This window comes from Juglans microcarpa x Juglans regia, chromosome 4S (genome assembly GCF_004785595.1).
Source record: "Juglans microcarpa x Juglans regia isolate MS1-56 chromosome 4S, Jm3101_v1.0, whole genome shotgun sequence".
Lineage (NCBI taxonomy): Eukaryota > Viridiplantae > Streptophyta > Magnoliopsida > Fagales > Juglandaceae > Juglans > Juglans microcarpa x Juglans regia.
Window position 1 is genome coordinate 20462535 of NC_054601.1, and position 72089 is coordinate 20534623.

The 72089-nt window shown below is 35.6% G+C and overlaps 3 protein-coding genes across 3 annotated transcripts in view; all 3 read right to left on the reverse strand.

Moving 5' to 3' along the window:
* The window catches only part of LOC121262498, a 6250-nt gene extending 1318 nt beyond the window's left edge, over positions 1 to 4932 (reverse strand). Inside the window, exons 1-4 of the mRNA XM_041164990.1 lie at positions 4810 to 4932; positions 4623 to 4706; positions 4379 to 4463; positions 103 to 191 (exon numbers count right to left, since the gene is read on the reverse strand). Of these exons, the coding sequence (XP_041020924.1) occupies positions 103 to 191; positions 4379 to 4463; positions 4623 to 4706; positions 4810 to 4845 (294 nt within the window). The 5' untranslated portion in view covers positions 4846 to 4932. The remainder of the gene's footprint in view (positions 1 to 102; positions 192 to 4378; positions 4464 to 4622; positions 4707 to 4809) is intronic.
* Positions 4933 to 15790: 10858 nt separating this feature from the next.
* On the reverse strand, positions 15791 to 16985 carry LOC121262113. The gene is made up of 3 exons (XM_041164529.1): positions 16547 to 16985; positions 16366 to 16456; positions 15791 to 15968 (listed from the first exon to the last, which is right to left on the reverse strand). The coding sequence occupies exons 1-3, from the start codon at positions 16983 to 16985 to the stop codon at positions 15791 to 15793; spliced, it is 708 nt and encodes a 235-aa protein (XP_041020463.1).
* Positions 16986 to 31600: 14615 nt separating this feature from the next.
* On the reverse strand, positions 31601 to 34561 carry LOC121262499 (NAC domain-containing protein 37-like). The gene is made up of 3 exons (XM_041164991.1): positions 33860 to 34561; positions 33112 to 33383; positions 31601 to 32389 (listed from the first exon to the last, which is right to left on the reverse strand). Exons 1-3 carry the CDS (start codon positions 34026 to 34028, stop codon positions 31868 to 31870), a joined length of 963 nt encoding a protein of 320 aa, XP_041020925.1. The 5' UTR covers positions 34029 to 34561; the 3' UTR covers positions 31601 to 31867.
* Between the last annotated feature and the right edge of the window lie 37528 nt (positions 34562 to 72089).

Genomic DNA, 72089 nt, shown 5'->3' on the forward strand with positions numbered 1-72089 from the left:
TAAGGATCCACTTTAAATGAGATCAATCAAGTCCCAACTGCTACTGAAGTCATCTCCTCGTTCACTAAGCTAATTCTGAACTCAAAAAGTTTAGACAGAAACCTGGTTTTTGCTAATCATTTGAATCTTCTTCTCCTGCCAATCACGGTATATTGAGAAGAGCTCCATCAGCACCTTCGGATCCACAGTTGCTGTTTCAAACAGAGAAAAAAGTATAATTACCTATTAGCCTCCCAACCAAACTTGTTTCCAGCTTAAAAAGTGATAAATAGCAAAACTGCTAAGATAAATAAATACCCAAAATGTCATTTGTGAAACATGATGCTTCAGTTGGTGCATAGTATTTATAGATAGATGACAATGATGACTAAGTTCCTTCGATGCTTAGCATTCAAAATTTAAAAATATATCTTGGTTAAGATGGTTAACCATAACAAATGAGGGTCATGCTAGAGCCACCAACAGTGGCTCCCAATGATTCCTACTGATAAGTGCAAAATGCACTTTTTTTATTTTGTGTTTTTTTTAAGCATTTTTTAAATCCCTTTAAACCTTTTTTTAAAAAAAAAAATTCATAAACTCATTCAAAAACACTTCCTTAACACTTACGTAAAACAAAATATAAAAAAATAAAATAAAAAATTAATCGGTAACTTTTCTCGTGCTGCATCCTCGGTGGATGCAGCATTTTCCAACAAGTGAACAACTCGACGTAAATGAAAGAAACCTAACACAAGGTTAAGATGGTTTATGTATGCGCACAACTGGTGCCGTAAAAAAGGGGGGAGGGGGAAGAGTTAACACCCCAAAAGATGCATTTGAAAAAGGCAGGGAGGTTGATGGAGGGTGGCGATGCTTTATGGAAATGGCAATGGAAAGCACTTAGAAAGGTTATCAGCAGACCAATTTCCAATAAATTAAAATCCTTGTCTTGGTGCTCCATTATCCCCTCCTTTGACCGCCAAGCTTCCACCTTCAACTGGACTTTGAGTATAAAAGTTTATATGCATGACTCTCCTTTCGGGTTTATACTTGCAAAGAAATCAGTACGTACACATCTAACAAATTGTTTTTTATTAGTACACACTGCACATCTAACAAATCGATGTTTCATACAAGAGAATGCCAAGGCAGTGATCTTGAATGACATATCGATGTGTTTTAACGAACGAAAGAATTAGTAGACTTTTCTCTCATCTACACCCAAACTGCACCTCAAGAAGTAGGAACCTCTGTGCCACATCCAACCAAATTATCGTTTTATTGTGGTTGCTTGACCATTTCTGATCACTAAACCAGTGATGTCTTATGTAGATATAAAACGATACTCGATTAAGTTTTGATAAATAAATGATACTCAATCCTCATTTGGATTGAGAAATGAGATGAGATGAGTTGAGATGATTTGTGAATAGTAGTGAAATTTGTGAGTTAGAATTTGTGAATAGTAGTGAGATGAGTTGAGAGGAAGAAAAGTTCCAATAAGAACAACAGCTTTTATTTTTTTCAATCAAACTAGATTAAGCATGAGAACAAGGCAGAGCAGGTCCTAAAGCAAGAAGTGAAAAAGAGGCGAAGGAAAATATAAAAGACGAAAGTAGGAATGCTTTAAAACAAACCATCATCATTTGCCATCATTTACCAAACCATCCAATGCACAACTTTCTTTCATGAGACCATATGTGCGTTACACAGCAACCCTTTTGATGATGTATTACCACAATTTAGAAGGTGTCTCACATATCAGTTGCCTTGGAATATTTGGCGTTTTGCAAGTCATGATAATGTTTGTTACATTTAAAATTAATTTAAAATTAGGATCTATAAAGCTCCAATTTAAAGCTATTTTGAGATTTAAATTCATAAAATTTTGTTTAGAACAAATAAAAGCCAGGTTTCCACGCAAGACCAACTTCCATATTCTCAAAGTATGGCAGTCCTTGGGGTGGCTGGAAATCTGATGAGGTGAACAGGACTTATGGGGTTTGATTATGGAAAAATATAAGATGGGGCTAGGGAGAGTTTTTTAACGTCCTACCAGATATGAGTTGGACAATGAATTTTAAATAAAGTTCTGGAATGATGCGTGCTGTGGAGAGGGCCTCTTAAAGGGGTCTTTCTGGATCTATTCTGCATTGCTCAAGCTAAGGATGCATCGGTGGCAGAGAATTTACTGTTAACAAGCCCAATCAACCCTAGAGGTCCAGTTTTCATCATGAAAGCACTGATTTTACTCACAAAGCCCATAAATTTCGTAATGCATAAAAGGGGTTGCTGTCAACAACCTCAGAATGAACCACTGTTTTGTGAATTGCATGCACTTTGTACATGCCAAAGACATGAAAACATGTAGGTATATGTATGTATGCATATAATGTAGCACAGAGTCTAGGAATAAAAAGTGCAATTCCCAGTGACCTGTTTACAAGTGCATGCATTTACACATTGAAACAGCATGTGATATGACCAAAAAGCATTCATTTATGAATCATGAAAATCCACAGCTGATAAACATGTTTTAAGTGATGCCATGGATGATAAAATAGTTGGCATATTGCATAATACACCTGCTGCCATTCACTGGACAGCATCACATTCATGTTAATATGAAAAGGTCAAAGCATGTTCCACTCAATATGCCTTGCTGGAATTGGTAACCCCCCAAAAAAACTGTCAAACTAACTTATAAAAAAAAAACAGTCAAACTGTCAGAGACAAAGTTGTGACCTTAGTGACATGCTGCCAGCTTACAACTTTAGATTACGATGTGGTAAGATAGAATTGACACGGTGTTGTGCATATACCTATTTAGGTATTGTTGACATGATTGCTGAGCATTGCACAAGGATAAGAGCTAAGTAACAATGTTCATACCCTTGCTTTATGTACGTAACCATGATCATATTATTCTTGCTAAACATGTAAGCAAAATGTTCTTCATCTAAAGTTATACGAGATGTACATGTTAGTCAATCACATGGCGTATAGCCTATTCCTTGTTAGCCATTACATGTACCCCTACTTATGAGAATTGTGAATGTGATATTCTGCTATGTCATGATGTATATATAAATATTATCTATTAAAAGAATGAAAAAAAAAGGAAGGGAAAGGATGAGCTAAGGTAGGGTAAGGCAAGGAATGAATAGCAAATGAATGCATGTTCGATTGTTAATGTTTTCTTATTTGGCCACAATGAAGTAGGTTTACATACAAAGGTGAGTCGAGGAGCGGATTGCAATGCCAAGAGTTGCTCATTGGTAGTGAACCCAATGATGTCCATTCTAGAGGAGGACTAGTTTCTTGCCTGTTAGTCCCAAGAGATGCCAAGATCACAAAGATTGCTAGCCAGTGCACACAAGGCAAAGGTGTGCTGGCCAATGAGGTTTAGAAAGGAAATGTATGAATGAATATATGAGAATGAATGTTTTATATCATGAAAGAGCCTTACAAATGAAATATTATTAGATCATATTGTTCACTATATGAAGTAGTTGCGTATTGAATATTCGACTTGGTTTTGTTTTTACGTGTTGACCATCCCAGGTACCGATCAATGCGAGGATGAAGCTACAAGACAAAATATGGCCCCGGGGAGAAGAGGCAGAGGCCTAGACCATTTTTAAAGATTTTAGCTTATTTATTAAAGTGATTTTATGATTTAGCACAAGATTTAGAATTTTTTTAATAAATGCTACCTATAACTCTCAATTCATTTAATGAAGTTTGATTTGCTTTTGTTTATGGGATCTTGTATACTTGGCGCTTAAACAATTGTTTTATTAGCATTCCTAACCTTATGAGGGAAGGGGTGTTATACTGCATCTATAAGATGGATGGGAGAACTGTGGTTCACCTATTACTCCATTGTGAAATAGCTACTAGCACTATGTGCCAAGCAGTTTTCCTTCTCTTTGGGCTTAAATCAGGTGATGTCTGGACAGACTCAGATTTATTAGCATGTTGGAAAGGACGATTTGGCAATGAACACAATAGGCTCCTGTGAAGAACGGTCCTGATCTTAGGTGGTGCATGCGCTGAGAAAGGAACGACCTAGGCTTTGAAGACTCACAATGAATAGAAGAGCTCAAAGATTTTTTTTAACACACTTTACAATTGGATGACTGCCCATTTATGTTTTCCTAGCTTTAGTTTCCAGGCATTCTTGACCTCTTTACTTCCTGTAGTTGGGTGTATCCATGTACACTCCCTGTATTCTTGGATAATGCCTTTCGGACCAAATTTAGCTTAACTATCTAAAACTAATTATGCTTTAACATGTGGCTGTGAAAACAAGAAAGAGTTTTAGGATGCATTTATAAATTAGAATAGCAAATAAAGGAAAGCCTTTGATGTACCAAATCGACGAGAAGCCCACCTGGAACCGAAGAAGACGAAGGTTTCCTCACCAATATGTCAGTCAAACTACTCTCCGTCGGTGCTGACGTCAGTATCGGTGTTGTCTACAAATTATACAGCAAGACAACTTAGAAAAAAAGGACAATTGAAAATGATTTCGAGCACAAAACTCAAACCAGAATGACTAATAAATAAGAGAACCCAAAACATTAAGATTTCAAAGCACGATCCAATATTTAAAAAAAATAAAGAAAAAAACATACTAATTTGAGGGATTTGAGTCTCTCTAAGATGGGGTCGGTGACCTCCGATACTTCGGACACTGTGGTGATTTCATCGGCCGGACGCTTCGCGTTAGGCAAAACAGACGTTTACATAACAATCAGCGCAGAGTAGAACCGGCAATTAATGCAAATAATTATAGGAGTTTAAGCGTCATTGAGGAGCTACCTGTGAGCTTGAGAGTATGGATTCTGAGGCACCCATGGCCACCGGTCGGTGCTTCCAGATTAAGAGTCGAAACGCAGCGTTAGAAAGATTTTAGAGTGAATTCTCCATTTTTCAGGACATTAAGAGTACGTTTGAAATTTAAACTCATCTCAACTCATCATTACAATTTTTTTAAATCTTAATACAAAATATAATAGATAATTCAACTTTTTCAAATTCTAAAATAATAATAATATTAAAAAATAATATTCTAACAATATTTTATCATCTCAACTCAACTCAGTTTAACATTCAAATGCAGCCTAAAACCATTTTTTAAGACGCCAATTTTAATAATGAGTCACGAGTGTGAAGCACGACACCGATAAGGCCAAATATTTTTTTTAATACTTTTTTTTCATACATTCTTAAATATTATTTTTTTAAAAAAATTTATAATATTATTAAAAAACATTTCCTCAACCATTAAGTTAAAAAAAAATCATTTGGTAACCATCATCAATGGCTTTTGTCGGTCGATAAAGTATTATCCTTTAATAATATACTATTTATTAGGCCTGGCCCCACCTGGGTGGGTGAGGCTATCTGCCCGAATCAGGTGGGCATATGCCCATGCATAAAGGCTGAGGCAGATGCTGGACTAGGCCTTGGCCCAATCCAGATTTCACTTGTCCTTTCGGCCCATATATATAAAAAAAATTTAAAATAAAACGACGTTATTTTAGAGAATTACCCATTCCTCGTGTTTGTCTCTCTTTCACAGGGAAACGAGTTGAATGCTACTTGTTTACCACCTTCACCTTGGGAAACCATTTGGCAACTTCTTCCTGTCATAACCTACCAAACCAACAATTATTTTCAATTTAGCCCTCAAGGCGATATCTTCACAAATCCTTTTAAAGGAGTGGGAAGTTTTGCCACGCCACATTGCACATTGATCTTGGCGCTTTGATTGTCCCATCGAAGGTTGTGGAGTAGGAGATCTTCCTCAATTGCAACAAATTGTTTAGAACTAGTGCAATCCTATCTACTACAACATCTCGCATTTGCAGTAGGAACCTTGAGTAAACCTCTTTGTGAAATGCCAACGAAAACCAACTCATTGGTTGAATTTCTCTTAGATTATGTAGTAGTTTATTAGTTAAGAGAACACGAGACCGAAGTTACTCCATATAGAAGGCTAGGAAATTGATTTCTTCTATTCTTTCCTTATGCAATATGGGCATTAGACTCTTGGTAGAAGCTTCCTTTGTAATGATCAAGACTAGTAAGCAAATTGGTTCACATAGTCATCCTTAAACAACAATGAAAGGAGATAAGACAGGAGTAACTTTATAGCATGTTTAAAAAAGACATAGTTTAGCTAAACAAGCTTGGTTCTCTAGGCACTTATGGTAGAACATTGACCGATCATGATGAGAATGCACTACAACATATAGCAGTTTTTGTGGCGATTTAAATGGTCGCAAAAACATAAAATTGCGCCGCAAATAGATTTTGGCGTCCGAACACTTTTGCCACTAGATGGTCGGTACTAATCTGTCTTAAAAAACTTTTAACAGCAAGACAAAAAAGTGTCACAAAAATCAAGTACCATTGCAGCGTTCTATTTCGCCGCAAATAGTCTCAAATGTCGTTGCCAAAAAGAACTAACTATGGTTATTTATTGTCGGTAGAACTTTTCCCAGCAATTTTTTCTAGCAGAAAAATGTCAATTATAATATTGATATGTGGTTTCAAATTCTCATTTGCAAAATTTCAATTGTTGCGATTATGCTGCAACAAAATCTCATTTGCGACCACAAATTATGAATAGTCGCCAATGTGGTCTAACCACTTATCTGCGGCAATTCTTGTTGCTACAAATAAGTGGTTGTGACAAAAAAAATTATTTCTGATGATTCTAGATCATCGGAAATAGTGTGTTACAAAAAAAAAAAAAAAAGTATTGAAACAAAATACATAAAAATACATATCTTACACTATATTACAATCCATAAGGCATTTACACAATATGTTTGCTTTATATTCTAAGCAATTACATTATATTACAATCCATAAATTAGAAATTACATTATATTCTAAGCAATTTTAGACTTCTCAAGGCTAGCATAAATATGTATACATGGCAAAAGACTAATAACTAACAAAAAGCATATTGGAAGATGTCTCAGTGAAAGATGTCAGAGCCACTCCACCTACAATTGGCATGAGGGAAGAAACTACCCAAATAATGGGCCTTTGTTTGCACAGGATGGTCAAAACTCAAAATTACAAATGAATGTATTGGTCAAATACTATCAAAGACTACTTGCACTAGTATATGTATCATAAGAACAAGGACTTTAAGAAGACATGTTTCACAGAAGCAGAGGAAAAAATGTGGCATACAACTTCTATCTTCTACTGTAATCAGATTTGACCTCCTCAAGGTAAGTGAAGCATGGTGAGAACTTGATCCCATATTCCCTTGCAATCACCCACCATCTTTCATACCAACAAAGATGCTACATTCTCCTTTCACGTATTCTTACGTTTAAATAAAAAAAATTAATATTAAATAGGAATAAAATACCACTTTTACAACCATGCCATCAAGTTGAGAAAGTGATATCCTATATAAAAAAGATTACACTATGAAATCCAATCTTAACAAACTGCTCATTTGAATTCAAAGGCATACATAAGTTAAAACATGAAATATATTTCAGCCTACACAAGAAATATATCTAGTAAAAATCATCCAATCTATGTTTTTGGCATGCATAAGTTATCTTTATAATATATGTTAGAACAAAAAATGTCTGGCCATGGATACTTCTCATATAATTAAATTAAATGTAACTTTGTCATTTAGAAATTGAATATATGTATTTGCTAAAACATACTCTATATCATTTAGCAAATTCTCTAAATTTGTTGCAACCAACCAAATGAGTTAAGTTGAAAAAAATAAAGGACCAACACAACTTCTTTGATAACAACCTACAAGGACACATCAACCCATGTATTTACTCTTCTATCTCATGGATTCAACCAACCACTAGAGCTGTACAGCTGAATGTAAATTACCTTCCTAAGTAAAGTTTGGTGTATATGCTTCTGGCTACGCATAGCACATCAACCTAGTCTAATTGATTATTACAAGACCATATACCAATGTCAACAGAAGTAAGCAACCCAATATATTGATGCTACAATTAAAAACTATCATTAATCATTTTAATTCGTCTATCACATAATATTAAAATAGATACTTGTTTGGAGCAACTGTAAGTAACTTATATGCTACCAGGTCTCTTCGATGAAGCAGGAATCAACCAACTCTTGTCCCCCTAACTTCTATGTGAATTTGAAGACCATTTTTCCACCTGAAATTCACAAAAATGTTAATATGTTCCAACCCCGAATATGTCATTTTTACGAAAATCTTGACAGGTGATTGCAATCCACTTCTCCCAAGCCTGAAAGTATATGTAAATTCTCTGAAGCTAACTGTTCCCTCCAACATCCCAACCATTTCCATATCATGCATCCCATCATGACAAGGCACTCAAAATATCCACGCCATGTAGGTTAAACAAAATGCTCATAATATGTTAATGTATATACTAATATAACATTAGACTAAAATGTTAAACCATCACTTTAAAATGTTTTAATATAATAAACAAACGATTTTTAAATTTAAAGAATTGAACTTATGACATGTTAAAATAATATTACCTTGAAGTCCTTGCTACCCCACCTATTGCATAATATTTTCCACACCTCTGCATCCACTAGATTAGTGCATTTTGCTAAAGTCATTTTATGACTTTCATACGCGGTGTAGATCTTGTGTAGGTCATAGTGAAAAGAATTAAGCTTTCTACATAGTTGGTGCATCACCGTCTTGCGATGATTTAACTTTTTCCATTATAGTATACCTAGCTACTCAACATCTCATGCACGTTACCCCTTTCCCTTCCTTCACTAGGGTTTCAACTACCGATATTTAGCCTAAATTTAGACAATTATGATATGTCAATATATGCTTGGCTTAGAATCATTAATAATAAATGAAAATCCATCAAGTCCTCTTAACTAGGTGTTTCTATTGTATTACTTCATGTTTACATGGGTTTCGCCTATTACATTATGATTATTACAATTTTTAACTTATCAAAAGGCAAAAAAAAAAAAAAAAAAAAACAATTATTGTTAGAAACTTTAATTTATGTATAGAGTATGGACATTTGAAAGAAAGGTTTCTATAAGTGGTGATGTGTATAGTTATGGCAATTTGTTAATGGAGACTATCACAAGTAAAAGTGGTGGCATATGATATGTTTACAGGTGAAATGAGCTTTTACAAACAAAGATGGTTAAATTGATGAGTACCTGTAACATGATAATGAACTCTACAAATAGAAATCTCAATCACAATCTTGAAATTAATTAATTTTCGCATAGATATTTATGTAGTTGCTATATCTCAGTAAAGTCTACAATTTGTCAGAGATTAAATGCTCTACAAAAGGATGATGAATGTATATGGATGCCATTGTAATCAATCCATGTCATTGTAATAAATCAAAAATTGGGTAATCTTTAAAAGAATTAAAAGTTTTAAATTGCTTTTGTAGGAAACAAATATTTTGGCTACATATAAAGACAAAAGTGCAAATAAACAGTTTAACATATTCTCAAACTACCCAATCTTTTAAGAGAAATTAAGCAAGAATCTTGTTTATAAGGTCGTTACCATTCAGATATGATATTTCACATAATCTATTACAAGCACTTCGTGTTTGCTAATAATATATACACAACCAAATATCAAATTTTCATTAGTAATTATATAATGAGAAATACTATTCATAAGTCTTTTGACCATTTTTCTTTAACATTCCATGATGTCTAATTAAGTGATTGAAAGATAAGGGAAAAATAAGAAACTATTTTTAAATCATTTGATCCTATTTAAACAAAACACAGCATGAACCAAGCACAAGAATGCAATTTACAAACACAACACATGCTCATCACAGCATGAACCAAACACAACAAACCCAAAGGACAAAATGTCACCAAATGATAATCGGGGTAGGTAGATTTCATCGAGAGAAAGGGTGACTTAGGACAGAGGAAATTAATTTGCATCTAAAATACCCAATACAAGTATTGCAGTGGCAAAATCAATTAAAGAGTGAATCCTTCTACGAGCAGCGGCACCAGTTGTTTCTGAGATGAACAAAAAAATGCTAGGGTTAAGCCATTACAAAGAGAGAGGGATAGAGAGAGAAAGGGGTGATAGAGAGAGAGAGAGAAAGGGAGGGAGATCAGTTTATTACCAGTGAATGCGAGACAACGATGCATGGCCGCCTCTATTTATGAGAATTACAAAAAAGCTAGGGTGAAGCCATTATAGAGAGAGAGGGCGAGAGAGAGAGATGAGTTTATTATCGGCAACGATGAGACGACGAGTGAGGTGAATGAGAAGGGTCGGCAGTGAGGCGGCGAGGGCAGGAGAAAGGGGTTTATGAAATTGGGCTGGGGGGGGGGGGGAAATTGCAATCCACTTTATATATGTTATGTTTGTTGCGGCGAAAAAACCGTTGCAACAACATAACTTCTAAGATGTTTTTGCGTCTAGTAAAAGTTGATGCAATAAACATGGATTTGGTTGTAACATGGTTTTAGTGGCGACATTTATTACAGTGACATAAAGTTTGACATAAAAAAATCACCTAAATCACACAATTGCGTCCAAAATCGATTTCACTAGAGAAGAAACCACCGCAAATAACTGATTCTGTTGTAGTGATGGGGAGCTCTTGGTGAAGAGACCTTAGGATAAGTTGCTAAAACAAACAGGGGGAGGGGGAAGGGATCAACCCTAATAGATCAACATGCATTGATATCGGACTTTATTAAAGCAAATCCATCCTAGTAGGCGTAGGAGATCAATCAAAGCATGATGTTATTGCGGACTAGACTTCTATAAAGTTAAATGAAAGTAGATACACATCCCTTGTAGGGCCTTGAGGTTTGAAATTAACTTGGTTGTGCTCTTATTTTTTTGGTTTGAGAGAGTGGATTTAATATATGGTTGGTTGATTATTTGGAGATGCTTTTGTTATTCCAGATAAGATGCCATTGTAGACCTTAAGGAGTAAGGCTGCAAACTTTAAGATGGAATAGAGGAAGGCCTTCCAATGCCTTTCTAACTACTTATCCTCAAAAGGCATTAGTCCACCCGCTTCTTTTTCATGGTATGAAAAGGTAGGACGCCCTTGTCCTATAGACCTTATTACTGAACTAGGCCCCCTATCTAGCTAGTCTAGTAAGGCTTTGACACATAAGAAAGAGTTTCGGTTTCAGTACTTCAGTATACGGTCTCCCCATCAGCAAGAAGGAGAAGGATTAGAAGCTAGCTTTACTTTGATTGAAGTAGAGGTGGAATTGAATGCTGGTTTTAAAAATAAGTGATTGCCCTTTTCCATTGTTTTGCGCTTCGTGAAAGATAACATCTATACCCTACTACTACTATTGAAATGGGCTTACACACATTCACTCACTTACGTTGTCCCCCCAAAAGTCTTGAATTCCGTTTTGGTGACCATTTTGATGACTGTTTTGGTTGAGGTACTGGAATGAAATATTTAGATACCGGTATGTCTTGGTGTACCGTTTCAGGATAGTCGTTATATGGATAAATTATATATATATATATCTAAATTATATTCTAAAATAACATCAATACAAATCTTGAAAGATTGCAAAAATCAAAGGGGACTTGTTACCTAGGTGAAACTATTTAAAAAATCAATGAGTGAAACACTTTGTGCGCAATAGAAGATGATTTTATGAAATATCCAAAGTGGGCTATGAATAGACCTATCCATTATGATTTCATATCTTTTAAAATGATGACTAATGCTAAAGGACACATGTATGGAAACCAAGAATTATCATTGCAGCAACAAATATCAATCAGCTTAGATTGTTAGATTCCACCCAGGGTTTTAATCTATATGAAGAGCCTATGTTCATCTTTTATTCATCTTAACTACAGGGTTTTAATCTATATAAAGAGTCTATGTTCATCTTTTATTCGTCTTAACAAATTTGAGGAAAAGAACGTCTGTTGTGCATTTTCACAAAGTTTCACATGATGCTCTGCTCTGATTATTCTGAAATGCCATACAAGGTTCTATCCTTGAACCAACTTATAGGTATTAGAAAAATCATGAAAGGGAGAAAAGAGGAGAAACAGAGAAGAACATATGATCATTAAAACTAAACATCGTACTTTGCCTCGTCTTTCCTCTCTCTCTCTCTCTCTCTCTCTCTACAAATGTATGTCCTTTCTTAGTCTTCACGAACTACTATCCTGGAAGTTGACAATGAGTAAATCCCAACTAGTGAATCATGATTCAATGAAGTCTTCAAAGAGAGAGAGAGAGAGAAACCATGGTTGATGGCAAGAGATGCTACGATGGCTAGGACGGAGTGACAGATCGGACCAAGACAAGAGGTGCTGAGATGGAGCAGAAGACAAAGGTTGGGTTGTTGGAAGGTAGAGAAAATATAGTTAAGGTAGGAAAATTGAAAAGAAATGTCGCAGGGTAAAAGAAAAAGAGTTGCAGCTTTTACAAGTTTGCCCTACCTTTTCCATGTATTTACCAAATTTCCATTTAAAAGAATTCCGAACAGAAATATCAAATACGTGTTTTGGCCAGAATGGATCGAAACAGGTCAGAACGGCCGAAATTTGACCCGAAACGGAACAATCTATTACACTGTGCTGGTTATCGTTCCGGAACTGAAAATTTTGACCATTATGATTGGAACGGAACGAAATTAAAAACTTTGGTCCCCTCAACTCAAGGCCTTTTGCTCTTCCTAATGTAAGCTCTAAGGCTTCACAAGAAGTCTTCACTAACATACTATGCATGTTTAAGTAGGGTGAGGCAAAACCATTGTTGGACGGAACCAGTCGTAGGCGTTCGAACACGAATTTTTTTCTGAGATGAAACATTTTCTTCCCAAAAACCAGTTCGAATGGAAATCCTTCCGTTCGAACAAACCTGAACAGTTCAAATAGTACAAAAACTTTTTTTTTAAAAGAGCCGGTAGCCACATGTTGAATAGTGGCCTCGTCCTAGCTTTATTAAAGAGCCCTCACTTGTGGCGGAGGAAAACCCTGGTACAAAAAGAATTTAGGGAGTTACATCAACACTCCCAAACACAAACCACCAAAATCACAAGCCTAATAACCACTAAATAATCCTAAAGAACTGTCATCTAAACATGCCTAAACAACCTTCCAACAAGCCTAGCAAAAAACAAAAAGCTAAATCTGAATGTAGGCTAGACTCAATTTGTCCATCCTAGCAAGGCCTCTAATATGACGCGAAAGACTTTGAATATCCAAATAAAACCTGTCCACACCTTGAGCACCCTCCTTAGCTAAGGAATCTACCATTGAGTTCCCTTCCCTAAAGCAATGGTGACACTCAAATACCAGAGAGAGCATCTCCTGGAATTAACCCATGAAACAACCACTTGAGAGTTACAATTAACATCCACCTCTCTCCAACCGGCAAATCTACAAAGACGAAGCCCTTCAAGCAAGGCACGAAGTTCAGCCTCTGTATTGGTACATGACCCAAAAGGTTTAGAGAAGGTAAAAATAATTTTACCATCCCTGTCATGAAGTACTCCACCACCACCTCCACTCCTCGGATTTCCCAGACTACTCCCATCCACATTCAATTTGACTCGACCATGGGCAGGCTTGGACCACCAAACCATTCTTTCACTTTTGTGCTTAGGAAAGACGAGGAATTTCAAGACGCTCTAAAAGCCTCGAATCCTCGACGCTCAACTTATAAACTTTGGAGATATTATCCATCACCACATGCACCCAGAATTTAATCGAATGCCAAACTTCATTCACTGACCCGCTTCTATTTTCCATCCTGGCCTTACATTGCCGTTGCCACAATCTCCACACAACAATGGACGGAAATAAGCCGGTGAGGATCCTTACTTGGGACTGACGCAAAGCACGTCGGAACCAAGCTGAAATACGTTCCCTCCAACTTTGAATAGCCACAAACGAAATCCCCATCTCAGCGGATGCTTTCCTCCAAAAGGCGCTAGCAAAATCTCCACTACCCAGAACGTGATCAAGATCTTCACATTGCCTGTACTCGCAACAATTACAACAAAAGACAACTGGAATACCAATCTTGCGGATTTGATCGTCCACACTTAGACCATTAAAGTAAGCTTTCCACACACAAACAAATATCTTACAAGGCAACCATTTATTCTAGATCCACGATGCACCTTCCATTATTTGGACTCTGACACGAATGATCTCCCAAGCTGACCTAGTAGAAAACTCCATGTGTTTATCTGGGGTCCAAATCAACACGTCCTCTTTATTATTCACCCCATGTACCAAAGCCATAACCTCACTGGCCAGATCCGGACTGACAAGTGCATTGAGTTTTTCCACGTCCCAACAATTCCGTACCACTAAGTATTTCACTTGAAGATGAACCTCTAAGATGTCATTCACCCTCACACATAAGGGACCAACCTCCATAAATTTGTCAAACCAAAGAGAGACCTTTCCTTCCCTCACTTTCCATTGGGAATTCTGAAGTAACAATGGAATACCTTTTAAAACATTATTCCAAGATTGAGAGCCAAGCTGCCCCTCCTGCATCAAAGAAATGTGATTATTTTTTACATACTTAGCACGAAAAAAATTAGCCCAGAGTGAGTCTTGCATCAAGAGTTGCCAGCCGAACTTGAGAAAAATAGCCTGTTGAACCTCACCAAGGTCCCTTACTCCCACCCCTCCTTCACACGGCGCACACATTTTTTTCCAAGCCCTCCAATTCCTTTTCTTTTTCCCCTCCTTTTTGCCCCAAAAGAAAGTGGCAAACATGCTAGTTAATTTCCTCTTAACTGTTTTAGGCATGTGAACCACCGAAAGCAAATGTATAGGCATGTTAGATAGAACGTGCCTCAGGATGATCAAGCGACCACCTTGCGATAACATTAGTAGGTAACCACTTAGACCAGAAAACAACAGACTTATCATAATTAATCTTTTGTCCCGACCAAGCCTCAAACGTACGGAACACCTCCATCAAAGATCTAACCATGCTTTTAAAAGCACTAGAAAAGACCACAATATCATCCAGATACAATAGGTGAGATAGCAATGGGGCACCAGAAGGTAAAGAAAACAATTTAATTTTCCCTTCCCTCACCTTCTTGGAGATAAAGCGAGACAGAACTTCCTGAACCAAGATAAAGAGATAGGGAGATAGAAGATCACCTTGACGAAGACCCCTCTTTGATTTAAAGAAACCTTCATATGTACTATTCATCATGACAGAAAACCAAGGAGTGGCTACACAATTCCAAACAAGTTTGTAGAAGTGATTAGGAATCCCGAATGAACAAAGTAGCAGCATCAGAAAGCTCCAGTCCACTCTATCATATGCCTTACTCATATCCACTTTCATGAGCATATTACCGCCTCTCACCTTCTTATGCAGCAATCTAATAACTTCCTGGGTTAGCGAAATATTCTGAAAAATGATGTTCCCCTTTACAAAGGTACCTTGTTCTGGAGAAATAAGCTTGCCAAGGATAGAAGATAAGCGATTATCCAGTTTAGCAAAAACTTTGTAAATCACATTACAAAGGCTGATCGGTCTAAACTTATCAAAACACATAGGATTTGGCACCTTAGGGATCAACACAATAAAGGAAGAAGTATAGAAGCGAAGCATACTTACACCTTGGAAAAACTCCTTCACTGCAACCATGACATCATGCTTAATGAAATCCCAACAAGCAATGTAAAAGCCGACCCTAATTCGTCAGGGCCAGGGCTAGAATCTGAAGAAAATGAAGCAAGCACCTCTCAGACCTCAGCTTCCGAAGGCTCTTCCAGAAAAGCATCCTAATCACTATCCTCAAAACATGGCTGAATGAGAGATGACAAATCTGGAATTTCACCATTCCCCGACTGACCAAGAAATTCCTCAAAGTGTTGCATTGCCCCTTCATGAACTTGTTCTGGCGAAGAAAGATTGATATCTTCAGAGATCCGCATGGACTCCACAGTCGAGTTCCGATGTCTATGGGTAATAACAACATGAAAAAGTTTAGTGTTGAGATCTCCCTCTTTGATCCACTTTTTCTTAGCCTGTTGATTAAGCCGCACATGTTCCTTCTGCATCCATGACTCAAACTTGGACTTCAACAATCAGAATCTAACTGGTTAGGAAAGCCATTTTGAAGACTTTCCTAAAGAAACTCAATCCGCTCTTCAAGTTTGCGGATACAAATATCAACCCTGCCAAAAGTATTTTTATTCCAAGCACAAAGGACGATTTTCATTTTTTTGATTTTCCCAGCTAGTATAATCAGATTGTTTGCCCCGGAGTCTCCACACAGCAAGCCTCCCGAACCACCCTGAGAAAATCATCATGCAACAACCACATATTCTGGAAACGAAAAGGAGCTAGACCATACCTTTGGATATAAGGCGTCAATCGGAGAAAAATGGGCGAATGTTCTGATGTACTACGGTTGAGAAGCCTGGCTTCAGCACCTCCACATTTGACTGTAAAAACATTATTAACCAGAATACGATCAAGCTTAGCCTAGCAGCGAGCTAGACCTTGTTGCCCATTACACTAAGAAAATTGTTTACCAGCAAGATTCCACTCTATCAGTCCACAATTATCAATGCAATCATTAAATTCACTCATAGCCAAACAAGGTCTTGGGTTCCCACCCCTTCTTTCAGAGTCAACATGAATAATGTTAAAATCTCCCATAACAACACATGGAATACCTGTCCAAGTCATACTACTCAAATGGTCCCACAACTCACAATGCTCAATCATTGAACATTTGGCATAAATAAAAGAAGCCATGATAGCCTCCCCGTTAAGAGAAAACAATCTTGTGAAAGATTTATTAGTCACAGCGACCAAGTCCTTGTCTATCTCCTCTTTCCAACAAAGCCAAATTTTGCCTCCCACTTCCATATTAGAAGCGAACTTGTGATACCCAATCCGAAGCGCCCACTTTTGTATTTTCTCAATCGCCTGAAGAGGTTCAGATGTCGCCAAAATAGAAATATTCATCTTATTAATCAAACTACGTAACCTTCTCTTGGAAGTGCCCAACCCACAGACATTCCAAACTGCAATATTATCAATCATTAACAAAGTTTGTGGGGGAGGGCCTTGGCCCTCTTAGATCTCCTTGGCTCAATAGTTCTTCCTTCATTGTTTGCTCCCTCCCCTCTCAATGAGTCACCAGGGTCTGAATTATAGTCTTTATTCAACCACCGGAACTAGTTCCTCCTCCGATGATGCTTCAAATCTGTTTTGGCAAAAGAGCCCATCAACCCTACCCAGCATCTCTTCCACTTCTTGCTCATGCGTAATATCTTCGACAAGCACCTCATCTTCAATTCTGTTATAAGCCTGACCTTCATACTGTTCATGCGTAATATCTTTCGCTTCCAGTGCATGCCTATTGCCTTCGACGAGCACCTGTGGTACAAGGCCTTCTTTATCTAGACTGTTGCCAATATGTAACACTGGAGGTGATGAATCCCCCTCCCCACTTCCACAAGTTCTCCCCCCATCCAAGCTCTCTAACTGCGTCTGCTGACTTACAATCTCATCATCTTTTCCTTTCTCCACAGTACTAACCCCTGCCTTGCTAGTCTCAACCTTATCCTCATCAACCTTATTTCCTTCCTCATTCAATGGCTCAACCACCGGTTTCTTCCGTCCCACTTCTTTCCAGACTTTGGAATCATCTTTACTTTCACCCCCTTTCCCATGCTTGCCCACATTATTGCTACGGTTAATATGTTGCCCACTTCTACATATCACCTCGATATGGCCTTGTCTAAAACACTTGTTACAATAGAAATCTGGCTTCTCATATATCATCGGCTGCCATATTTGATTCGAATTCCCAACCATCACAGGAAAGCATGCAATCGGATCATCCCTGAGGTCAGTTTCAACGTACAACCTCGCCCCTGTGGCTCGTGTTTTGTAAATAGTCCCATTGTTTGTGCCCAAAAATTTTCCAAACCGTGTAGCAAAACTTTAAAGGCAATCCAGCCGATACATGTGCAGTGGAAGACCTGGTAGAAAATCCATTGGGTGCAATGGAGGGTTCTTTTTTAACATCAAACCCCACCAACCAACTAAAGAGCCTGAATTGGACTCCTGCAACCACCCGACCTTCACGTGCCCATGCATGGAGATAATCTTTCTCATTCGCTAAGTGCAAGAGGACGTGAAAATCATCCATAAAACTGATCATTGGCACCTCACTAAACCCCCATGATTTAATAATTTGTTTCCGCAACACATCGATGAATGGTCTAGTGTTAAGAAATTTTAGGACCAAAGCAAATCGTAAGTCTTCTGCTGCCCTCGCCATCTCAGTGTCTGAAAAAACAAGGCACAATTCACCATTAATTACCTCAGGACTCCAGATTGGGAGTTTAAATTTTGGCAGAGGAACAGGCCACTGAAGCGCCTCCACACACGTTCTACAATCGGATGCCTCTGGATTATTCCCAATCGAACACTCCAGCCCCGCCAGAGGGGGCCCTGCCTGAATATTCTGCTCCATCCCACCAATACTAGAGGCCACCGGAGGGCCACTCATCACCACCCACGAAGGTTATGCGACACACTAAGGAAACCCTAGCAGAGCATGCATACGCTACGTAAGGAAACTTTGAAAATGTATTTGGCTTTCTTTTTCAAAACATTGCAAAAAAAAGTGTTGAATCCCCAGAGCCATTGGTGTGATCATCTGGAATATCAACTTAAGAAGTAAGCCAAGCTGTTGAATCTCCAAAAATACATATATACGTACATGATATATCAACTTTGATACATATAAATAAATACATATACAGGATACATACATACATAAATGTATGTTTGTATGTATATAAGAAGCAAGTCAAGCAAGCTAATTTTTCATACGCTACATAAGAAGCAAGCCAAGCTACCGAATCCCTAGAACCACCGGCTTGATCATCCGGACTATCAACTTTGATTTTTTCTGCTTTCCTTACTTTCCCTATGTAGACACCCCTTTGTAGTGCCATGACCTCGGCGCTGACTTACAACAGTTATATATACGTACAGTAATTAAAGCACATTTTAATTAAATACTAATATCTTAAAAATGTATATTACTTAAATCGAGTAATAAATGTGGTATTTAATTTGGTAAAATACCTTCTTCTGGGTCTGGTGATGTTGACCCACAATTCATGGCAAATGAACCAATTGGGAAGTCAATAATGGATGAAGATGGCACACGAGTTGATTTGTGTTTGGGAGTCTATTTGAAACTATAATAAATTATTATTCTAAAAAATGTTATGGATATTTATAATAATGATACTTACACAAATATTAATTTAATTCACTATCAGTTTTGCTGGACCAGTCACCCTCATCCTCACTAGTCACTTCAGTTGATTCATATTCTTTTGACATTCTACCCTTAATTACTTCTGGTTGAACATCTTCTTTACGCAATGGGACCATGTCATATTGAGCTTAAATCAACAAATAGATTGATGCTTGATTCATTTTCTTGATATGCTGCTTCATATATTGGACTATTAGATTCTTCATGTTGTTCGTCTGCCTCTAGAATGTAATCATATACATTTTCTGGTGCAAACTTCTCCACTACTCGCCATGGGTTCTCATACCCAAGATCATCTAAATAAAGAACTTGATTCGCTTGGCAAGCAAAAATGAAAGGATCGTCCTCATACCATGTGTGAGATGTATTGACACTCACAAAATATTCATCACTACGCACTCCCAACCTAGGATTTGAGACATCTTACTAATTACATTTAAACAACCAGACCATATATCCCCCCATGTACTTTAATGCTATGATATCTTCTACAACTCCATAAAAGTCAATGATATTTTCCCCATAGCTTTTTTCGACTACAACCCCACAATTTTGAGTTTTTCTATATCGTTGTCTGTCAGTCGTGTGAAATCTATATCCACGCACCAAATATCCTGAGTATTGGATGGCCCGCCTAGACGGACCAAGTACTAGAGGATACAATTCTGGTGAGTTTCTTCTAAATTTTTACCATATTTCGATACAACCTACATCAATAAATATTATTTAAGTTATATCAATGTTAGATAGAAAAATGTGGAGTTTAGTGGTATGAAGTTCGTAGATAATAAGATATTTTACAGTAATATCATATGTTCAAACCACGAGGTGAATTCTTCTTCGTGCTTCTTTTTTACGTCAGTTATACCATCCAGGCGAAGTAGCTGTATATGTTCAGTGAGCATGTTCAAGTTAACTATTAATTTGTATCAAGTTATATTATATTATATTCCATGAACTTAGATTTATATTGATATGGAGATTCATCACTAATCTCAAGTAATGGTCAATTTTTGCGCAGTTATTCAAGACATATCATCGAGCTCTATCAAACTCTCATTCATATAGGTCATAGCTCCTTTATCCGCCTATGGGATATACGGTTTGGGAAAACACGAAAAATGATGATGAGACTTTCTTTTGTCCACCTTTATAATTTCGGTTTGGTTTCGTAAATCTATTATCAACTCCACGGAAATACATTGAGCAAAATGTATGGAATTCATTATCAATGTATGACTCTGCAATCGAACCTTTCTGACGAGCCTTATTCCCCATAGATCGCTTAAGGTTTCCCAAAAATCATTCAATAGGATACATCCATCTATACTGAACTGGCCCAACGACTAAAACCTCACGAAGGTGCACAACTAAAAGAACCATTACATCAAAGAATAAAGGTAGGTACAAACTGTCAAATTTGCACAATATCACTGCGATGTTAGGTTCCATTTTTACTAATGCATCAACTTTCAACGTTCTACTGGAAATGTCTTTAAAAAATCTCCCTAATTCTGTAAGAGTTGTACGAACATTTCGGATAAGCTTTCCATGCACACCAACTGGCAACAAATGATGCAGAAATACATGATAGTCGTGACTTTTAAGACCAATTATCTTCCAATCATGAATTTGCACACATCTTGACATGTTCGAAGCATAGCCATCGGGTAATTTGATTGTCATGAACCAGTTACAAAATTTCTTTCTCTCATCATTTGAAAGTGTATACTATCCAAGGGGTATATAAGCTGACGACCCATTATCTTGAAAATGCAGCTTTGGTCTTATTTCCAACTCCTTTAAATCTTTACGAGAGTTAGCTGTATTTTTTGTCTTCCCTTCTATTGACATCGGAGTGCCCAATATGTTCTCGCATATATTTTTTTCAATGTGCATAACATCTAGATTGTGGCGCAGTGTCAAGGTAGACCAGTATGGCAACCTAAAGAATTTTTTTTTTATCCAATTCAACTCCACTGCTTGTCGTTTCCTCTTTCGAGCTCTTTCATCCTTCTCAAACCTGTTTTCTGAAAGATCTCTCAACTGCGCAATAATATCAATCTCAGACAACTCCCGCGGTAATGATCTGCACCCAAGCCTTCCGCCAAACATCGCTCTATTTGAACGCCATCTATGATCATGTGGTAAATATTGATGGTGTCCCATGAAACATTAGTTCTTACAATTTGTCAACCATTGAGACTGTGTATCTTTATTACAAATAAGACAATCATTTTACCTTTTGTGATCCACTCAGACAAGTTTTTGTATACTGAAAAATCATTTATTGTCTACAGTACTGCAGCATGCATCTTGAACTCCCGCGACGAGGTCGCATCAGTACTGACACCCTGATCCTACAACTCTTTCAACTCTGCAATCAGTGGCTACATATATACATCTATTTTGTTTCCTGGTGACCTTAGCCCTAGTATCAGTAGAGTCATCATAAAATACGGATCCTTCATGCACTTAGAAGATTATATGGAATTAAGATGACAGGCCAAATACTATGAGAAGTGCTCATGTTGCCAAATGGATTGAAATCATCTGTTGCTAAACCAAGACGTACATTGTAAGATTTTTCGGCAAACCATGGGTACTTGACATCAAATTTCTTCCATTGCAAAGAATTTGCAGGATGCGAGAGGAAGTTTTCATTTTGGACTTTTTCTATATGATTCTAAGACATATCTTTTGCAGTCAATCGTGAAGTAAACAATTTTTGAAGTCGAGGAATTAAAGGAAAATGTCTTAACACTTTTTGAGGTACATTACGGTTATCGGATGTTCATCTTGACTCATGACACACTGGACATGAATCAAATTGTGCATATTGCTGCCAGCCTGTCAGAAGAGAACACAATCATTCTTACATGCATAAATGATATTATAATCAAATTTTAGCCCTCGCTTCAATTGTTTCGTTTCATAAAAACTACGAGGTACCACATTATCCTATGGGAGAGCCTCTATAACAAAATTCACCTCTTGTGCATACTCCTTATAATTTAGACCAAGTCTATCTCCCAACAGCATCTAACTCTTATCAATTGTATTTCTGTTCGAAGTCGATTGTCTCTCAAAGGTCTTTTCATATTCACTGCTTCTATTTTGATAAGGTAGTTGGTTCTATACTATTCGAGAGACTATCATTTATATCGCATATATACTCAATCCAAAACTCTCATGTTAGTCGAAATTTCGAGAACATTTTCCTACAATTCTCCAATTATGCTAGTCACGAAAAGTCCTCGACCCTATCCATGGGCTGAACAACTTATAAACCACACACCCGAAGAATGTAAGGAAATTCTGAACCAAAATTTTTAAAACTAACACAAGAATTTAGACTGAATATATCTGTCATATAGATGATATAACATTAAACTATCCAAATATTCTTTACGAGAATGTTTGGCCACAACTCTCAAAAGGGTCTAAAGTTCACTCACATATGAAAATAATACTAACATTCTAGTCTTGACTCATGACATATTCGACATGAATCAAACTAGTAAACCAAGCCACTAGTTTATATAAAACATAAAAGTAGAGAAATCTTATTTTAATTTGGGTATTTTATGGAAATATCCAAATCTTATTTTAATTTGGTATTTTATGGAAATAATTCATATTATTTGAATTTGGACATTTTATGCAAATTATTCATACTATTTGAGTTAAAACTAATAGGCACTTCAATGTATTTAGTTAGGGCATTTTATGCAAATAATTGTGCTTTTTTTAATAGGTTATTGGTTTTTTAGTTTATATTATTTTAATTAGGACAAGTTAACGGTTTATATTTTAATTTGATATTTTATGGAAATAATTCATATTATTTGAATTTGGACATTTTATGCAAATTATTCATATTATTTTAATTTTTGTATTTTATGATAATAATTCATATTATGGCAATTTGGGTATTTATTATTAATTTCACAACTATCAATATCACAAATTAACCAATATATATCACAAACAAATAATATAACTAACACTATCACAAATCACCATATTATTCATCTCCAAATTACAATAACATACTAACAACATTAACAATATTACACTAAATAATTAACAAATCACACATTAATAACATATCAAACTTTCTTAATAACATATCACACATTAATAACAATTCAAACTTTCTTATTCATCCCTAGATTACATTAATCCTAATTTTCACAAATAGTCCCTAAAACTAAAAAAACATCAATCATCAAATACTTAATTCTAACTATTTTCACAATGCAAACAATATATATAAATACATCAATACCCAAATACTTTACACTAATTTTTATCCAAATTCATCAATACCTAAATACTATATTATTCGTCCCAAAATGGTTAATAAAGCTTACATAAAATTTGTGCAATCCAATAAACGATATGAATCACCAATACTTACATGTACATAAATCTTTATGAGAAAAACCATAAATCAAATCCAATAAACAACTACATATAAATTCGGAAAAAAAAAATTACAAAAAATAATCCTTACCTCAACTACAAAGCAACTCCGCTCTCTCTCTTGAACCACTCCTCTCTCTCTAGAACGTCTCCTCTCAATCTAAGGTCACTTCCCTCTCTCTCTGTGCAGTACTCCCCGACCAAATGAAGGAAATGAGGAGCGATTTGCATGAACTATGACAGAAAGTATAGGTTTTCAAGTCTATAATGTACAAATACCCGTTCAAATGCAAAAATTTCACAATGCCGCCTAAATTCCATGGGTTTTAATTCAACCTTTTACCATTCGAACGAATATCACAAGCGTTCGAACGGGAAATTAAGAATATTCCCGGCATATTCCTTTAATGAAGAAAGATAATGAATTCACTATTAATTCTGTATGCCACATGCCCGTTCGAATGGATGTATATTTCTTGGATTTGGCGTCAAATTTTCCTCCAAACACATTCTATGAGGAAATTGTTCAAACAAATTCTAATGCACTACACTAACTGTTCGAACAACATACTGGTTCATTCAAACAAGAACCTTATCCGTTTGAACATATATATTATACTATATAATATATATAATACTAATATACTATATATATACACTATATATATAATATATTATTATATGTACTATTATATCCTATATAAATACTATATTATACTTAATGTATATACTGACACTATATTAATATAGTCCATTAAACAAGTTCTCACTTTGGAACAACTAACATAGTCTTCTATATATATATATATATATATATATATATATATATATATATATACCATACATATATATATTATTATGTATACTATTATATCCTATATATACTAATATAATACTAATATATATACTATTATATATACTATATAATATTCATATTAGTTTATATGTATAATATACAATATTCACCATATACTAGTATATATAATATATTATACACCATATACTATATATAATATTCATATTAGTATTATATGTACAATATAAATATTACCCCGTTTGAACTACAATCTTGTATGTTCGAATGCTCCATTTTCAGTTTGAATGAAACTGTTCAATACAAATACCCATTAAATTCTATTGAACAGTAGAAACTCCTCACTTTCAACCCAGTTTGAACTCTGCCCTCTGTCGCTCGCCGTTGTCGCCAACAACTTCGCCGTTGAAAGCCCTATCTTCTAAGAGGTATGCCCTTAATCCCATACTACTAAGCAATTTTTTAGAACAAACATTATTGAGTTCTGTGAAGGGGGTCGGATTTTGAATCAATCGGACCCCATTTTGGTGTTTTCCGGCCGCCGCACGTGGATCTTAATCAGTAGAAATGATGGGGCTTCACTCTTTAATCCTTTCTACCAATTTAAACCAAGGATTCTCAAGATTCATGTGGTTTTCACGTTTGGCGCTGAGTTTACTCAGCAATGGTTGTTTCGCAAGTTTGCATTCGAACGCCTTTAAGGTCGTTCGAACGCATAATTGCCAAACTGTAATTGTAGTGTTCGAATATGATAGTACCCGTTCGAACACTTATGATTTACATTGAGAATCGTTTGAACGGATATAATTTCTGTTCGAACTTATATGTCCTTTTGGCCAAACAGTCAAGATTTAGTACTGTTGGGCAAAAATATTTTCGTTCGAACATATGGTTTTGGTTCGAACGTATAATTTTCTTGTTCGAATGAGACTCTACACCATTCGAATAGATGTGTGTTTAGTTCGAACGTAGTGGTTAGCTTTCATATTGTAATTATGGTTAGTTCGAACATAATATTTTCTGTTCGACCGGGTTGTTTCTATTCAATTCAAACACCCAAAGAATATAATATAATTACAATTTTATTAATATTTTATTTATATTCGTTGTGGTTTTATGATCAATAGTGAACTAATGACAACTACTGGAAGAAAATGTGGGAGACATGCCAGCCAACCTAGCGAACAAGCTAGTGCTTAGCTGCAGAGACTGATATTGGTCGAGCGGGAGATCATTGTAGATGACTTCCGCAATATTGCATGGGATGGACAGAGTATATACTCCATTATCACTGACCGGGGATGGGCACTGATCTGTCAATAGAGGGATGCTGCCTATCAGGACATGATCGGTGAGTTATACCGTATCATGGGTGAGATGGAGGCTGATGTGGAGACCTTCACCTTTACTGTTCGGGGAGTGAGTATTACTATCTCACCCTCTGTTATTTTTTATTTTATTAGTATTCCACGTGTGATTGGTGCATACCCTGCATCGGCTGCACCGCCTGTGTAGAATGCAAGGACAGATGGTGAGGGTGATAGTGAGGATGAGGCTCCAGCAGATGACGGTCTCACTGACGATGAGGTTTATCAGATGATGCTGGTCGCTTCAGCTCATTCATATGATGGTTGCAAGGTCATCAGGCAGGTAGAATGTACAATATTTTTTAGAATGCTAAATTTAATTTTTTCCACTAACATCGATCCGAAGAAACACAAGACATATTTCGACATCGAGCGAGCTAGATTTATGTTACAAATAACTCAAGGAGAGCTAATTGATCTGCTATTATATTTCTTTCTCTGCATTCGATATGAGTCACGTTATTCTAGTGGAAGTAGTCTACCATTTACAAATGACTGAGAGGAGGCAGCCACAGAGTAGTACTAGGATGATCTCTAACCTCATAGTCTGATTAAGGGTTAATGTGCAAATGACTGAAAGGAGGAAGCGCAGATTGGGCCCATTAACAAAATGACATTTAGCAGAAGCGAGGGCCACTTGCAGAAGACTTGAGCTAATATTCCAGTATCATAAGATAGTGGCACGACGAGTGATCTAGATTCAACTTCTGCCAGTGTTAAGAGACAGCCTGCTGAGGCTATTTTGGATGAGGTACAATCTCTGCTCGAGGAGCATCGCCGACTTTTGATCAAGGAGATCGTTGAGCCCATCATGGAGAAGTTTCAGGAGATGGAGGGACGCATATCTTCCTTACAGGAGGATTTTGAGCTACTTACCAAATAGATAGTTTTAGTTTTTATTTCACTTTTTTATGTTGTATCGAACATTATATTTTTGGGATGTAATTAGTGTATGATTTTTATTTTTAGTATTTGCTAGCTTGTTTGTTGTCAATTTTTTTCTCATTCTATAAAGTAATATTTATTTAACTAAAAATCTTATTAACATAAAAGAACTCATTAAAATATTTTAAAATTAATTACATAAAATTAATTTATGAATATGAAATATTTTAATATACCATAAATAATACTATGTAATATATCTATATTTTTTATATTTTGAAAATGATAACTAATAAATTAAAAAAAATATTTATTTTTAAGGTATTTTGGATGTCTTTCAATAAATTATTATAACTAAACAATCCCGTTTGAATGCTTCTTTAAGCATTCAAACTAAGTTCATACTGTTCAAACTGAACACTTTTGTTCGAACAATATTGAATCAAATCCTCGCCAATTTTTTATAATTTTCCACCAAACAAGTTGTTCGAATGAATAAATGTGGTGCTCGAATTAGTTCGAACTATCTTGCAACCATCCCACCAAATTTCCCTACCAAAAAATGCGCATTCAAACATAAAATTTCAGCTTGAACGGTTTTGAACTTCCCCCAACAAAATTATATGTACTTTCCTGCCAAGATTATTATTCGAATGGAGACTAAACCATTTGAATAGATGTTAACTCTCTGTTCGAACATATGTTTACCCGTTCGTACGTATTTCTATTTTTGAGACGCTATATTTCGTCATAGAAGATCTATCTATTCGAACACTTGGAGAACCACATCCATGCTTGGAGACGAAATTTAAATTTTGTTCCAAATAAGTACTTTTAGGGACGAAATTAAATTCGTCCATAATAAATTTCGTCTCCAAAAATTAAATTTGTTGTAGTGAGTACTACAGCCACAAAAAGATTATACGAAAATAAACCAAAAAATTTACATAACTTAATTATATGATATGTTAGATCTAATTTACAAGAAAAGTACCTTTACATGCAATCTAACATACCCCATCGAGCCACATTAATTTATAAATTTACTTTTGTGGAATCTGTTTATGGCTAAAACATTTCTCCATTACAAATGAAGTCACAGCCGCAGCAGCCAGTGCTACTCTGATTCACACAAATATATGTGTTCAGAACGTGTTCCACACACCTCCAACCACGCGTAGGACATGCAACAAAGACGAGGGCAGCAGTGTCTACCCAGCGAACCTCCGAAGCTTAAGTTAGAAAGGTGATTGCAATCTGTGTATATGAATGAATCTTATACATTACCTTTGGGTGTTATTTATAAGCACATGAATTCGGTGATAAGTACAAGGAACAAACTAACTACCGAGTTGATCCAATTTACTATCTCAAACAAGCCGATAAGATATATAACCTTCCTAAAGAGGTGAAGGTGTTATCTACTTATCACATTATCCTTTACGCGTCTGCTGGCTAGATACTTGGCCATGCAGCCCTGCTTGATGATTGGGCCTGATTCGTGAGGCCTCAAGCTTGGGCCTTCCGACGTACGGGCTAGCTTATCTCCTTTAGGACCTGAATTATCCTTCTAATATGGGTCCTATTGATTGAGGCAGATCGATCAGTAATGAAAAGTGGAATGCATGCATTTTTTCATATGCGTCTCAGTAGTACTCCAAGTATTACTACTGCTGCAATGTTATTTGAAAATGAAAAAACATTTTCATTGATTTTAACCCAGTCCTACGTACACAGAATATGTGACACTGATATATATATATATATATATATATATATATATATATATATAAAACATATTGAAGTTGAAGTAACTAGGTCATAAGGATCGATCTCAACATTTTAATTCCATGTTGGCTTTGAGGTTCAAAAGAGGGACATGAAAGGCTAGACGTACGAGTCGTGCGCGCGCGCGTGTATGTGTATATATATATATATATATAGGTCATCAGGGGGTCAAAATTTTCTGCAAAATTAAAGACAAAGCATGCTCAGCAGGAGCCACGATGCACAGCGCATGCTAGACAGGCGATGGGCCCACCATGAGCGAGCTGCTAGCTGCGCCCATGCATGCTGACCACGATCAATCTAATCCAATCAATCAAGCTATTATATATAGAGTGAAAGTTTTCTAAGTCATAATTCTAAAAATATTCATTCATTCAAAGCTCCATTTCTTGATCTGCATGCTTTTTGTAAGTACGTAGCTCCATCGAAGAAATTAACCATAATATTAATCAACTTTCGTCATGTCATCGTTTTATTGATGTGATGCTTTAAAAAATCTTGTATGCATGACATGAGCTTGATATAATGTATATAGTCAAGATCATCAAAGACATTAGATATTGGGCCAACTGATCGGGATCGAATATGGTACAAAAGGTTAGTAATAGTAGTGAAAGTACATTTTCCATTCTCATCACCTTTTTTAAAATACTTCCAATTGTTTTTTTTTTTTCAATAAACTTCCATTGAAATTAAAAGAGAGAATACAAGAATTGAGAGTAAGAGACCCTGATAAAAACTCCTTAATTTACATAAATTATATTGCATACAACAGAAAAATAATAAAATGGATAATGAGCCTAATATTAATTGGACTTGAGCCCTTATTCCTTAGCTGAGACTGCTATAATAGTGGTTATAATAGTGGTTATAAAATCTAACTGGTGGAGTTTTCAAATACGATGGCGATTTGCGTCCACGAAAGAGGCATTGCAACCATATGTTCTAGAGTTGTTGATGAAGATCTTTACATCTATATAGATTCTCGATTAGGAAAAATTGAAACATAACTTCTTTTTTTTTTTTTTATAAGAAATACTTCATTTTATCCATAAAGGAAGTTACAGCTGTGACTAATCAATATAGAGAAAAATTACGAATAGAAGCCAAACTACACATCTGTTGCATGCCTCTCCACACACAAATTTCTTTGCAACGAACATTTTCTCAACTTCGAAACTCTCATTAGAGAGTATATTCAGTCTCTGTATAAATTAATAGAGATAAAAAACCAACCCCCACCTCCAAAGGAGGCAAGGGTATCCAAATCGGTTTCCAAACCCCATCCGCCAAAGGAGGAGGAGGAGATAACACCCCATCCTCCAAAAGAGGAGGGTTCCCTTGCTATAGACATAAGTCCAATAGCCTATTCCTTTATTAATCAACACAAATAGAGAAACACAAACACTAAGAAAACACTGTAAAAATGGAGAAAACACAGTACAAAGAGGCTGCAGGAGCGCATGCAAGATAAGCGCCAGTCGAGGAAGAAACTGGGTAGACGATTGTAGAGGAGCCGGACGTGCTGGATCCAGCGGCGTCGCGTGTGGCGCTAAGAAAAGAAACTGCACGGAGGCGCGTGGCGGCCACGTGCAAACTTCAAATTGCGGGTGAAGGATACGTGCCGCTCCTTTGAGCGCCGCGTTCGGTAGGTTGATAGATCGGCAGCCTTTGAATCCCCTGTGGGGCGCATGGTGTCCTCCGACCACCAGAAAGTCTTCAAACGGCACTCCTCTCCTATTTGGCCTATAAAACCAAAAAAATAACAAAATAACAAAAAACAGAGAAATGATTAGGCTGAGAGGAAGGAGAAGGAAAGAGGGAAGGGGAGGAGCCGAAGCTCCCAACCTCCTGATCGATTTTTCCTGGTGAGTTTTCTAGAGAGAAAAGTTAGTTTTCTAGAGGAAGCAAATGGATACGAGACAAGCTGCTTTTTTTTTTTTTTGAAACATAATTGGATAGCTAGAACTGGATGGTCTGAATCGCTCCTGGCATTTTGAAGGAATGTGCGACAGAGTCGGCGTTTGAGCTACACATGCTGGTAGGGACGGGGCAAAGGGTTCGATATTGAAGTGTCCAGAGGTGGGAAATCCAACTGTGCCACACGTGTGGTAGAAGGATATCGAAAAACACGTAGGCATGTTAAAATGTTTTATGGCTTGGGCGGCACGTGCGAGTCACGCAACGGTTGTTTGGTGGCTGCGTCACTAGAGTTTTGAAGATTGGTGGCTGGTGAGCACAATGTTGGGGCGCGTGTGGCAATCCATAGGCTAGAATGCGACGGGTTGGAGATTTCCGATCTAAAAGGAAACCGGAGACTAACCAGAGAAAACTAATTGGAAAAGCTACGTTCTATGTAGTGGTTTACGGTGAAGGTGGGTTAAAGCGCTCTATTTCTCTCGGGCTCTTTCTCTCAATAAAAGCCTCTCACAAGGATTAAGACTTTAATTGCCTTCCTATTGGTTTCTAGATCTTGCCTATTTAATTTCCAACAAAAAGGCGCGCGGTATTCGGGGTACTGCTGGACCGATCTACTTTTATACAAAGCAAGGGAATATATGTGTAGTGCGTACTTCCCAACTTCTTTTTAGCATCGGAGCTGCGCGCTTTCGTGTTGATCACTCCAAGTCTCCAATCCTATTTCATTCTAGCCAATTTTGAGCGAATCCTTCAACTAGGGCATGTATACGGCATATCTTCGATGTATATCATGAGCTTAAGCTCATTATATATATATATATATGGAAGGCTTCAAAGGACGAAGGCCGCAGGAAGTAATATAATTTTATCTCTTTTTTCTTCTTGGGAATGAATGATCGATGAATCTCTGTCATGCAACGCATGTTTTTCTTTGTTTCTTTTTAATTTCTTGGTGGAGGAGGAAAATCATTTTTATTAGATTAATTCATGCAACATGCTTGTCACGAGGAAGTCTACCTAATTTAAGTCTTTTTCTCGCTGCATCTTCTCTTTTACTATCCACTATTTACTTTTGGCAGGTTCACTCATTATTTGTGTACCAATTTTGACGCTGATTAGAGAGAGAGAGAGAGAGAGAGAGAGACAGATGCATGCCTTGGTTCACAAACATATTTTACAAGAATCTCTCTCTCTCTCCACTCTCTCCAAGGTCCATCAACCTGACCTCATACACTTATAACACCAAAAATAGAAATATCTTCATCTCATGCACCCATTCTTCATTTTTCAAATATGCATATCCCAATGTCACAAACGTCTGAGCTTGAATCCAAGAACCCATTCAACTTCCTTCTTCGTCCCTACTACTCTGCAACAACAGTAATGACATGTCAGAGTCATGATCTGCGCCAAAGCTCGATTCTGCATCACCCTCAAACCTTTCTTCTTGACTCAATTGAGAAGCAACAAACTTGTCAAGGGCCCTCCAGTCCGTCACTTTCTTGGTGTTGTTGCACCCTCTACTAACTTGCTGATCTTCTTCTTCATTGTTTTCTGACACGAGAGATATTGAGCTTGGCCTCTTTATTAGTGGTAGAGATGGGCTCTGTAACTGAGGAAGCTGAACAAACTTATCATGAGACTGCATGAAACATAAGTTATCCGCCTCTATCTCTTGCTTACACAGGAAACTCTGAGCTAGAAAACTTTGGGGTGGCCTTGAGATGAAATCAGTTGAATCCACGACTGAGCTAATCCCACTCGGTTCGTCATAGAAATAGCTTGTGTCCCACCCTTCAATGGCGCCCTTAGTTTGGGTAATGGTTCGCTTCTTGAACGCTCTGCATACCACCCATCCTTCTTCCTGCAAAAACCACAGTATTTTGAAAGGAATTCGAATGCTGTTTGTTATGGGTTTTCTTTTCATTTTGTTGAGTTTCATTGTACGTGTTTGGTAAGGAGAAGTAGTGGATGCAGTTAAAGGTGATGAAACAAGAGGTGATGATTTTGGAGTTTTCTTTTAACAAATTAAATGTATGAGGAGAACCCCCATACGCAGAGAAGGATCAGTTGAATAAAGCAATACATGCGTTTGGTAATATTAACTTTTGACTTTGAGTAATTGGTGGAAGTCATTTTCAGAGAAACCTTATGCGGTAAAATGCACATATATAGTAGGGTTGATCTCTGCAATGAAAAGCAAAAGTGATGACTCAGGACTTTGAATAATGAGGTCGTAGAAAATCAGTAAAAAAAAAAAAAAAAAAAAAAAGGAAAAAAAAAAAAAAAAACAAAACACTACAAGTTAAACGAGGTCTTACGAAGATTTTAGGCATTTAGGAAGAAGCTGAGAAAGAACTATTATTACCAAAACCACAGAACTTCAAAGCATGAACTATAATTTGTAATGGCGCGGCGAGAAAACAAGGAAAATAAGGGAATCAATTAAACTGGTAGTAATAGATCATTCCAAATAATTGTGATCTATCCAATCAGAGAAAGAGAATATATATAGGTCAAGACTGGATCGAAGAGATAGAAAGAGAGGTCAATATATAACAGCATGTAGGGATGATGCATGCTTACCTGTGGAGGTCCATTTTCGTCAGATTCAAGCCTATATTCATGCATGATCCAGTCAGATTTCTGGCCATTTGGTGCCCGCCCCTTGTAGAAGACGAGGGTTTTTCTCATTCCAATCAGTTTTGCCTTGTCATACACAGCTTTGTCTCTGCCTGTCGCTTTCCAAAACCCAGCCATGGTTGCTCTGTTAGTCCTAGTTCCCGTCGGATACTTCTTATCCTTGTGGCTGAAGAAGTACCACTCATTTTGCTCTTCATAACCGATCCGACATCTCTCTGCGATCCATTGTCATTCAGATCGATCGACTCAAACACACACACACGCACACAAACACAAAAGCTAGCTACAGCTTTCATAATATACTAATTTATATGATATGCATGCATAAACTTGAAAATGGGTGTTTGATGCAGTACGATCGGACGGAACTAAAAGCAGAAAACGGATCGTTATCCAAATGTTTAGGATTGGAAATTACAGTCAAAACATATTTTACTCATCAAAAAGATTTTATATGCATGCAGAATATGTCCCTGATCTACTGGATCCACTTAGGATCAGAAACGTATCTATACCATCTGCTTCATGATGAACCCTAATTATAAGTTGGATCCAGACGCAATATTAATTACTGAGCTCAAACCACCATATACCAACTTGTAGATGCATCTAGAAGTTGGTATATACCTGAAACCCTAACACTAAATATTGAACGAAGGAAAGGAATAGAACATGCTACATATGCTCATACCTTGGAGATCCCATGGTTCGATCCTATACAGATCGATATCTCTGATAACGTCAAGATCGATCTTTTGCGATGCAATCTTCTTCCTCAGGTAATACCCAACAAGCTCTTCATCTGTTGGATGGAACCGGAAACCCGGTGGGACAGAAGACTCCATCGTCGTCTCCATCATATCCGTCAATGGAAGTACTGCATCAAATTCACCACCACCACCCTTTAATTACTTCATCATAACGAATGTGAAGTTATAAAGAGAGAGGAGAGAAACAAAAGAAGCAGGCCAGCAAAAGAAAAGTTCATAAAAAAGGGCAAAGGTCGACTAATTGTGAAAAGAAAGAGAAATATAAAAAGAAATAGTAATAATAATAATCATATTGAACCCTCGAAACAAAAAAGGTGACAGGTATTATCGGAGATAATCATCAACTCATTTGGTGGTGACTGGTGAGCAACACCCACCATATAATTTCTGATAGGACATAAACGCGTGTTATAAACAAAACCCATGATTTCAGAAACAATGATTTAATTTCCTTGGGGTACCAAAAAGAAAGAGGCAGAGGGTGAAAAGGAAAGGAAAACCAAATCATGAGTTTGATAAGAATCGAGAGAATGAAGTTGGAGCTTAATTCTAAGCCTGCTCCTCTATGTGCAGCTAGGGTCTGTAATGAACGGGCAAGTAGAGGTTTGTGCTAATGATGTTGTCTTGTGTTGGTGAATGGTAGGAATGATGCATCAAGAACGGGGTTCCCATTAAAATATAAAAAATTCTTCGCATTTTTTATTATTCACTACTCAATACTTCACATTTTATAAAAAATATTCGTACAGTTTATGAAAAAATTATAAGAGTAGAATGTGAAAATAAATAGCAACTAATGCATTACATTCATCTTAAAATATATATTCATTAAGAATTCTTTCATTAATTAATTAGATAGATATACTAACATACGAGACAAAACTTAAAAAATGACAGTAGTAATGAATCAAAACATACAAATTAAAATATGATTTTAAGAAAATATTGCTACTAAAATTGAACGTCACGAAAATCAAGAAAAAACCAGGTACCCATTTCGAGTTCGGCATTTTGACGGCCTTTTGGGTTTAAAAAAGTTTGATTTCTGAACGGAAAGAGTGGATGACGTTATCACAAGTTAGCACGCGTTTCTCGAAAGAGAAAAGGGTTGGGATTGGGAATTAAGCAAAAAGAGAGGCTCCCTTCCATTGGATCAAGCCTGTTGCAAAGTGCCATAGATGATAAAAAAGAAGAAAAGGTAGCACTCTTTTAGGCCATTAATTCAGTCTCTGTCTCAAGCTGAAACGGGGTTCTGACCCCTTTGTCTCTCTGTCGAGAATTTTCATGGCACTTTCTGATCTCTTTCTTCGATACACTGCGAGAAAATGCTGACACAAAAGAAGAAGCTGTACATATGGGTGTGCCCTCTTTTTGAACTGATCATGATCACTTTTGAATCAGTGTTCTTCTCTGAACTTCTAGAGGCTTAGCTTAACTTCATTTGTAATGCGCTCACACGAGAGAGAGAGAGAGAGAGAGAGAGAGAGAGAGATGGTACTTGACAGCTCAAACCTGGATCTAAACTGAACTCCAAGGGTTGATCTCAAGCTACCATATGCACCAGAAAGGCCATTCCAAGTTTCCAACCATCAAAGCATGCAAAGCAAAATCTAAAAAATAGGTTTAGGAGAATGGAGATGAGTTTATCATGCGTGAACCTTTATCAATTAATTACAAATGACAAGTACATTCCAACCATTTTCCTCAAACCTTAAGCTTCTTCAGGTGTCTTCACTTATAACTACTTTTTTCCCACGCATAGAACCAAACATATATAATATATATATTGTAATATAAAAGGAGATCTTGGTCTGTGGCACTAACCCTAGAGTACTCTTCTTGAAGCTAAAAGATGTAAGAAGCAAGAAAACATTTATCGAAAACTAATATCTAGCTAGAGGACTAGACCTAGATCGACATTTTCTTCCTGGATAAAAAGTTTGAAGCCATGAGAGACACTATTTTTTATATAAAACTTCCCTTGAAATTAGGAAAACACTTGGGAATGAATTTGCTTCTAGAAATATTTATGGGGAAAAAAATATAGAACGATGTATAAGTAGTAGTTTCCATGCAAACCACAACATAAGCTTGATTGGCCTAAATGGTGTCGGTGTGTTTTTTACTCGTTTAAGACAGAATCAATGGATTTAATTAAGAAAGGGACAAATTAATTAGGAGATTGATGATGAAATTAGTAGATATTGGGAAGAAGCTTGATTAATTATCTAATGGTGTCCTTTGGTTATACAAATTATATGAGATGATAAATCAGTGAATAATGATAAGATTATTTATGAATAGTAATGAAATAATTTGAGTTAAGATGTTTTATGGGATTTTGGAAAATGAGAGAAAAAGTTGAATAAAAAAATTATAAAGTTAAAGAGGATTATAATATAATTTTTTAATATAATTTTTGTTTTGGGTTTTGAAAAAATTAAATTATTTTTTATGTTTTATTTAGAAGTTTAGAAAAATTGTGATGATTAACTAATAATTTGATGAAAAAGTTAAAAATTTAGAATTAAAAAATGTCTACGTTTGGAGGTTGAGATGAGATGAAATAGTTTGAAAGGTTTGTGAAAAGAAACAAGGCCTAATCCTACCCTTAGGCCTTGTTTTAGGCCTTGCTTGGTTAAAACAGTTCAATTTTTTTTCCCCTTAAAATTAAGCAAAATATCTTTAAACCTCAAAATAATTTTCTATTTTCAATTTTTCATCTAATTATTACTTAATAATTACCCAAACATATATGAATAATTAAAATTTTTACAAACTCCAAAACAAAATTATTCTTAATTAAGATCTATATTAATCAACAACTTTTAAATTAAATGCTACCATATATTCACTTTTACGGACAAAACCTCGACACAAAACTTATCTTAGAAAAATATTTATGCAAGTTTTTCTCTCATTTTCCAAAATCTCATTTTTAAGAAAATACTCAAATATTTTCAAAACTTTTCATAAACGAACGTACCCTTAAATCTCTCATTCACGTAATTCTTCTCTTTGTTTAGGCTTCATTTGATACATAAACTCATCTCAACTCATCATTACAACTTTTTCAAATCTCAACACAAAATATAATAAAATCTCTCATTCACGTCATTCTCCTTCTCTTTGTTTTGTATACAATTAACAAGGCAACGCATGAGATTCTCTAAGGTTGCATTTAATAAAAGTAAGTAAATATTGGTGTTAGAGCTAGTTATAAGGGTAATTAACGTACGTATTTTGAAAGTGAATTATCTTTCATTTGATTAATGTATATATTACCCAAATGTTACGTACATATCCATTAAGATAAGATATATAACAAAAATATTGGTATAATAATTTTAACGGTCAAATCTCGATCTATATACAAAAATTAAAGGTAGTTTAAGATCTATATCATAGGTGTTTGTATTTTTATATGGTGCACCCGGCCGTGAAAATAGTGATTGTAATTAAGTGTCCAAAATGCAATTTTCTCCGATTTTAATTATATATAATTTTATGCCCCCAACAAAACAAAAAAGGTTGTATATTTAAATTTGTGACGATTCATGATTAAACGCAACTGCTCATATTTTTTTTTTTTTCAAATCAATCTAAATATCATTGAAATTAAAGCCTAAAGACGTAGGCCCTGTTTGATTTCACAGATGGTCTCAACTCATCTTATCTCATCTCAACATCCAAATATCATTTAAACACAAACACAAACACTTTTCAATTTTAAATTTTTAAATTTTTAAATTTTTAATCTAATCATTATTTAATCATTACAATTTTTTCAAACTTTGAAACAAAACACAAAAAATAATTCAAATCTTTCAATAATTAAAATAAAAATAATATAAAAAAATAATATTCTAATAATATTTTACTTTATAATATTTTTATTCAATTTTTTCTTCATTCCTAAAACTCTATTGAACATCTTAATTCAAACTATTTCACTACTATTCACAAACTATCTTACTACTATTAATAGATTTATTATCTCATCTTATTTAATCTGTGTAACTAAATAAGGACTTAAACTTCCCTATCGTTCACTAATTTTTTGCTTCCAAAACTAACTACTATCTGACACACTTGCCACACTGGCAAAAATGTCATAACTCAACGCCACGTGTTGCTGCCAAACGACCACCAGGCTAGGCCATGTGGCGCCCCCAATCCCCCTTATAAAAATACACAGGGATCGAGACGCCAGGATGGTGACAACACGGTCACACATCCCAACGAAGTGCCAGTGTGTGTACATGAAACAGTGTACAAATAAAATAACGCAGCGGATAGTCAACTAAGTACCAGAATTTAAATACAAATATTTAACACAATTTATCTTTAAAAATTATACAGTCATCCCAAATATAATACAAAAGGTGAATACAGTAATTGATAAAAACATAACTCACTAAACAGGAGCAATCCCAGATCACTCCTCCACCGGAGCCAAACTAAGGCTCGTCATCATCGTCTGCATCAAAATCTGCGATACCATAAAATGGTACCACAGGTAAGTATAAACCAAACAACTCTCGGGATAAAAATACATTAATGCAACCAACAAAATAACAAAATACCTTTAGCCATAAAATATCATTTTTTTCCCAGAAAAATGATTATTTCCAACACACGCCAAAAATCCCATTTTGGCCCAAAATATCCGTAACACATTTTCCCATAAAATGATCCACACAAACAATCCATTTATCGGACACTGTAGGCGGGAATCGCAGGCGGGACTCTACCACCGTCCCTGCTTACCACCATCCCTACCCCGTGCACCGTAGGCGGGAATCACAGGCGGGACTCTACCACCATCCCTGCTTACCACCATCCCTAACGCGTGCACCGTAGGCGGGAATCACAGGCGGGACTCTACCACCATCCCTGCTTACCACCATCCCTACAGTTCCTTTACACACAATAAATACTTAACAGAGCACTGTAGGCGGGAATCACAGGCGGGACACAACCACCATCCCTGCTTACCACCATCCCTACAGTCTCTTTTCCTTTTACTCACATGAAAATCCAAATCCAATAAATACATAAACATGTATGCAATACACGAAAACCCAGTTTTCTTTACAAACATGATCATGCATGCAATATGCGATGTACGTGAACAAGTCATAACCAACAACCACAATTCACAATGCAAACAAACACAACTCCGTCCACAATCCATCCGACCCCCGAAACTCCTCGGACTCAGTCCGGCAAAACAACCCAATTTACAGATAATATGCGTTAGTGCAAAAATATATTTAAATCACGAAAGTTCTTTAAGGAAAATACTTACAGTGCAATATAATAATTTCCGGAGGATCGCGAAGTTGAAAAAGGCGACGTTTGAGCAACACCATAGTGTAAAATACACTGTGGCCGTGGGTCACAATTACCAACTTTTCAACGAGGACAAACGAAGACCCAAGATTGATAGGGTAGGGCCTAGGGAGGTCGGTGAAGCTAGTGGTGGTGGTGGTTTGCCGTGGGTGGCGGCGGAATGGGCGGTAGAAGACCAAAATGCCCAAATCGGAAATGTAGTTGGTGGAGCTTCACCGGTGACGGATCGGAGGTGGGGTTGGGTCCAATGGGTTGCCAACAGGCCGGGGATGAAGTGGTAGGAAGATGGTGGCCGGAGGTGGCGCGACGGCGGCGCAACGGCGGAAGGAGTGCCGCGGCTTCGAAGAGCTACTGGTGGTTAACGGCGGCACGGATGGAGGTGAGGTTGGTGGGGTGAGATCGCCGGCGGCTGGGGAAGCTAATGGGCTGGGCGGTGAGGGCCACCGCCGGCTCACGGCGGCGCTGGCGTGAAGGTGGCCCGCGGCTTCGTGGGGGGCGTGTGGGCTACCGGCGGCGAGGTAGGGGCTGAGGTTTGGGAGGTGAGGTCGCCAGAGGGAGGGGGAGCTGGTCGGCTGGGCGGTGTCGCGCACGGCGGCGCGACGGCGGCGCTGAGAGGAGACGAAGGAAACGGGCGGAGGAGAGGAGAGAGAGAGATCGCGCGGGAAGGAGAGGAAATAAGGAAGAAAAAGAAAAGAAAGAAAAGAAAAAGGAAGGAAAGAAAAAAAATGAAGGAAAAGAAATGAGGTCCAATCCTCATAACTTGGGTCACAAAAATGATCCAACGGAGACGATTTTAAAACCACAAGTCAAATAAAATAATTTAAACGTAATGGTAAAGTCAAATTAAAATAATTAAATCCCACGGTAATTAATTTAAATATTAAAAGCAATTTAAATGCATAACAATAAATAAATATTTGGAAAGCACATAAAAAATAATTTTCACCAAATTAAAATCATAGAAGTAAACTTACTAAAAATCCAACCAATTTTAAAATAAGAGGATAAATTTTTGAACAATAAAAAAGTAATCCTTCAGTAAAAATACAGTGAAATACGGGGTGTTACAGGCCAAGCTCTTTCATGTTCTATTAGGGGTGTACAGGAGCCGAAGGTACAGGCCGTCGCCAACGAGAACCTGTTGCCAGAGTCATGAACTGACTAGAACCTATGGAGAATCAGTCGGTCGGCAGTAGGAAAAATACAAGAAACTGACGTCATCCAGTTCAGTCTCAGTCTGAACCATGTTCAAACTGTTGAACCAGCCGATATAATATATATATATATATATATATATATATTTTATATATATCTTAGGTAAAACGACGCCATTTCACTTAAGTGATTTAAACAAAATCGTTTTACACGTAATGTATAGAAAAAAATAAAAGTGAAACGACGCCGTTTAATTTAATACACCAAACAACGTCGTTTAGATCTAGGGTTTAATAACCCCTCCCCTCCCCTCCCTCTTCTTCATCCCAATCCTCTTTCTTTCTTCTTTCTTCTCTCTTCTCTCTCACCCCACAGCGCAACCCTCCCCTCCTCCTTCACACCACTCGGCACTTGGCTTATCCCTCATCTCTCCGAGATCTCTCATCTTCGACCTATCCCTCACCTCTTCGAGCTCTCTCATCTCTCCTCTCTAAAACATCTTTCCAATTTCTTTGTCATTCACAATTGATGGTTCACCTCTCTCGTTCTCCTCTCATCTCTCTCATTCACCTTCCCTCCTGAGGTTTTGGTATGAATTTGTGATTTTGTTTTGAATTTCGAGTTGATTTGTTGTGAATTTTTTAATTTGTTTTGAACTTTGATTGATTTGTTTTGAATTTGTGAATTTGTTATGTGAATTTGAGGATGAGTTAGCAATTGACGGACCGACCATTGAACCGATTGATACCGACCATAAGATTATGGCTGGTTCTCTCTCTTCCCGTCGGTCAGTTTCGGTCGACACCACCCTCTTAAAATACTATCGGTGCGGTTTCTATTTTGGATTGGATTGATTTTCAGCCCTATGTTCTACATAGCCAAACGTCGTCGCTCTTCGTTGTTACATCATATGTGGGCATGCACTTGCACTGATTTCAATTACATGATATGTTGTAGAGAACAGTGAGGATGATCTAGGAAGACACGTGTAGGTCTAGGGTTGGTGGATAGGCGTCCTTCTTTCCGTAGAAGATAAACAAAGCAAAGACAAAAAAATATCCTATAGGACCCTCACCCCCCAGCCTTTAATTATGAAGACCCCACTAGCTCCCGAGTCCCACCTTTCAAAATCTGACTGAACTTACCTCTTCTCACAAAAAATAAAAAAATAATTTTCCTCATTAATTAACCTTTAATATATACATGCATGATCCATGCGTGTTAAATGTGATATGCTAATTCTTCTGTTAATTTGTTCTTAATTTATTCAGCGCTGTAACTGATCTGTTATTAATGTTGTGAATTTTTTACCTACCAATTGAATTCTTATAATTAATTATCCCCCCAAAAATTAGAAGCAAAGCTCGAAAAATCCAAATCAAACTTAGAACTGGGCGGGGACCGATTTAATGAATGGGGCGAATTCAAGAAATTAACTGAATCGGGCAATTCATAACAAGTTTGAATCGGTTATTTCAATGTTGATAAGTATTAAAAAACATATATAATGCAATTCAAATATTTAATATCATGATGTATAAAACAGTATAAAATATAAATTTATTGACTAATTTCAATAAAAATACGATTGATATGAATCTAAATGTTTTCAAGAAACATGTAATTTATGCGTTTAACCTTAATTGTTGACATTTTTTTGCCTCAAATATGAAGAAGATAAAAAGACCATTAAGTTATAAGCATGTGGCAAATATAGTATTTTAAGTACAACCACAAATTTAATACAAAACACTCGTTATCTCTTAATCTTTTTGTTCAACTAGAGAAAGTAAAGATGTAACACCCCGCTTCCCAAAAAGACATTTTAAAATTTTCAAGGAGCAGGTGTGCTACTACTAAACTTGAACTTAAAAACTTTTCTTTTTAATAACGCGCCAGATGCGAAAGATTCCATAAATAAAACAAAATTTAATAAATACTTAAAATCCAAAATAGAGTCTGCGGAAGCACTTATTAAAGAAAAAAAATACGGAAGTCTCATGTGCTGATCAGAATAATTTATTTAAACCTTAAACCATAAAAATAATCATAGCATAATCTGTCTAGGCCTCTGCCTCACCTCCCGGGGTCAAGTCCTGTCCTGCAGTCCCATCCTCATAAATTTCATCACCTGTGGTGGTTTAAAAAATATAGAAACAAACTAAAATGAGTCAAATACTCAATAAGCAACACATCATACAGTAAACATAATAAACATAAGGTTTCTTGAAAAACTTGCATATTCATAAATACATACATAAATAACATGAACATGAACATTAACTTATCTTTCACTTATCATAGGCCGTTACCCACTGTTGACCCCCGTGAGTTAGGATTAACGAATCTAAGTAGATTCTGATTCTGCCCGTGGCCGCGGGTTGTGGAATCCATACATAAGGAAGACATACTGGGTGCACTACCAGTATGCACGACTTGGCAATGCAATATGCCCATAACATAGGTACCGTCTTCATATCATAACATAGGCCGTTACATATCTTATCATAATCATACTTGCATACTTGTCATTTCATAAATTTCAAAGGAAATCGCCTACATACTTGTTCATATCATAGATTTCAAAAGAAATCACATACATACTTGTCATATCACATCATAGATTTCAAATGAAATCACATTCTTTCATAAATGTCGTGATACATGTTTCCTCACATAAATTCATGACTTTTTATAAATAATTTTATGCATAACTCTCATAGAAAATCATGATTTTTCATAAATAATTTTATGCATAACTCTCACATAAAATCATGCATGACTTTCCATAACTGCATAAATTATCACATAAGATCATCAATTTTCATAAACCTTCAAATAAAATCATGACTTTCATAAAATACTTTAATGCATAAATCTTCATATAAAATCATGATCTAGGTATGTAAAAAGGGGCTTCCAATGGAGGGCGTACATGCATAATATTTTTATAAAAGACATGTTGTTTATCGTACATACATGTAAGGGTATAATCATGCTACTTACCTCGCAGCGCTAATCCACTATTTTCGGCACGTAATCAGTCGCCTATACAATGAGCGTGTAATTTCTGTAAATATTCCAATTGAACACGTGTTTAAATATTTAACCCTAAAAAGCTAAAATTAACCTATTTTAATTCTTCAATACTTAAAATTCTCCTAATCCCTAAAATACCATCATTTCCCTAAACTCATTGACATATAAATGATATTCACTTACCCTAAATTTAATTCAATACAAGTCTATCTAAGAAACAAGTCTATCCCACTTAAGTAATATAACTGTCGCTCTAATAAAAATATTATCAAGCCCAAAATGATTTAGAACCCGAATATAGCCTAATAACATACATGTTTATCTTCATGATAATTAAAAAATAACTCAATTCTAATTAAGATCCTAATACGCTTGCTTAGGCTAATTACATTACAAACTAAACTCAAAAGGGCAAAATTGTCATTGTTACAAACTAGAACCTATTATTGGCATTTTGTTTGAAACGTAACCATGCAACTACGTAGATGGACACACAGCAGAGCTTACCGAGAGCTAGGCGTGAGGCTTTCGGGCTTGGTGGTGCTGAACGGCGGAGCTGGGTGGTTCCTCGGTGGCTCAAGGCTAGAGAGATAGAGAGAAACAGAAAGCTTGAGAGAGAGAGAGAGAGAGAGACCAAGTGATGAAAGAAAAAGAAAATCTGAGAGGGATCGAAGAGAACCAGTGGGCACGTCGTGAGCTTACCGAAAGGGAGTGGTGGCTTGGGCTGGCGTGAGGTGCCTGGCGGAACTTCCTGTGCAATGTGGTGAAGATGTGTAGGGAGTTGGTGCCGTGGGGTGGTTGGGTTGTGGCTCACGGTGGGGAGAAAAAAAATCCCCTGTTTTCAATGGTGAAAACAGAGCACCCTCTCTAAACGTTTCGGTGGTTGGCGCCATTTACGTGGGCTGCGGAAAGACTCTATTTGCTGTGTGGTGGCTACTGCGTGTGGGAAAGCTGGTGGTTCTTGGTGTACTGCCGTGTGTGCGGTTGTGCGGTGGTTGGTTGTGTGTTTGGAGGTGGATAAAAAACTAGACTCTCTTGGTGACGGACTTGCGGGTTGAGTGGTTCTGTGTGGTGCACGTGAAGGCTTGGCTGAGCAACGGTGGTGGAGGGCAGCGGCGAGGGGCTTGCTGTTTGGGTTGGCGTGGAGGGGATCTGAGTACGACGTGGGGAAGGAGGCGTGGGTTGTTGGTTGACGGTTAGAGGCGTCACTTATTTTTAGTGACGGTTAGAGGTGTTCCATTTGGTGTAACGTTCCAACGTTCCCTTTTTGTGATGGTTGAGATCTGTCACGAAAAATCACGTTCGGACGTCCAATCTAAGGTTCAAAAATCTCGAATGTCAGAAGTTGACGTTCGTTGATTATAGTTCGAACGAATCATATTTATGTTCAAACTTTTATACATTTGAACATTAACTGCAATATACATTCGAATATCTGTTCTAACATTAATGGACCATTGTTTGAACTAACAAGAATAACATTTGAACGTTAGTTCGAATGTTAACGAAGAAGCATTCAAATGCAAGTGGTACATTTGGAGGTTTGTTCGAATGTTAATCGTTTAAACATTCAAACATTTTGTTCGTTTAAGGGTGAGTACGTTCGAACGTTATCTTACAATTATTTGTAATTACATTCGAATGTTAGTTCGAATGTGAACCAATGTTCGAACCTTTTTTATTTACATTTGAACGTGCAGATCAGAAATACTAATTACATAAAATTAAAAAACATATCAATTGTATCATATTACACACCATCAATTAATAACTAACAATGTCTTATAAAGTTTCAAAATTATATATTAAAATATGTGATATGCACTGATAAAATTAATTTATTCTTCTTTCCTCCCCCACCGCAATTCTGTTGCAACAACATAACATGCTTCATTTGCACCATCATCTCCCACTGCACTTGCTCTTGAACTTCACTGCGTATTATTTCCTCCTGGTCTCTCTGTTTGTTTTGCAAATGCGTCTCTAAATGACTATCACTCTAAAAGAGACTCTAACTCTTGTTGTCTCGACCTCATATACTCATTCTCACGCTGTGCAACTTCTAAATCTTTGATATGATTATTAATTTGTGTGGTCGATGAGGTTGAGGAGGATGAAAATCTACCATTGAAATATCGTTCCAAATCTCTTGTCATACTAGACTGCAGCTCGAGCACTTGCGTGAATACGTCTCTGTCAGTAGGAGAGGATTCTCCAGAAGAGGACTCCATCTCCATCATTTTTCCTGTAATTTGAAAGAAAACACAAAATAAGTAACGTATTAAAATAAATACAAATAAAAAATAAATTATTCACATGTTTCATAATTTATTTAACAAAATTAACACTGCTTACATAATTATCTGCAGCGGCATGATCCATCCACTAACTACGCTCATTAGTGTGAGCAGCAGCATAGACATGAATGAGGAAAAAGTTTTCAAGATCATCATCACGTTTCTAACAAAGCGACATTAGCAATTTTTAAAAGATAATGTTAGTACTTAAATAAAAGAATATCAGAAAAATAAATGAATTCAATAATTTTTTAATTACCATTTGTTCAGCAAGACAGTAGAATAACCTTGAACTAACACGATGGTAAACAGTCAGAGCAGATCTATTATGTGCATTTGTAGAACTTAAGTGCTACAAAATTAATTAAGAATGTTAATTGTAATATATATATATATATATATATAATATATAGAACGAATATAAATGTAAATAATTAAAGGATGTGAATGTAGAATTCCTGATAATCTGGAGATGCGAAAAGATCACAATAGTTTCTCCAATCGTCTAACTTCATCTGCTAGAAAGGGGATTGCGCAGCCTCTTCCAATGTCTCAAACTTTTTGAAGTGATCATGACATCGTCCCTTGTGACGTCGGAATAGTATAGACATCAACTCATTCACAGTTCTCAAATCCTCGCTATGGCCAAAGTTGAGGTCGAATTCATCCTAATAAATGAATTAGGTAAAAAATATTATATACTAATCTAGGTGAAAAAAATTTACTCTCAAAGTAAACTCACCAGCACATAACTTTAAATGTGCTCCTTAATCTCATTCGGAACATCCCGCCATGAGCACACATAAAATGGAGCATAAACTTGGACTACTGTGACAATATAGGACAAAAGCACTACTGCACTATCATCCATTTCTCCTGTGGAATTATCAGGAATGGTGATCTTGAGATTTTCGTACCTTCTATTTTTCTCAAGAGAGATGTCATGTGTATAGCCACGACCGTGACAAGCAGATGCATCAACTATATGATAATAGTATAATTATAGTTATATAGTTATTGAGACAAAAGTATTAATTATATAATTAATTATCAATGACATTTCCTTACTAATAGGTGTCGACTGACTGTTGTTCTTTTGCGTGTTAACTTGATCTTCAGGAGCGGATTCGTCTGGTGGGGAGTCCTCAATGGGTTTGAGACTTGGACTTTGCGGAGGAGGCACATTTCTTCGTTGTCGTTTTGGCGCCATATTTGAAAACGATTAATTATATTAAAGAAAATTAATTAGAAAAAATTATGAAAAATATAATATTTTATAGTCACCTATATGAATGAAATATTTAGTACTTTTATTCCAGATCTTCGGATGTATTTTCCATACTTGTTTCAGAATCTCCCTCAAAACATCTTCATCATCATCATTAACCTCTTCTTCATCCTCCTTATCCATTTCCTTCCCGGATTCTGATTCGTCTTCTTCTTTTGACTCTTCTTTTCTTCTTCCTCACTTATTTTGAATTAAATGATCATTTAATGCAGACGGGTCGAGATGGACGGGTGAGACGTCATCTCTACACAAAGGGAGCAACTTGAGTGCATCGAGGTCAACAAACAAGTTAATACCCTATCTATCTTCCTGATAGGACTCTACAATCAAAGTGTCATCTTCATGTCTACCATTCTCGTAATCTGCACTTGTTCCTGCTTCATATATATTTCGAGGGATAAATTTTTGTATGACTCGGCTAGTTATCTCTCATCTATCTTCATCAGCGCTTTTCATTGAATCAATCAAGTAATAAACTTGGGTAGCTTGACAAGCCAATACGAATGGATCATCTTCGTACCATTTAGATGCAGTATTGACACTCTTAAAGTGATTATCCCTATATATCGAAACCCAACCACTGCCTAGATCCCACCAATCACATTTAAAGACATATGTTACAAACTCATCCAGATATTTCAATCCGATAATATCACGTATGACACTATAATAGTCAATATCACCTGTTCCATGACTTCCCTTGACCAACACACCAGAGTTTTGACTCCTTTTAATACGTTCATGATTCAGAGTATGAAATCTATAACCTCGAACAATGCATGCAGTGTATCGAAGTGCTATATTTGAGGGACCATGGGCCAATGCATACAATTTAGGAGAAACTGATCTGGGATCACGAGCGCGTTCTTCCAAAATCTAACAATTGAAATAGTATATGTTTATTAAATGTTACCCAGAGTTAAAACTTTCAAAATGTAACATATATATGATTTTAGTTTATACACATTCAAACCATCTGGAAAATCCTTCCTCGTGTCTTGTCTCTATATTCTCAATGCATTCCGTCCTAAGTTTGTCCATGTGCTCATTGTATATAAGTGCGAAAGAATATTATTTTGAGTACAAAAGTTATAACTAAACATGAAGAAACTATAATTATTCGAAGTATGCAACGACATACCTGAGATAGTGATCAATCTCTCAGCAATTATTTAGCACATACCACCGAATTTTATCCAACTCTCAATCAATTAAATCGTAACCTGTTTGTGCACCTAAGGGTTGTACATTCTGGGAAAACACTGATAGCTCACTAGAAGGCGGAGCAGCAAGATCAGCAATTCGCTCTTGACGATTAAATCTTGTCTTAAAACCACGAAGATATAGAGAGCAAAATGTTAACCATTTATCGCTTCTGCTATTAAACCCTTAGCTCTGGCTTTATTACCAATAGTGCGCATTAGTTGACCTAAATATCTTTCAACTGGATACATTCAACAGAACTGTACTAGTCCACCCAATAGTACCTCCTGGGGTAAATGTATTGTTAAATGGACCACGACATCAAAAAATGATGGTAGAAAGATCTGATCGAGTTTACATAGTATAATAGTAATGTCTTCTTCCAGTTTTTACAACATATCTCGATTTACTACCCGAGCGCACAAATCTTTAAAAAACATACAGAGTTCGGATATGGCAACACTTACATTAGATGTCAGTTTCCCATGAATTTTCACTGGTAATAACTTTTGCAAAAATATGTGACAGTCATGACTTTTCAATCCACTAATTTTTCAGTCATCAGGGCTCACGCATCTATCGATATTTGAAGCATAACTATCTGAAAACTTCACACATTGCAACCATTTGCAGAAGTCTATCCTTTCCTTTCTCATCATCGTAAAACATGCATGCGACATGACCACCCTGTTGCCTTCCACTTGCAAATGTAGATTATGTTTAATTCTCATTCTCCCAAGATCTTTCCTTGTCTTGATCATGTCGTTCGTCTTTTTGTTAATACTCATCAATGTACCTAGTATATTATCACATATATTCTTATCTATGTGCATTACATCTAAACTATGTATGCATGATGACCAATACGGCAAGTAAAACAAAATACTATGCTTTGTCCAATTCAATTCTGCTGCACCTCGTTTTCTCTTGTTGTTTTCCTGACCTTTACCAAAATTATTCGCTTTAACATGTACCAGTTGTTCCACTGTCTCTTCCCCAGACAACTCATTTGGTACAATACTATTTTCTACTTTCCCCTCAAACTTAGCACATTCTCTTCTCCATGCATAATTTGCTAGTAGATAATGTCGATAACCCATGAAACACAACTTCTAAACCACTCACTAGCAATTTTTTTATTACACGTCAGATACTCTAACTTCTCTTTAGTACTCTAGTCGGAAAGATTCCTATATGCTGGAAAGAGATTTATCGTTCACATTACCGCAGCTTGCATCTGAAAATATGTCGACATGGATGCATTGTAAGTTCTGACGCCTGTTTTCCATAACTCTTTCAGCTCTTCAACCAACGGCTGCATGAATACGTCAATGTCATTCCTAGGTGATCTCGGGCTGGGGATAAGTAAAGTTAACAAAAAGTTTGGCGTCTTTATGGACCTCCATGGTGGAAGATAGTACGGAATCAACATTACGGGTCAAGTGCTATAACTTGTACTCATATTCCCAAAAGGGTTGAATCTATCATTTGTGAGTCCTAGACGCACATTCCAAGCTTCTATTCCAAACTCTGGGTATTAATTATTGAAAGATTACCATGCAAGTGAGTCACCTGGGTGCCTCATATATGCACAATCCTTAAAACTCTTTTCTCGTCATGCCACCTCATATCGTGAACTATTTTCTTACACATATATAGTCTTTGCAACCTAGGTCTCGAGGGAAAATATCGCAATACCTTAACCGGCACATTTTTCTTACCTTCCACCTTGACTATCAAAGTCTCTCTGGCCTTGAGAGTTGTCAAGGCCGGAGAGTTTGTGATAGTTAAGTAATTAGACTAAAATTTAGACGTTTCTTCAAGATCATTCTTCCTTGTTGTTTACAAGACATAAAGTTTGTTCACATATTCTTTCACCTCTCTCTAGTTTAACAATATAACACTACTATTTGTTTGACATTTTTAATTGTTATTATATACTTGTTATTATAATTGTTATTATATAATTTTAAACTTTGTTATATAATTTGGAATGTTAGTATTCCTAAATTATAATTTTAATTGTTATTATATTTCTTAAGCCATTGTTAATTGATACCTATGTAATTTTTATTTTTATCATATAATTGTTATTATATAATTTTAATTTTTGTTATTCCAAAATTATACTTTTACTTGTTATACTTAATTGAGTGAGTTATTTATTTATATAGACAATAAGCATATAATTTCTAATTAAGCATTTATTTGATTTTTATTTATTTACTCTCTATTTTATTTTAAATAAGTATATTTATTCTCATTCTCTACTTATTTGGTAGGTTCAAGACTTTTTTCTTGAAGAGTATTTTACTTTCTTTATATATATATATATATATGTAATAATATAATGGTTTAAAATCTTACAATGGTAGGAATATTTAATAAGTTATTATTAATTATACTTATTATATATATGTATATTTTACTTTATATATAGTTAAGTTATTTACTTATAATTTGCATAATATCCAACATATTCATAATATTCTTCATATTCACAATCAATTATATAACATATTCACAATATCCAACATATTTACAATATCCAAATAACATATTCACATACTCACATTTTCACAAAAATATTCACAACAAAATGTAGAATTTCCTCACAATATTAATCTCCAACAAATGTCAAGCTTCAAAAATCCCAAAGAAATAATCCTTGAAACAAAAGCACAATACTAGTTAGTACAAATTAAATAATAAATAGAAAAATCACAACATTATTCAAAAAAAAAAAAAAAATATAATACTAACCTTACACTATTAAACTCTTTTATCTCTAACTCTCTACCTCACTCTCTCCCTCTCTCTAACGCTTTTTTCTCTCTCTCTCTAATGCTCGCTCTCTCTCCCTCACTCTATCTCTGTTTCAATGAAATAGATTTCTCAAAGTGAGGAATGCACGGATCAAACGCCCTAGACTTGTCTGGGGCGACATTATTTTTTTTCAAACGACAACGTATTGAAGGCGTCCTCAAGCTAATGCAGCGACAAGTTAAATGAAAAGTCACCGCATTAGATATCCGGTTAGTTCGAACGTCATTATATACGTTTGCACATTACGTGAAATTTTGTATCCCACTGAAAGAACCGCCTAATTTTTAACACTCACAAATGTTCGAATGTACAATAGTTCACGTGCGAACGTTACGTTGATAATCCCAAAACAAGCACAAATCACATGGATTAAGTTTGAATGTATAATTCAAAACGTTTGGATGTTTTATTGATGATTTCATAGGTGTGTGGCCCCTAATTCACGCAGGAAATATCTCGCCATTTTTTCATTCACGTTCGCACATCTCGTTGTTACGTTCGCACGTATACGCATCTACGTTAAAACATTAAGTATACATGTTCTAACGTAAATATCATCAATTTCTCTTACAAATAACGTTGGAAAAGATACAGCCAAATTTTTCAAAACGCTCGCATGAGTAAATCCACGTTGGCATGTCAATACAAAATGTTCGAACATAGATTTTTATTGTTCGAACATAATTCACATACTTATATATTTTTAAACAATAGTGGTTTATATAACCATAGTGGTTACATATTTATATATTATTCGCTTATAGTATGTTAGTACATAACATTAATTATTGATAAGAATATTATTAATTACATAACAACACTAGACTAGTATATATATAGTATATATACTATACTAGTGTACTATGTACTAGTATTATATACATACTAGTACATAATGGTATTAATATAGTATATATTATTAGATTATAATATGTTAGTACATAATATTAGTTGTTAATAACATTTTATTAAACTACTTAACAACACTAGACTAATATATATTATATCTATTTCTTACTAGTGCACTATGTATTAGTATAACTTATACACTAGTATATAATGTTATTAGTATATCATATATTATTAGCTTATAATATGTTAGTACATAACATTAGTTGTTAATTACATTTTATTAAACTACTTAACAATTCTAGACTAATATATATTGTATCTATTTCTTACTAGTGCACTATGTACTAGTATAAAGTTATACTAGTACATAGTGTTAATAGTATAGCATATATTATTAGCCTATAATATGCTAGGCAACAAAATTAGTAGTTAATTACACTTTGTTAAACTAATTAACAACGCTAGACTAATGTATATAGTATATATACAAGTGCATAGTACCCTATGTACTAGTATAACTTATATAGTAGTACATAGTTTTATTAGTATAACATATATTATTAGCTTATAATATGCTAGACAACAAAATTAGTTGTTAATTACACTTTTATTAAACTAATCAATAACATTAGACTAATATATATAGTATATACACTAATGCGTAGAGCATAAGTATAGTGTATATATAATATATTATTTAGTATGAATTATAAAAAATTTATTGTAGAGACGTTCGAATGTACAAACATAACGTTCGCATGTATCTGACATTGAATACAAGCGTTTGCACATACTAGCATAACGTTCGCATGTAATGAGAATTAAGTAATTAAACATTCGAATGTTATAATTGAAACATTCGGATGTCTTTCTCTCTCATCAATTGACGTTCGCACGTTAACTATTAAACGTTTGAACGTTAAGTGTATAAAAAATTAAGTCCAAATGCGAAACGGCACAACTCACATTTCTCTTTGACTCAATCCGTACCACCTTCGTCGCATACCACCACTTGCACCATTGCCGCTGCCGTCAAACTCCTCCACAACCATCACAAAAGAGGTAGGTATCCCTCTTTAAGCTTTGGGTACCTTTTTTTAGACGTTTAATGGAGGTTCCAGTGGTTCTCGAAACCCATGGTGGTCGAACCTTCATTTTCACTTTTCGGCCATCATGGATTGCTAATGGTCAAACGGCCACCGTAGAAAGCTTTCTTGAAGTTTATATTTCATTTCTATGGTGAGATTTGGCCAATTTCAATGTATTTGACGTGTACGGGAATGACTAAGTCGACTCACCCATTTCTGTATCGTAACGATATCATGTTCGAGCCTTATATCTTCCAAATGTGGAAGATGGAATACACGTTTGCACGTTAATCATATCACATGTGAATGTTCTACAGTATGTGCGAGCGTATTTAGTATGCATGCAAATTTAAATTGTACATGCGAACGTATGTTTGTAACGTTCGCATGTATGATCGTTCATATTCTTGAGTGGCACATACGTGTGAACGTTAATATTACATGTGAATGTTGTTTGTAATTCGTGCGAATATAAAACCTTTCAGTTGCCATAAACCAAATATACGTTCACTCTAATAGTTATGTACGTTTGCACGTATTATTAAATACGTTCAACAACTTCCTTATGTGCGAACGTGATATGCTTTATACGTTCCAACGTGTATTTGAGTCATCACGTTCAAACATTTATAATATTACGTTCGAATGTTTATACTAGATAATCTAACGTGCGAACATAATAACCAAAACATTCGTATGTATAAGTTTATCCTTCCAATGTTAAATATTATGTTCGAATGTGTACCAGAATTAATTTAGATTAGAATACATAATATGTTTTATAATATTAATATTGCTTAATTTTTTTTTCTTTCTTTTAGAAAATGACTCACATTCTGACTATTAGGAAAAGGGGGAGGGAAGGAACAATAGAGGACACGTCTCGAATCAGGGCTTGAACAGTGATGTATGAATGAGAAGTCATGATCAACCACTTTCACGAACTCATATGGGAGCATAAGAGCATTTGAGACGTGTTTGTTACGAGAGGTTGAATGAGTATCTGCACATTTTATATGCAGATGTGCTCTATGCCTAAGGATGCATCCTCTCACATTGTGATAGTACGCGGTGTTCAGTTCAAGGTCTTGGCGAATGTCATGACCGAGTTTTTGGGGATCGGTTGCATAACTGAGATATCGACTGCAGGAGATGCTCAACCTATGGATGGATCCCAAGTAGATGCAGATATAGACAATTCTGCATCATCTGCTGGCCCAGTTGATCGGTCGGAGGCTGGGGATACTGATGAGGATGGTGACCAAGATGAAGATTTCTACATTCTCATTGGGATTGACCGAGACCGGATTGATAAGAAGAACTCCTTCAGCCAGGTATAACTCTTCCCTTTTTTCCGCATGTTGCATCTTATTGTTGCAACAAATGTGGATCTTGTGGGACATAAGGCCACATCTAGCTGGAAACGTGCACAGTTCCTTATACAAGTGGCACGTGGAAACCCATTGACTTACCACTTCGTATTTTTGAAAGGATCTGTTACGAGGCGAGGGTCGTCTCTACGGACAACCTCCCATATGGAGTCCTCATTACCAAGCTATTAATGGCCCGAGGTGTGTAACCCATGGTGGAGGAGTGGAGGACAGACCATATGAGCCCATCGACATTACCACACACCGTCAAAGTATTGGATAGGAGAAGGGGCATGCTCGATGTCAGCCTGGCTCTATACCAGATCTTGTCCCTCCGATCCAGTCCGAACCCCGTGTTGGGAGTACTAATCAGCTGCTGATGGGTACATCTATGGGAGACCTGCTTGGGTTGATGTGATGATCTCAGATATTACTGCGCACATCGACCTAAAGATCGAGTCAGTGGAACAAAGTGTTGCGGATTTTGTCTCTGATATTGTCCATCGGATAGATATCCTAAACACAAAGGTCAACGCATTGACTGGCGATTTCAATAAATATGTAACCAACACATTTTGAGTATTTTGTACTTTATTTTTATCATATGTAATGAACAATATTATTATTTAAAAGATCTACTGTTTTTAAATTTCAATTCCCAATCTTTTTTAAGAAAAATTCTATTCATAAGCCGCATACACCACACACCACATTTTTTGTTATTCTTTTAATTTTTTTCTCTTATCAAATGTATGGTATATGGATGATGAGTAGAAGAATTTAATTATTTTAAGAAGAATAAAACCAAAAATAATAATAATTAAAAAAAATAAAAAAATAAAAGAAATTGTGGTGTGTGGTGTGTGAGGCTTATGAATATTATACAACTTTAATATTAAATCACTGTATTTCAATTCTTAATCTTTTTTAATTTGAAATATCCAATTTTAATATTAAATCAGTTAACATTCGCACGTGAGAATCAATACCGTTCGAACGTTGGTGCACAATGATGAAAAACTTAATATATGTTTAGTTCTATCATCTTTTTGTACAAGAAATTAAAACAAAAACTCAATTGTTAGATAACTTAAAAATAAATTAATACAGCTTTGAATAAGTTCAAATTGGTCTAAAATTAGTTTGAATTAGCCTAAATCGGTAGATTAAAGTGGTTCAATGAATGATTGATAATAAAGTTTACTAAAATTGGTTCAATTTCTGATTGATTTAATTTGAATTGACCTGAATCGAATGTTTTATCTAGTTTTGATTTGAAGAGTGGCAAATGAAATTAATGGCTAAATTTCAATATATATTCCGTTCAATTAATTATTTATATATAACTATTCATGGCTCACAGTGGTGCTTGGTTGTATATTATATTATATATAAATATATATATAAAATAAACTCTACAGAACTTTGGCTAGCTTAAGTCCCAAGTTTATTTAATGATTGGATAAATATCCGGGGATTAATTAAGTAAAACATTTTATGTTAAACTATGCATTAGTTTAATTAAATTACATGTTTTGAATCCAAGATCACTCCTCCTTTCCCTGACAATGTACAATATCCTCCCTTAAATCATTGACGTCCTAGTTAGGCTACTCCATGATATATAGGTGGTATAATTCACTTTCTACTAAATACTTCAAGCATGTCTATATAGTAAAGGTAACATCTTCATGGCTCAGAGAATTAACTTAGTTCTCTTCTCAAGCTTAAAGCTTTATCCTGATCATCTCAAGCTTAAAGATTTAGGGTTCATTTGGCAACACTACTATTCTCAAATATTCTTAGATGTTTTATTCTCAAACATCATTTTAATACAAAATACTTTTTAATTTCAAATTTTTAATTTTTTTTTTTATCTAATCACTAACTAATCATTATTATAACTTTTCTAAACTCCTAAACAAAAGACAAAAAACAATAATATTTTTCAAATTTCAAAATAAAAACAATATTAAAAAATTATATTTAAACAATCTTTTAATTTTATAATATTTTTAGTTAACTTTTTCTTTCTCCTTTCCCAAAACTCATTAAAATATCATAACTCAAGTTATTTCACTAATATTTACAAATATACTGAGATATTTTAAGTATCCTGACATACTCTTAATCTCTTGTCTAACATTTTCATGCTTGAGGATATGAGTTTTCCTCCGATCACCCTTCAGTCTAGAAGACCCTTTCTAGTTAAGTGTAGAAGTATTTTACGCTTTTCTACTTTTCTATTATTGTTGAGTTTTTTTTTTTTTTTTTTTTTCGCTTTTCTAGGTTTGATATTAATACCTTTATGGAATTATCTGCTCTGAAGATTGGTTTAACTTCTTGTTATTAACTTAGTGTCTCTAAGAGTTTGGTTGAATCTGATCCCCTTTTTGTGGTTATTTGGCTTAATAACAAATCTAATGATACCCCTTGGCACCATCATGATATGAGGGGTAATATTTATTTTACAACTTAAGAACTTCTTTCCTTTCAATATTAAGCATGTCTATAGAGAAGTTAATGCATTGAAAGATAGTTTCGCCTCTTTTGGAACTATGAGAAATACAGTTTTGTTTGGGAACACAATTTGTTCTGAGTGTTTTCAGATATTCTCAGATTACTTCACTACTATTCACAAATAGTTATCTACTATTTACAAACAATTTTACTATTATTCACAAATGATATGAGATACTTTTAACATCCAAACGAAGTAAGTTTCTCCTCTCTTTTATAACTTTCTAACCATATAATTGGTCTTTTTGGTTTAGATCATGTAAATATTCCTTCTATTTGACATTAGGGCTTGTTTCGCTTCCTTCTTGTTATTTTTCTTAGGACTTATTCTGTATTGTTTATATATATATATTGGACCTTATTATTTTTCTTAGGAACTTGGTTTTGGTATTTTGGATGTAACTCTCGAGCTCCTCTTTGTATAAGATATTCATCTGCCATAAGTGAGGATTAATAATAAAATGGAGGTACCATCCTCTTCCTAAAAATAGAAAGTTAATTTACCACTTTTGGTTGGTATTGATGTTGGTACCATATGTAACAATCAAAGAAAAGCTGATCATCCAATGTTTAGACCTAAACTCCAAAAGAGCTAATCAATATTATAAATGAAATATTATGAAATCATATAATTAAAGAATGTGTGTGTGTGCGCGCGCGTGTGTGTAATGACTAATCTAAATCCACTTAGAGAGCATGCGGAAGTATGTGTGTGTATATATAATGACTAATCTAAATCCACTTAGAGAGCATGCGGAAGTATATATATGGGGGATTAATGGGGTTGCGCTCAATGTAGGAATTGATATATACTAGTAATGCAAATAATTCAGACTTAATTGGGATCACTAGTTCAATAATATAAATTTGATCAAGAGTTCATAAAATTGCTAAAAAAAACCCTTTGCAACACATTAATGGGATGCAATGGAGGTTGGATTTTGAAATTTTGTTGAAATAAATCAGAGAGAGAGATAAAAGGGCATGAGTAGCCAGTATTCTAATTAGTAAAATGATATTCGTAACCGGCCAGGGGAACCACGGTGTAACTGCCTCTCACATGGCATAAATGAAACGGCACCGTTTCATTCAATTTGTCAAACCGCCTCGTCTCATATCATCTTTGTCTTCCCATTAACTTCATTCTCCTTCATCCTATTCTTCTTCGCAGTAACATCACCGCAAGCACAAAAAGCCAAATCCTGATTCTCACATTTGTTCCTTCGTCATCATCTCACAGTCTCACATTTGGGAACTTTGATGGTGGTGCTAGAGCATGTATTGGTGCTTAGCGGCGGCAAGGCGAGAGGTCCAGAAGTTGGAATCCATTGAATATAAGGATTAGAGATGAAGCTCGCTTTTCTTTTTCAAGAAAATAATTTCTTCTGATTCTAAATACCTCTAGAGAGGGGAAAAAAAATTCAACTTGGCCTTCGATCTTGAACCTCTTGGGTGCCTTTTTCGTTTCTGAAAATACCTCCAGAAATGAAGCTCACTTTTTTTTCAAGAAATAATTTCTGCTGATTCTAAATATCTCCCTGGAAAAAAAAAAAAAAAGAATTCAACTTGGCCTCCAATCTTGAGCCTCTTGGGTACCTTTTTCGTTTCTGAAAATTTTGACTTTATGAAAGTTATAAGAGATGAGCTCACTTTTTTTTCTCAAGAAAATAATTTATTTTGATTCTAAATACCTCCAAGGAGGAAAAAAGAATTCAACTTGGCCTCCGATCTGTTCATCTTGGGTGCCTTTTTCATTTTTGAAAATTTTGACTTTTTGGTTAGATATCCTCTCCAAGTTGATTGCAGGGAAGCTTACAAAATGAGAGAGATTCGACCAAAGCACAGATCTGAGACTGAGTCCTCTGCTTTTTCTCCTACCCACGAAAACAACCATAGATATGAGTTGTAGAAGACGACCCCTCTACTCTACTTTTCTTCTAATAAAGTTTGTGCATCCGTTGGTTTCTCTTCTTTCGTCTATGTCTATTTCCTTTTATCTATTTTCTTCTTCTTTATTTTTTTTAATATATCCTCTGACGTGGCTTTAGCCTATTACACTGCAGTTTCTCACCATCGTTGTATGTAGAAGAACTGTTCCAATTATTATATGCACTATTCGATACTATGTGGCTAAAAAAGGTGATATTCTTACGAATCTTATTGATCTGAAGGATTCACCACATCATAAATTTGAGTGCTGTTGTGCCACGGACACTCACAACTACAGTAAATATGTGAAACCCCATGTTGAGTATTGATATAATAACCAAGTGTATGAGATCTCACACAGTTTGAAAATTAAAAGTTCTTACTCTTGATAATAGTTTCAATAGAGTTGCAATTAATGTATTATTAACTAGTTATTTTGGAGTATAGGCTCTGACGTGGCTTGTCCCTTCTTTGGGGTTAATGTGTAGTTGTGATGTGGTTGTGCGTTGTGTGAATAGAGGAAGGATATTGTAATTGCAGTTTGGATCTCATGGTCTTGTTGAGTGATGCTTTGGAGGTTAAAGTGAAGCATGAGAGCTCACTTTATGAGTTAGAAATGAAGTTGGACTTTTAGGTTCATAGATAGGCTTAGGATTAAATGTAAAGGGCTACGTTTCAAAGATTGAATGATGACCTATACAAGTGAAATGAAAGTAATGGATGAAGGATTGATTTGGATAATAGCCTCTATCTAAGTCAAGGAAGTTTAAGTAGATTATAGTTTTATGCAAGTTTTAAGATTACGTTGCTTATGTAAGTGAAAAGGAAATGATGTAAGGTCATGTATGAATGTAGGTTGCCATCTGACACGCAAACAAATTGACTATATGAAATGAAAATGACATGTAGTCTAAGTAAGTATTATGTTCATATTCTTATAAAGTTTTCTAATGATGTCAAAAAGAAAAATAGAAATGTTCTCTTTATGAAAAGGAAATAAAATGCTTCTATGAAAAAAAATTGATATTTTTATGCAATGAAGGAAAATGAATTATTTCTTAGAAATGAAATCATGTTTATGAAAGTATGCTAAGGTATTAATATTTTAAAGTATATGTATCTAATGGTATTCATTGGCAGCCCATTTTCATGCACCCCAAGAATAGTTGTATGCATGTGAAATTGATGTTATATGTAGTACTTATTGCATGGGTTTATGTTCCATTAAATGAAATGATAAGGTTTTATACTTTGAGTTATGAAATGTTGTTTTAAAAAGTGAAATGAACTAATGAATGAAAGGAATGAATGAAAAAAAATGAATGTTTTAATATATGAAGCTACGTAAAGGCGATGAGGAAATGAATGATGGTTCCAAGAGGAAAATAACTGATTGCAATGCTGAATCGGTTCCATTGGTAGTGTGCCTAGTGGTTTTATCCTAATGGATCGATTCCTAACCTGTGGCCACAAGCGGAGTCCAGGTCTAAAAGACCGCTAAGCCTAATACACAAGGCATAACTGTGTGTACAAGACAAAGAAAAGTGATAAAAGTAATTGGATATAGGAAACATTTTAGTTTCTTTATGAATGAATGTACAAGGTGTGATAAATGCTTAATAAGGAAATGAAACCCTTTCTATAGAAAAACCTCACATTATAATATTTTCGAAGAAAAAATATTTCATGTAAAGTATGAGAGGAAAGTTAATGCATAAATGAAAACCTCTGTTTGTATATTTTTACAGTATGAAGTAATGCTTACTGAATATTTGACTCATTTTATTTTTATATGTGCCCCACCTAGGAACTAAATAAGGATGAAGCGTCAGGACGGACCTGGCCTAAGAGAGTGTGACAAAAGCCTAGGTAGCTTTTAATAAATGTATGAAATCACATTTGTAAAAGGACTTTGTATTTTAATTTAATGAATAACGTTGCAACTCTCTTTTAATTTACAAAGAAGGTTTTAATTTTAACCATAAAATCTTTTATATCTTAGGGAGCAAAGGACAAAAGTTTTAAAATGTTCAGTAATTTTCGTCTCGTTTTCTAAAAGTATTTCTTAAAATCTCATTACAAGGGTGAGCATTATAGGGTGGTATCAGAGCAAAACCCAGGCTATAAAAGATTCTGTTAACTTTTCAAAATAAATTAGATAAAGTTTTACAAAAAAAGAAAACTTTTGAAATGAAAACAGAAAGTGCAAGGAAAACCTACGCTAAAGTCTTCCAACGACCTGTCCTATTCTAAAGTATATGAAAATGTTATGATGTTCAAAAGTATGAAATAGTCAATGCAAGCATATCAGAATGGCACCCACCATGAGAAGTGATGTTAAGTGCTTGAAGTGAAGGAAGTTAGAAAGGAAAGAATGAATTGTTGAATTCTAGGAATGTATAGAAGTAGTTACATGTTTATGCAATGAATGGATTAGAAACGATAATTAGACTGTGATAGTAGAGAGACTGCGATAGTCACAAAGTGCATGGAATAAGACCGATTCACCACCAAAACTGATTTTTCTGGTTTCGGTCTAGTCCGGTCTAATTTTTCCGATTTTATGGATAAACAAAATCATAGTCCAACAAAATCTTAATACTTGATTGACCTGTATCTCTCATTTTATGTTATATTAATGATATATTAATTTAAGTTATAAAATTAAAATTTATATGTTATATCAAAATTTAAATGTTATATTAAAATTATAAGATTAATTTATGTTATATCATAATCAAATGTTAAATTAAGATTTATAAGTTTAATTTTATGTTATAAAATTAATAGACATGAATAATAAATTTTAAAATTTCATCTTATATTAATTAGCAATTTAGCATTTAATATATATAATATAATATAAAAACTCATATAAAAATTATTTTAATAATATATATTTATATATATGCACTGGTCTGGTTTGGTTCGAACCGGTGTTCTAAAATCCAAAATCGGAACCATAACGATTTTCAACCGATTTTGCTAAGTAGGAACCGCTACCGGACCGGACCGATACCGGTTTTTCATTTTTTCTACAACCCTACTTAGAAATATTTATTAAAATTCATCATATTTTTTTATGATGAAAGAATATTATTTTAGATCAAGAATAAAAGTTTGATTTCGGACTTAGTCTATTTTCCTTTCCTTTCTATTTTCTCTATTAGTTCCTTTTTATTTATCTATGTTTTAAATATCAATCCTTGGATTTAAATCAACCATTTTCCCAAGTGTATGGTCCAGATTGCATCTTATCTCTTCTTATCCCTTTCCTTTAATCTCTCTCTCTCTCTCTCTTACACACACACACGCGCACGCACGCACGCACGCACGCTCGCGCACACACACTCAACCTAAAATATCTCAATTGCGTAAATCAATCAACATACACACAACTCCACCACCGCCATCGACAGCACCACTCAACGGAAACCCCAGCCACTGGTTCCTTCTTGCCCCCCCCCCTCCCCACCTGCACTGAACATCCATCACTAGTTGTGCCGCCTCTCTTCGGTAAGCTCCTCCCTCTCCACCTCTCTCTCTCAGACCGCCTTTCTCTCTCGTTCTCTTTGTTTTTCCCTCTCATGTCTCTCGGTTTCCATGAGTTTTACAAGTTAAGGTCAGCCCTTAAGCACATCGACCACCACCAGAGAACTCGAAACACCACAAGAAACGCCACCAGAAGCCAAGAGCCACACATAGCAACCCAAGTCTCATGGTTTTGTACTGTACAACACTCACATCAATCTAAGTGTGACCCACCAAACGACAACACCTTCCTTACCCCCAGATCGCCACAAGTCATTGTAGGCTCCCCTTCGCCTTGAGTGCAGATGTCTGTCAGCACCTCTAGCCATGGTAGGCCAATGAGCTCCACACTCTCGCTAGTGTATTGAAGATCGGCCAAGCAACTCCCATTCACAACACGCACTATGTCATATCCTCTGTGCGCCATTGCTTAGCCATTCAATTTTGTATAACTCGTAATTACTTATCTCTTAGATTAATATTCTTACTTGGTTAAATGGAGTTGTGGCCAAATATATGGACAGATTTTATGTATATATTGAATGTGTTTATTGTGATAAACTGAGAAGCGATTTTATGTGTACTGGTGATGTGGCCATACGTTGTGTGAAGTGATAGGATGGTTGAGTGGTTTGTGAAGTGGTCGGATGCCATGTGAAGTGTTGGTATTGTGGAGGTTGGGAAATTGTGAAGCATGATGATTGTAATGGGTTGGGAAATTGTAAAACCATGTGGTTATGTTGGTTGTTGTATATTGAGTTTAAATGGATAATAGATTTAATTGATATGTGTATATTGATTTAGTTGAAGAGTTGGGTATATTTTTACTTAAAAACAATGATTTATGGATTAGAATTTATACGATGACCATGAGGTTCAAGAATGTGAAACAGATTGCATTTAAAGTGATCATCTTGCTTTTTTTTTTTCTTTTTTTTTTTAATGTTTATGTGAGGTATGTATGATTATAGTTGTAAGATGGTAACATTTTGGAGATGTACGAATGCTATTAAGTAGTATAAAAATTGTATAAGGATACTCTTGAAAGATTTTATAGATTTTGTATATTTAATATGTTAGTTATGATAAATTATAAAGAAGTGATGTATGGATGTTGAATTTGTTATAGAGTATGCATATGACGGATAGACTTTTAAATGTGATATGAAGTTTATTTGGTTGTGTGATGGACTTTTGTTGAGCACAATCGATTGATGGTTGTACTGTGTATTTGGGTGTGGACGGTATGCATTTGGACAAATTTATATTGTGTATTGTCTTGGTGTATGGTCATGTTATTTTTTAAGCCAATGGGCTGTTTAGTGAGCTTAAATTGATTAGATTGGAGAGCTGGACATAGTTGTATGTACCATGTATGTTATGTATGGATGAACCTTGTAAAAACAAGTGGATGTTTTGATGGATTGTATATTGATCTTAGGTGATAAAGAGGGTATAGTACATGTGTATTTGTGGTTGGTTGTACATATATACTAGTTTGGATTATGTTATATATTTGTATGTGAGGAGGTAGATAGGAATTTGAGTTGATGTTGGATTGGATTGTGTATGGAGGAAGGGTATTGCAATTATAGTTTGGATATTAGGTTGTAAGCTTGTTGAGTGATGCTTTGGAGGTTAAAGTGAAACATGTGAGTTCACTTTATGAGTTAGAAATGAAGTTGGGCTTTTAGGCAATGTTTTGAATGCTATATTGGAAGCCGTACCGGTCAAGACACTGGAACGAAATATTTCAGTACTGGTACCGTTTCGTATACCGTTTAAGGATAGTCGATATATGAATAAATTATATATATAAATATATATAAAAATTATATTCCAAAATAATAGTCTATATATGAATAAATTATATATAAATATATATATAAATTATAAATAGCCTACTTTGAATTGGGGGTCAAAAAATAAGCTTGTAGTTTGAAAAAATAAAAAAAAATAAAATAAAATTGAAGGCCGAATATCGGCCGGTTCAGGCTGAAATTAAGGCCGATACGACCGGTATTTGAGGTGGTACGAAACGTATATGATACCTGTACCGGCCCAGCGGCCAATACAGCAAAAATCGGCCGTATCGGCCGGTACGGTACGAGATTGAAAACAGTGCTTTTAGGTTCATAGATAAGCTTAGGATTAAATGAAAATGGTTATATTTCAAAGATTGAATAATGACGTGTACAAGTGAAATGAAAGTAAAGTATGGAGGATGAACTTGGATAATGTAAGGAAATGAAACCCTTTTTATAGAAAAACTCCACCTTATAATATTTTCAAAGAAAATTTTTTTTAATGTAAAGTATGCAGAGGAATGATAAATGCATGCATGAAAACCTCTATTTGTATATTTTTATAATATGAAGTAATGGCTTACTGATTATTTGACTTAGCTTGTTTTCATGTGTGCCTCACCCAGGAACGAAATGAGGACGAAGTGTCAAGATGAACATGGCACAAGGAGAAGGTGACAGAAGCCTAACAGCGTTTGATAAATGCATGAAATCATATTTTGTAAAAGGATTTTGTATTTTAATTTAATGAACACTATTGCAAACTCTTTTTTAATTTACAAACTAGATTTTGATTTTACCTATAAATTTTTTATATCATCGGGAGGAAATGAAAAAAGTTTTAAAAAGCTCAATAATTCCAGTCTCATTTTCTAAATCTACTTCTTAAAATCCCACAACAAGGAGAGGCATTATAGATTCTGACTCCTACTTCGACTCCCAACTTAGATGAATATGTTATAGTTTTTTTTTTTTGTATACTACTATAAGATTGTTTTTAACTATAAGGCTATTTATGTTAGTTTATGGATGTTTTAGCATGTTATTCATGACGACAATGATTAACGAATGCTCTATGTTATTAGTTTGGGGATGTATATGCATGATTAACCATGCTATTTTGTTTATATATTGTGTTTTAGTTTTTAAATCATATTTTGTTGAAGACACAAATACTCGTATATCCACCTCTGCATTTTGTCCAGAAGGACCACTACTACAACAACCTATCAAGGATCATGTAACCGAAAAGTTTAGCAAACCATTAGACTCTTTGGTTGGCATTCTTGCTACCTTCCATTCTATCCCCACCCTTAACCAAGTAGTAGAAAACCTAAGAATAGTTCTAAGATATGGAATCACTTCACAAGAGTGCCTGATTGTGATCCCGATGAACCTACAATAACTTGTAACCAGTGTGGGAGGCTATGGAAATGCTATTCGAAAAAGTAGGGCACTTCAACCCAATTCTTGGTCCCAAAGGTAAGAGTTGAAGGAGGGGAAGGGGATAAAAATCTAGGGATGATTAAGTATAATGTGAACAAAAAAAAGAGTTACTTTTGCTAGGATGGTGGTAGTGGATGAGTTACCGTTTATAATTGTTCAGGGCCAATGGTTTCGAGACTACACTAATTAGGGGTGTACATATACCTGCCGGACTGGCCGTCGCTAATGTAAACCGATCGCCGGATTCAGGAACAGGCCGAAACTGGCAGAGAACCGGTCGGCCGGTGGTAGCAATTTAACAAAACCGGCGTTGGCTAGTTTAGTCTACAGTTCAGGCCCGGTCTAAACTGAAGAACAAACCGTTGTATATAAGTATATTTTTTTAAAATATTTCTTATACAAAACGACGTTGTTTCACATGAAACAGTGTGGTTTTGGTTCTTAACCCATTAAAAAAAATAGGAACGAAAACGACGACACCTTTTGTGTAGTGTTAGGAGTTTTGAATTACACCCCCCCCCCCCCCCCCGCGGCGGGTTCTCCTTCCTTCCACACATTCTTCGTAGCCGTTCTCTTCTTAGACTCCTTCTCCCTCTCCCCGAACCTCACGTCTCACGGACTCACTCTCAGACTCTCCTTTCTCGTTGCCAATGACCCACATGCCCCATGGCCCTCTCTCCTCTCTCGTCGCTGACGAACCACACGGCCCACATTTCGACTGTAAGTTTTTCTTTGTATTTAATCTTTTTTGGGTTCTATTTCCTTTGTTAGTTGTTAATTTATCGGAGGAATTTTTTGGGAGAAGGAAGAAATGCCGAAATTTTTTGCAATGTATCTCATATCTATGTTTTTGCCTTGTTTAGTAAAAATATTGTGGTTACTGGTTTGTGTTGTGTGTGATGGCTGATAAGAAATGGTTATAGTAAAAAATAAAAATATTATGGTCTATTGGTTTATGCCGAAATGAGCAATGCTCACTGTCCTAAATATTGTGGTTTGCAACATTGTGTCGTGTGTGTGATAGACTTGTGGTTTTGCATAAATATTCAAGGCTATCTTTGAATTTATTTTTTTATTTTCTTAGCAGTCTTTGAAGTTGTGGGCTGTGATTGGAAATTTATGCAAAAACACCACATTTAGGAAAGATAAGTGAACTAAACTTAGATTACAATCTTAGACTTGTGATGTTTGCCATGTTACAAACTAGCTGCTGTGTAATACTAATCACTTTTTTGTTTTATAATGTACGTGACAACGTGTAACATTTATATTTTGTTTTATAAATTAGATGGATTCTTTGTCGTCTCCGATTGATGTTGATGCATCAAGTCCAACCATTAACTTGAGAGATGATTTGAGGAAGACCCAGTTATCAAAACCCCCTAGTGCCCTTACTAGTACCACTTGTCCATTACCTAAGAAACGAAAAGGGAATGATCCATTAATTGTTTGGGATCATTTTACGAAGGTGGAGGGTTGTCCTATAGATGATCTGAAGTTAAATGTAATTATTGTGACAAGACGTATGCTTGCCACTCAAAGAGGAATGAGACTTCAACAATGCAAAACCAATTACCTTCATGTCCTAAAAGTCCTCATAAATATGGGCCTTTGAATAGGTACCAAAAAATATTAACAAGTGAGGCAACACCTGAGGAGGGGGTTGGAGAGAGTGATGGTATGTTAAGGAGTCTTGTAACTCACAAATATAGTGAAGAAATGAGGTTGGCGATTGCAGAGATGGTAATTATCAATGAGTTGCCATTTAGAGTTGTTCAAGGATAGAGATTTAGGAAAGTGTGTTGGTGTCTTGAACCTGGGTTTAAAGTGCTATCTCGTGTCACAGTTGCAAGAAATTGTATGAATGTGAAAATGGGAAACTTAAAAAAATGCTAAAAAATGATGGCATGAAGATTTCGTTGACGACCAATACATGGACATCAGTTCAGAATTTGAATTATATGTGTCTAACTGCACATTTCATTGATACAGATTGGAAATTGCAAAAAAAAATTGTTGACTTTTGTTTAATCCCTAATCATCGAGGGGAAACTATTGGGAGATATGTTGAGACATGCTTGCTTGATTGGGGCATTGATAAAATATTTTATGTGACTGTTAATAATGCAAGTTCAAATGATACTGCAATTTCATATTTGAAACAGTTTTTTAGTGATAATTTGTTGGGGGTAAGTATATGTACATGAGATGTTGTGCTCATATATTGAATCTTATTGTGAATAAGGGTTTGAAGGAGTACAATGACACCATCACAATAGTTAGAAACGCAGTTAGATATGTGCGTTTGTCTTGATGTACATACATGATGGAACTCAACTTATATGATTTTATGATGTTGAAGGCGGTTGAGAAGTTTGATAAGGCTTTCAGGCAGATGGAGAGTGAAGATTATAATTACCTCTCTTACTTTAATGATGGCCCTAGATCTGGACACATGGGGCCTCCTAAAGCTAGGGAGTGGGAGACAGTGCGGGTTTTTGTTAAGTTTTTGAGAATATTTTATGATGCTACTTACAGATTTTTTAGGTCTTTATATGTGACAGCCAATACCAATTTTCTGGAGATTTGTGATCTCCAAAATGAGTTGATGGAGTTGAGCAAGAGTCCTAATAGTTGCTTGAGGAGTATGGCCATAAATATGAAAACAAAATATGATAAGTATTGGGGGTCATTGGACAGGCTGAACTTTTTCATGTTAATTGCAGTTGTGCTTGATCCACGAAGCAAGTTATGACTTCTTACTTTCCACTTGAGGAAAGTTCATAATGAGTTTCGTGCTAAGGAGTTGGTGTCGAGTGTGAAAAATGTATTGAGAGATTTGTATGCGAAATATAATGCGGAATCGACTCCACCACGAGTACCCAAGAACGTGAAGCCCCTCCGATATCTAGAACCATGAATGTTGGTAATGGTAAGCATGAGACCAAATGGTTCTACGAGTGGTATAAAGCATCTTCCGCCATGAGATCTATTATTTCCAAAATGGAAGTGGATTGATATTTATCAGATGGTTGTGAGGCACTCTCCACATCGTTTGACTTGTTGACTTGGTGGAAAATTAATGAGGTTAACTATCCTATACTCGCAAGGATTGCATGAGACTTATTAGTCATGCCTATTTCTACGGTTGCGTTCAAGTCAACATTTAGTACGGAAGGTCGTGTGCTTGATCCTTTCAGGAGTTCATTGGCTCTTAGAACTGTTGATGCACGTATTTGTACTCAAAATTGGTTAAGGCATCCAGTAACAACCATTGATATCTGGGAGGCTATGGATAATGTGGAGAGCTTCATAGTAGAATCATGTAATATTTTTTTTGTTTTAATTGTAATTTAATTTGAGTATTTTTTATAATCCAAACTCACTAACATTTGATGTTTTATTTTTATTATTAATATTTTTTAATGTTTGTATATAAAGTTGGGACGTGACAACTATTAAAGATTGAAGGTTGAAGGCTTGAAGTTGAAGTAGCAAATATGAAGATCATTCCTAATTTCCCAATTTGTTGTCATTTAATTATGTTATATTTTTTAGTTGCATTTTGCTATGCTTAAACAATTTTTTTTTTTTTTTTTGGTAATATGTATTATGTACAACTAAACATCTAGTGAAGTTATTTTTATTTTTTTTAATTATGTAATAAATAGTAAGTAATAATTAATATAGTTAGTTACTTAGTAATAGTCGAAAATTATAACTTATCAAAAACAATAGTAAAAACTTATAAATGACATTACTATTAAAATGAAATCAACTCAAAAAAAGGTCAAAAAATACTTGGATAATAAATTGAGGAAAAAAAAAGCCCAAAATAGATGTTGAATTGGTCCAATTGGGCAAAAACAAAGGCCCCAAAAAAGGGCCCAAGAAAAAGCCCAAACTGATCAAACCGACTGGTAATTGGCCGGATCGATTCTAGCCAGTTTCAACCCTTAATACCGGTTGGTTTCGATCGTTTTTCAGCCCCAAATTCAGGCAATCGGTCGGTTTCGGTTTTCCCACAAAACCAAACCGATCTAGTCGGTTTTCAGTCCTAACACTAATTCTCTTGATCATAGATTCCCTACTCATTCTCTTTTTACAGTAATAAAGGATTGCATGAAGCTACTCTTGAGAGAAAATTATAGCTTGAAGAAAGTGTTTTTTTACTACCAAATAAAGAGTGTTTGATCATCGACACTTAGATTTCTATATAAGAGCATCCTTAATGGATTAGTTAAAAGTTAAATCTATTGAGTATTTAGCTATTAGAGAGTAAAATATGCTCACAATGGATTAGCTAAATTCCAAAGGTACAGTGACTTTAAAATTTTTTTCCAAATTTGAAGGTTATTGTACATACATCAAATACATATTTTATTAATTATTTCTCTCCTACTTTCTTTCTATCATATATTTTTATCACAATTGGTATATTAATTTGAGTTAGTGATATATTAATTTAATAAGAATATGATTATTAATTAATATATAATAGGTAGAATAGTAAAATATGATAAAATAAAATAAATTAATAATTAAAAAATTAAATATTTTTGAAATTATTAGTTATTCATTATTATATAATGAATAAATAGATAATCCATTATGGAGATTTGATGTGAATAACAAAAATCAAATTCATCTTATATTATTTTATTGTTATATAATGAAAAAATAGCCATTCTAATGTGGAGATTTATTTGAATGGAATAGCCAAAAGTTAAATTTCTCTTACATTCATAAAAAATATCCTTTAGTTTTGGCTAATCCATTGAAAGTGCTCTAAAACATTAATTACACGTGTCTCCGCTCACTTTATTGATAGTAGTTGGAAGTTGCATGTTCGAATCGTTTCATTTACTCAAGTTATCGATCACAATGGGGCAACGATTATGAGGGATGTGATACCCCGTATTTTAGTGTATTTTTTTTATTGAATGATTATTTTAATTAATTTAAAAATTGGTTCTCTTGTTTTAAATTTATCGGATTTATCGTTGGTTTTATTTTATAAATTTTTTTAGTTGTGAAATTTATTTTGATGTGCTTTCTTGATAGTAATAATTGTTTGCATTTAAATTGCTCTTTGCTTTAATGAATAATTTTATCGTTGGATTTTAATTATTTTATTTTATTAATATTGAGTTGTAGTGTTTTTATTTAGTTCTTATTTATTTTTATTGTGTCTTTTTCTTTTGTTGGACTCTTCTATTCTCGGACTGGGCCTGTTTGAGAGTGTGTTATTTTCTTTTGGGCCCAGCCCATTTGGTCCCCAGCCTAGGCCCGTGAAAACGAGTCTAGACTTCACGTCGCACGGCTTCAAGCCGTTTCCTTTTTCATGCATGTTCCTCCCTTCTTCTTCTTTAGGTTTTATCTGTTTCCTCTATAGCTCTTATATAAGTTAAGCATTCTCAACCCTAGAATAAGTGTCGCTGCCCTCTTTTCATGCCCTCAGCTATCCAAACTCCTTTGAGCATCCATCCTCCACTGTGAACCACGGCTACCACTTCAACTGAGATACAATCAACCGAAAATCACCTGGTTCCTGCAGCTCAAATCAAAGCACCCGTTTTCCTCCTCGTCAAACCACAACCCAGCCACCTCGGAGCCAGCTCTCTTTGCGTCCTCATTACCAACCCAGAAACCGTCATCACCCTGCACCAAGCACAACTGACGCCAGCCACTGAAAAACCACCAGCGGAAACACTTTATTATGCTTCTCCGAAAACAAAAAAATCCCACACCTTGAACCCGCCACCTCCACGCCTCAGAAGAGCCACCCACACGCACAAAAACACCACCCACGAAACTCCCCTGTTTTTAGCCACCCGAAACAGAGATCCATCCACCAAACCACTGCACTGCACAGCACCACACCAGCCACTCCAAGCCATTGCCACCCGCACAGAAAAGGCCGTCGGACACCCTCAGGCCACCTCAGCCAGTACAACCCCTCACGGTGAGTACCCCTCTCGGTTACTCCCTCCTTTCTCTCGCACTCCCTCCCGCTCATCTCTCTCTGCCTCTCGCTTTTGCCGCCCAGCGTAGGCAGCTTTGCCACCGCATGCCCTGCCTAGCTCGACAGTCACGCCACCACGGTATTTCCTACCCAGCCGTCGCACGCGGCCCTAACTTCTCCTGGTGTAAGCCCTGCCGTCGCTACTTCTGTTATTTGTGTTTCCGTTTCCGTTCACTACTAGTTTTCCTTATAAGTTATATATATATATATATATATATATATATATGTATGTATGTATGTAAATTGTTAACCTAATAGTTGAGTACTATTACCAGTTTACCCTTAGTGTATGTACTAGATATATGTTTTCGGATGAGTGATATTTTTGGATTTATGTTTAAATGGGTTTTGTTTGAAGTCTCATAAAATAATTATTTTTGTGTAAATAATATTTTAATAATATTGTTAACTAAAGGAAGTAA

Excerpts from the sequence above, each read along its gene's own strand:
- LOC121262113 (XM_041164529.1), bottom strand. The coding sequence starts at position 16,985 with ATGAATATTTCTATTTTGGCGACATCTGAACCTCTTCAGGCGATTGAG. Across the intron at positions 16,457-16,546 it reads GATAGAGTGGAATCTTGCTG|TCAAATGTGGAGGTGCTGAA; the intron begins GTAAACAATTTT and ends ATGTTTTTACAG. Across the intron at positions 15,969-16,365 it reads TTGACGCCTTATATCCAAAG|ACATCGGAACTCGACTGTGG; the intron begins GTATGGTCTAGC and ends TATTACCCATAG.
- LOC121262499 (XM_041164991.1), bottom strand. The coding sequence starts at position 34,028 with ATGATGGAGACGACGATGGAGTCTTCTGTCCCACCGGGTTTCCGGTTC. Across the intron at positions 33,384-33,859 it reads CGAACCATGGGATCTCCAAG|AGAGATGTCGGATCGGTTAT; the intron begins GTATGAGCATAT and ends AATGGATCGCAG. Across the intron at positions 32,390-33,111 it reads ACGAAAATGGACCTCCACAG|GAAGAAGGATGGGTGGTATG; the intron begins GTAAGCATGCAT and ends TGGTTTTTGCAG.